The 60,948-nt window shown below is 42.7% G+C and overlaps 2 protein-coding genes across 5 annotated transcripts; one reads left to right on the top strand and one right to left on the bottom strand.

Moving 5' to 3' along the window:
• The first annotated feature begins 3,163 nt into the window (after window positions 1-3,163).
• On the top strand, window positions 3,164-34,738 carry LOC135548693 (E3 ubiquitin-protein ligase TTC3-like). Of its 4 annotated transcripts, none has more exons than XM_064978535.1 (46): window positions 3,164-3,238; window positions 3,805-3,877; window positions 4,019-4,061; window positions 4,280-4,436; window positions 4,535-4,616; window positions 4,705-4,758; window positions 5,809-5,941; window positions 6,520-6,605; window positions 7,563-7,657; window positions 8,035-8,097; window positions 8,203-8,257; window positions 8,748-8,934; window positions 13,520-13,565; window positions 13,665-13,752; window positions 16,687-16,723; window positions 17,536-17,590; window positions 18,723-18,813; window positions 19,133-19,285; window positions 23,673-23,753; window positions 23,876-23,985; window positions 24,080-24,206; window positions 24,325-24,447; window positions 24,542-24,643; window positions 24,734-24,826; window positions 24,912-24,976; window positions 25,162-25,298; window positions 26,090-26,410; window positions 26,588-26,863; window positions 26,996-27,042; window positions 27,161-27,220; window positions 27,907-27,983; window positions 28,076-28,231; window positions 28,436-29,075; window positions 29,166-29,237; window positions 29,330-29,479; window positions 29,726-29,865; window positions 30,037-30,105; window positions 30,257-30,353; window positions 30,446-30,549; window positions 30,665-30,749; window positions 30,895-30,996; window positions 31,630-31,892; window positions 31,976-32,102; window positions 32,374-32,514; window positions 32,696-32,788; window positions 32,978-34,738. In XM_064978535.1, the coding sequence occupies exons 2-46, from the start codon at window positions 3,815-3,817 to the stop codon at window positions 33,104-33,106; spliced, it is 5,475 nt and encodes a 1,824-aa protein (XP_064834607.1). In that variant the 5' UTR covers window positions 3,164-3,238; window positions 3,805-3,814; the 3' UTR covers window positions 33,107-34,738. The 4 variants fall into 4 exon arrangements, with proteins under 4 accessions (XP_064834607.1, XP_064834611.1, XP_064834610.1 ...); XM_064978539.1 differs by having other exon boundaries at window positions 3,224-3,242; XM_064978538.1 differs by lacking the exon at window positions 3,164-3,238 and adding an exon at window positions 3,277-3,407.
• A 4,035-nt stretch (window positions 34,739-38,773) lies between these two features.
• Window positions 38,774-49,784, bottom strand: vps26c (VPS26 endosomal protein sorting factor C). Its single transcript, XM_064978541.1, has 8 exons — window positions 49,613-49,784; window positions 46,319-46,462; window positions 45,981-46,130; window positions 44,819-44,899; window positions 44,444-44,518; window positions 41,259-41,409; window positions 39,469-39,621; window positions 38,774-39,377 (listed from the first exon to the last, which is right to left on the bottom strand). The coding sequence occupies exons 1-8, from the start codon at window positions 49,667-49,669 to the stop codon at window positions 39,295-39,297; spliced, it is 894 nt and encodes a 297-aa protein (XP_064834613.1). The 5' UTR covers window positions 49,670-49,784; the 3' UTR covers window positions 38,774-39,294.
• Window positions 49,785-60,948: the final 11,164 nt, after the last annotated feature.

Raw genomic sequence — 60,948 nt, 5'->3', positions numbered from 1 at the left:
TAGTGGTTTTTAACTGCTGATAACTCATGTTTATCAAAAGTGTTGGAATAACTTGTCAATAATCAACTGACTGGCTTTCTTGATGTCTATAGTATTCTCTCTGGTAAGCAATATGGTTTCTGCTCAGGTTTTGGATGCGTCACTGCAACCTTAAAGGTCTTCAGTGATGTCACCATTGCCCTTGATTCTAAGCAATGTTGTGCTGCTATTTTTATTGACTTGGCCAAAGCTTTTGATACAGTAGACCATTCCATTCCATTCTTGTTGGCCGGCTAAGGTGTATTGGGGTCTCTGAAAGGTCTTTGGCCTGGTTTGCTAACTACCTCTCTCAAAGAGAGCAGTGTATAAAGTCAGAACATCTGCTGTCTCAGCCACTGCCTGTCACCAAGGGAGTACCACAAGGCTCGATCCTAGGCCCCACGCTCTTCTCAATTTACATCAACAACATAGCTCAGGCAGTAGGAAGCTCTCTCATCCATTTATATGCCGATGATACAGTCTTATCCTCATCTGGCACCTCCCCGGATTTGGTGTTAAACGCTCTACAACAAAGCTTTCTTAGTGTCCAACAAGCTTTTTCTACCCTTAACATTGTTCTGAACACCTCCAAAACAAAGGTCATGTGGTCTGGTAAGAAGAATGCACTTCTCCCCACAGGTGTGATTACTACCTCTGATGATTTAGAGGTTGAGGTAGTCACCTCATACAAGTACTTGGGGGCATGGCAAGATGGTACACTGTCCTTCTCTCAGCACATATCAAAGCTGCAGGCTAAAGTTAAATTTATACTTGGTTTCCCCTATCATAATCTCTCCTCTTTCACCCCAGATGCCAAACTAACCCTGATTCAGATGACCATCCTACCCAAACTAGATTACGTAGACGTAATTTATAGATCGGCAGGTAACGGTGCTCTCGAGTGGCTAAATGTTCTTTACCATTTGGTCATCAGATTTGCCACCAATGCTCCTGACAGGACACATCACTGCACTCTACACTCCTCTGTAAACTGGTCATCTCTGTATACCAATCACAAGACCCACTGGTTGATGCTCATTTATAAAACCCTCTTAGGCCTCACTCCCCCCTATCTGAGATATTTACTGCAGGCCTCATCCTCCACATGTTCTGCCAGTCACATTCTGTTAAAGGTCCCCAAACCACAGACATCCCTGGGTCGCATGTCTTTTCAGTTCACTACAGCTAGCGACTGGAACGAGCTGCAACAAACACTCAAACTGGGCAGTTTTATCTCAATCTCTTCATTCAAAGACTAAATCATGGACACTCTTACTGACAGTTGTGGATGCTTTGTGTGATGTATTGTTGTCTCTACCTTTTTGTCCTTTGTGCTGTTGTCTGTGCCCAATAATGTTTGTACCATGTTTTGTGCTGCTACCATGTTGTGCTGCTGCCATGTTGTGTTGCTACCATGTTGGTGTTTTGTTGTTCTGCTACCATGCTTTGTTATCATGTGTTTCTGCCATGCTATGTTGTTGTCTTAGGTTTCTCTTTATGTACTGTTGTGTTGTCTCTCTTGTCGTGATGTGTGTTTTGTCCTATGTTTAAATTTTTTATAAAGCCCTGTCCCCGCAGGAGACCTTTTGGTAGGCCCTCATGGTAAAGAAGAATTTGTTCTTAACTGACTTGCCTAGTTAAATAAAGGTTAAATAACTATTTAAAAAAAATAACAGGATTAAATCATGTTTTGCAGAGAACAATTTTAAATTGGCCCTGTTGTTTTATAAAGCTCTTCACAATACTTTTTCAGGTACCCAGCCAACAACCTCAAAGAGCAAGCAACGCACATGCAAAAGCACAGTGGCTAGGAAAAACTCCCCAGAAGGCAGGAACCTAAGAAGAAACTGATAGAGGAACCAGGCTCGGAGAGGTGGCAAACACTGGCTAATTACCATTGGGCAGAAGAGCCTCAGGCCTCACATCGTCAAGGGGCCTCATGAGTTGGGCATAATATTCTCCTTATTATGTTTTTATTAAAATAATTTCTCTGCTTGAGGCCCCCCCCATGCTCCACTCGAGGCATACAAAAACAAATCCCCATCTGTCTTTTTAAGCTGGATATATTAAAAAAAAGAGACCATGTTTGTATGCAGCTTTACTTTTATTTATTTTTTTACTTTGTTTACAAACTGATATCTGACAGGTATTAATGCCAAAATAACATATAAAACAGAAGATGTTTTATTTTTTATTATATATATATTATATATATTTTTGCTAAACAGCATTGTCACTGAGAGAGCATGCCTAAAATCACACAATACACCAGTTAAGGATTGACAGTAGTTTAAAACCATTAACACTTCCAACAACAGCGTTGGTATTGTGTTGTTATTTTTTAAACTACTGTTAACTCTACCTCTATGGGATTGGTGTGTCCCGCGTGGGACAGTTGAGCTAACGTAGGCTAATGTGATTAGCATGAGGTTGTAAGCAACAACAACAACAAAAAAATCCCAGGACATAGACATATCTGATATGGGCAGAAAGCTTAAATTCTTGTTCATCTAACTGCACTGTCCAATTTACAGTAACTATTACAGTGAAATAATACCATGCTATTGTTTGAGAAGAGTGCACGCTTATGAACTTGTAAATGTAATAATAAACCAATTAGACACATTTGGGCAGTCTTGATAAAACATTTTGAACAGACACATTTTGAACAGATACTTTGCACATACACTGATGACACCTAGTGGCCAACATCTAAATTGTGCCTGGGCTGGAATAATACATTATGGCCTTTCTCTTGCATTTCAAAGATGATGGTACAAAAAAAATAAGGCATTTTTTTTCTTTGTATTATCTTTTACCAGCTCTAATGTGTTATATTCCCCTACATTAAATTCACATTTCCACAAACGTCAATGTGTTTCCTTTCAAATGGTATCAATAATATGCATGTCCTTGCGTCAGGTCCTGAGCTACAGGCAGTTAGATTTGGGTATTTAACTGGTGTACTAGCTTAAAAAGTGAGACAGTAAAACGATCTTTGTTAATTGATTTCAATAATATATTGTTAGTTTTTTCAGTACATGTATATTTAAGTCACTTTGAACAATTGTTGTGATTTTAAATCAGAAAAACGTCCTGTAACGTTCAAGTAAAATAAAAAATATACGGGACTTTTATTTTGAAATGTAGCCGTATGATCAGCAACGCCTGCTCTGTGGTAAACGGAGCATGTTGCCATAAAATACAAGTGAACAAGAAGGTAGGTCCGTGTGTGTTGTCCCTTATTTTTTTTGTAGCGTGTTAACAGTATTTCATGTTGGCGGTGTCCAGATTTCTAAATGTTTGTTTTTTTCACGGCAAAGCCATTATAAAACCGCGCCAAGTTGCTAGCTAGCCAAACGATTGCTTAACGTTAGCTAACTTTCAAGGTGAGTTCGAGGCTTCTGGCAGTCAGACAGATGTTCCCTTCCCCCATCTGCAGTTAGCTAACCAAATAATGGCTCTATTAGATGGATATCGTTAGGAAACACAATTTAGTTGTAACGTTAGGTAACGTAAACTTAGTTAGCTACGTTATTTTTCCGCGGAACTAACGTTAGCTATAATTTTGGTTTAGTTAAGTAACGTTAACGTCGTTAGTCATCTCCAAACATTGCTAGCTAGTTAGCCCGCTTTAGCTGTATATTCACATGTGGTACGTTAACTTGGTACACGCTCGTTGAGTAATAATAGCTAGTTTGTTGACAACGCAGTTAGCTATGTTATTTAGTTAACGTTATTGTGTATTATCATTGGGCTAAATTATCACGATTCTTGTTGTTTCAGACTTCCCAAAATGTCAGATTCCGACTCCGGTCCAGAGTTTTTGGACTGCGACATCAGACACGGGGCGAAACTTGTGAGTAACAAGGATGGTTGACTGACTAATTTTAAATAGTGAAGTTAGGCCCGGTGAGCTAACTAGATCCATTTGAAAATGGACTACTAATGCAATAAATACGTGGCAGTACGTCATTATTAACCTCATATTCTTCCTCAGATCTATGACAAAGACAGTCCCTTTGTAGCCCTGCAACCTCCAGGTAAGAAGTAGAACAATCGTTAGTTCCTTACACATAAATACCTAGCTAGCACTGACTCACACTAATTGTGGGTGGAAAGGCTATTGGGAGTGGACAGGTGTGACTCAGATCCTCCACTATCAGACTAAAAACGTATCTATTCAAGGTGGAGGTTGACAATTACATGGAAAAAATAACATACATTTTCACTTGTGTTTTCACTGTGTTTATTGTTGCAGATGTTATATATGAGCGATGGAATAAAATCCCTGTCATTTTGAAAAAGAAGGCGGCCCAGTTAATGAAATTGTATGCCTTCTGGTACCACATTCTGCTGCGTCAAGAGAATCACAACACCACACGCTGGGCTGTGCAAGTTGGCTTCTTAGACTCAAAGTAAGAAATGACTTGCAAATTAATGAACTCTCCTGTCTCACATTTGTTGTTCCTTAGTAGTGTTAATGTGCATGGTTTTATCTTTTCACTTTCTCTAGTGTCAGCAATGACTTGAGTCTGAAGAGACTGCACAAGATAGAAATATTGGAGGCTATCCTCAGAGCGATGGAAAAAGGATGTGTAAGGTCTTTGTTACTATAAATGGAACCATACAGGAATTGCAGTGTTGAACCTGAAGGCTCACGTTGTCACTTGTTTTCTCTTCCAGTTATTAGAAGATCAAACAAGGCATATGATCTGGATAAGCAATAAATTTAACTTGGTAAGTGTAATGTATGCCTATGGTGCACTGAAAATGCAAATATGCTGTATCACTGCTTTCTCTCGCTCATATCTTACCTAATAGAGCAACATGGTTTCTTTTTCTAATATGGAACTATCCAATCAGCACAGTAATTATTCATAAGAATACAAGAATGTTCTCTTCATGCCTAGAAAATGGGGCAACATTCTACTTATGGTTTGTGGTAGACAAAGAGTGGGGTTCCAATATTCATTGTTTTAACAACTCAGCAATTTTTTTTACACCCTGCTGGTACATAGCCAAGCAAAGGACACCAAAACGTCCTGTTCTGTGCTCTTAAATTTGAATCGTTGATTACATTATAAGACTAGCTCAACCTGATTTGTCACGTGAAATATCTAGCAACCCGGTGCGCATGAACTTCACGCCGATTGGTAAATTGTCTTATGGTTGCCTAGGCAGAGAGCTCTGTAACTATTGTACATAATTATCATTACATTTTTTGGTCTTGATTCCATTGCAGAATTGGGGTAAAGGATGTGTGTATATATTTGTCTCATTGCTAGTTGGCTGTTTGGATTCAAATAATGTAGCCCTGGCTTTGTTTAATCTGTCGGGAAGAATTACAAAAAGTACTGCATGCTGTCCCGAGATGGGAGAAGAGGCTCAGGAACTGTTCTTAACCACAGCCAAGATGTGGTGGCTATTCATGTGTTTTTCAGCAGCTGTGGCATCACCCAAGTGGGTGCTACATGTTTGGCAATTGAGGACCTGTACCTATGGAGGAACTGTCTGCCGGAGAAGCGGATGTGGTCTGGGCCTTTTTGTCAGACTTTTTCTCTGGCTGTACCATCAATGCCCCCTATACTGAAGCTACAGTCTTTCCAACACAAACTCCCTCAAACCCCACCCTTTCATCTGAAGCCAAAATGGGGGTGTCTATTCTCCCATCTGTACCATCTCAATTGATTTTCTTGCTTTGAGAATTTTCTGTAATCAGCGCTATACAAGTTGTTATGATGGTGAAGGCTAGAGGTGTTTTGTTGACTGGTACCTCTCTGTGGCCAGCATGTGCCGGAGGTCCTGGACGATGCGATACGCTGGCTGGAGCGGACAGGAGAGCCCCGCATCAAGCTGCGGGTTCAGGAGCTGGGCCCCATAGGGAACTGCTTTGCTGCCCTGCAGCTCATCTTCACTGAGTGTAAGAACCACTTTCTGGCAGTGTGTCCTCCATTGCTGTTAATATGGTGGTCTGATGTTGTACTGTCTGTAAGCCTCATACCAATGTTTTTACAGCCTTCTCACACTAGATCTTAACCTACTGAGGTCTGTTTAGGGCTTAGTGGTAGGTAGCTTCTGGAGGCTGAAAGGTGAAACATGGTAGATAGGCAGTGATAGCCAAACTTTATCAGCAGTGGCCTTGTTTTTTTAAGCCAGAATTTCTGGAGACCACCCAACTAATGACACGACCTTAAATTGCGAATCACTTATTTTTTTATTACATAAATAACATTACATATAATTAATCAATTAAGAACAAATAAATGTCTTAAATATTATTTCTGAAACATTTGTATATTGTCCCATACAATTTCTATTCTTAACTGTTTTGTCGTCCCCCCCCCCCAACTACAATTCCCGTGTGATACCGACTTTGAATATTACTGGGCTATATGCTAGAATACCACTGTGCAATTAAATATGACATTGTTTATCCTACTCTGGCAACTTGGTTAGCAGTGAATGGGTCCCAATACAAACATGAACTTCTCTCATCAGATGCCCACTATACACAGGCCATGGGAGTCGACAGAAAAAAAATGATGCGAGAGCTTGCACAGGACCCCAGCCAATGGTCTATTGAGGTAAGAACCTGTAATTTATGTTGTCAACCTTGAAGGACTCATGCCCTCGCCTTATTTTGTGAAAATGGGGACTATTTGGGAAATTTACTACAATCGTTCCGATCATCAAAATAAAGTTCTGAACCGGTTCGAACCAAAAAGTACTGTATCGTTTTACCTATTAGCTCATTGAATTACCAATCAGTGGATAGAGCAGGCAAACTTGTTTACATTTGATGGACAGACAAGTAGCCTATGGTGCAAAATTTGTCCAATTTTGCAGGTGGGTAGAAAGAGGGTTGAGGAGGCTTGAAGCGCTGGGCATCTTATGACATGCATTATTTGAATTAGGGCCACATAATTAAACATGGGAGTGGCTTCTGTGGTGGAACTTGGTTTTGCTAGTTAACTCAAAAGGAAATGCAATCTTGTGTGCAGAGCGGCACCAGAATTTAAAATGCATCTTACCATTTTGTAGTTAAAAATCCAATGTGGTAACGAGCCCTATAACTTTTTCAATGCTAGTAAAGGATACTAATCTTCTGTAGCTAATTAAACATACTGATCTTCTGAATCAAGCTTGTAACATCAAGACAGTAGTCTATTCTTTGGGTGGGGCAGTTATCCTAAACATGCAACGGTTTTCATATTACAGGTAGATACTAGAGTTTCTGAGTAACAGTGGGCTTTGCATAGGCACTTAAGTTTTGTGGGACTAAAAATACCTAGAACATAAAATCACTTTAACTGGTTCCCATGCTTCTAAAATAACGGTTATCTTCCGGAAGATTATGGATCACTTTCTTTCTGTTCCTTCAATGTTATTTTCCAGTTCTGTTCTATTCCCTGAACCGGTTCCAACCCCTGATAGTATTGTTTTTATTTTTATAAACTAAGTTGATGGGTAGGTTAATTCTGACATGCTGACAATTAGGATTTTTGTCGGTTTAAAAACTTTTTTCCCCTTCCTTTCCTCAGAAAAGTGAAGAGATGAAGACTAGAGGAAATGATCAGTTTCAGAAAAAGAAATATGATGCAGCAGTCAAGTGTTACTCAAAAGCCATCAAATATCAGTAAGTGGCGTTTTTGGTTGTTTTAACATCGGATTTATGTACCATTGGAGGACAATATAACATACGCCTGTGATTGCATCAAGTCAGGCTGTTTCCCCATGTACTCTTATCTGTGCATTACCGCTCCCAATGTGTTTGTCACGGTACCTTTTGATTTAATTGTTTATTCAAGTGACTAACACCCTGCTGAACATGTTCATTTATGGCACCATAAATGTCTCAAGTGTAAATGCTACTTTGACCACCACTATCATGACTCGCTTTCCCATTTGGTCTGTCAATGGACCAGAATGGTGTACTTAACTACTCATAAATAATATTTTTTTTTGTATGTCAAGGACTTCTTGTTTGATAACATAATCCTATCTATTTTTCAGCCCTGAAAACCACATTATCTATGGGAACCGCGCACTTTGCTATATCCGCATTGAAAAATATCTGTAAGTCCTTCAAACTATAAACATATGATAAACAAACCTGTTTGTGTAGGACACTTATATAGACCCATTAAACATGTTTAATGATCAAGGCATCATTTGTTACAGAAAAGCTGTTGGGGATGGAAAACGAGCCACTTTAATACAACCAGAGTGGGCAAAGGTATGCAATTACCCCACGGCCACATCAGAATTTCCATTACGATTGCCCTCAGCTTAAAGGGATATTTAGAGATTTATGAAGTTCCCCAGGGTAAGATGAACTTGTGGATACCATTCCAGTCATTCTGCTAAAGCTTGTTGGAAACTTCAAATGCGAAGACAAATGGTATCCACAAGTTCATCTGACCCTGGGGAAGTAGATATGTGGCTTCGTTGCCAAAATCCCTAACTATCCCAAGATCAAACCCACTGGTGTTGAAATGAATATTTTATTCAGCTCTATGTTCTGACTGACCAGCAAGCTAGTTCTATTGATTTGGAATCATATATATATATTTTTTCGGTGTGTGGCATGAAATGCTCAACATTCTACAAAAAGGATATGGTGTGTGTTTGTAATGGAATGTTAATGTCCAAAGTACTGTCATTCCTAAAATGTCTATGCTGTGAATGATGGCATCTTCCCTTCCTCTGTGGTCTGTGTATGGCAGGGTCACTACCGGTATTGTGAGGCGCTGTTCCTACTGGGGGAACACAAGCAGGCGATAGAGGCCAACGAGTGGGGCCAGACCCTGTGCAAGGCTGACCCAGAGGGCATGAAGGACCTGCTGCAGCAACATTACAAGTTCAACATAGAGATAGAGGAGAGCAAGTGCCACCGGGCAGAGGAACGCAAAGGTAACGGGGAAATTTGCCCACAGAACTTCATATTAAAACCAACTGATCATGTAGGAAAACATAATTACTAGGATACATTTGGAGATGATTGTAAGACTTGGCTCGTGGTTACCAAGATTAATTTGGCGCCTTGTAAATCTCCTAGCGATTTACCATGACAAATCAAGGGGGTTAAAAACCCTCCCAACAAGAGCTTGTCCCATTTGCAAATCATTCTTCATGCGAAGACTGATGCACTGCCATATTTTTTGCATATCCAATAGCAGGAAGTGGGGGTGGCTAATCCAAACTTTGTTTACAGTGGGTCCGGAAAGTATTCAGACACCTTGACTCTTTCCAGATTTTATGTTACACCCTTATTCTAAAATGCATTAAATTGTTTTCCCTCAATCTTAACACAATTCCCCAAAATGATAAAGCAAAATCAGGTTTTTAGGAATGTATTAAACATAAGTATTCAGATTAGGGATACTCTGCTATATTGGTGAACATAATTTCATCCGATTCCAATATCTAAAAATTCCAACATCGGTATCAGCCGATGTCTAGTTTAACGCCCGATGTCAAAGCTGACGTGCAACCCTAATATAACGAAGGTACATGACGTGACGACACCATGTAAAATGTTGCGCTATACGTGCAACACAGCATCTAAACTGGCCCACAATGTCTGCTGTTTGGGTCAAGCAGTCATTTGAAAGAGTAACAATTTCAGTGAGACAACTCGATGGTGAAATCCATTAAAGTTAAGATAATAGAATTCATTGCCCTTGACAATCCACAGTGCTGTCGTGGGTGGTGATGGCTTTCGCCGACTGGTCGAGCACTGGTAAACACTACCGCGTGCGCAATTTTTCTGATGTTACCCTACCGGAGTTGCACAGTAATAGCTTCATGACATGCATACTATGGGACTTTGCGTGCCAAAGCTGTACAAAAGTCAGCCAACACCGGCCATGAATGATGTTGGTAATAAAGCATCATTTGTTCGACCGAAACTTCTGGGGTAGCTAGCTTTAGCTTGGTACCTAGGTTGCACCAATACAACAGTATGAAAACAATGATCAGTAGAACCTGCAGTCATTTCCATTATTCTTAGCAATGATTTAGGAATCCTTGTAAATTTCAATAGAATACTTCAGTTCATGAAATTAAGTAGCTGGCTAGCTATTTAACCCTGTTCCCCAAAGCTAACGTAATAAGCAGCCAGCTAGCTTCATCCGGCAAGTGAGGCTCAATTGGCCGGTGTTGTGTTAAGCTAGCCACAACAAGGATTAGCCACAAGTCGAATTCGCGGTTTGCCTTCAAAATAAGTGTCATTGACAGTGATGCAAATTAATACATAGCCTTCATTAAAAGTATGTCATAATTCTAACCGCAAAGTTCACTATTGTGGCTAATCCTCATTGTGGCTAGCTTCACATAGATGGGTCCGGCCGCCATTAATCAAAAACTATAAATTGGTTATTTTAGATGTTGTTTTGCTAACTAAATAGCTGTTTCAGTAGCTATTGAAAGTTATGTTTTTGGGGAAGAAAATTGTTTGCACCCATGAGCTAGCATTGTTGGTGTGCGAGGCAACTTTACCTGTATCATTGCATACGTATCGATGAATTGGGGATGGTGCCAGGTTTCCTCAAGACTTGACACTTGGCATTCAGGCTTAAGTTCAATTGGTTTCATCAGACCAGAGAATCTTGTTTCTCGTGGTCTGAGTCTTTAGGTGCATTTTGGTCATCTCCAAGCCGGCTGTCGTACCTTTAAAAAAAAGTGGCTTCCGTCTGGACACTAACTGAAAGTCCTGAGTGGTGCAGAGATGATTGTCCTTCTGGAAGGTTCTCCCAGAGGAGCCCTGGAGCCATGTCGGTGATCATTGTGTTCTTGGTCACCTCCTTGACAAAGGCCCTTCTCCCCTGATTGCTCAGTTTGGCCTGGCGGCCAGCTCTAAGTGTCTTGGTGTTTCCAAATTTCTTCCATTTAATAATGGAGGCTGCTGTGTTCTTGGGGACCTTCAATGCTGTGAAATGTTATGGTACCCTTCCCCAGATCTGTGCCTCAACACAATCCTGTCTCGGCACTCTATTGGCAATTCCTTTGACCTCATGGCTTGGTTTTTGCTCTGACATGCACCGTCAACTGTGGGACCATATATAGACAGGTGTGCCTTTCCAAATTATGTCCAATCAATTGAATTTTCCACAGCTGGACTCTAATCAAGTTTTAGAAACACCTCAAGGGTGATCAATGGAACAAGGATGCGCCTGAGCTCAGTTGTCTCATAAACCAGCGAGTGATGAGCGTTTGTAAACCAGCGCGAGACCGAACAAGCGGTAGGCGAGAACCCTGACCACGGAGACGGGTGACGAGTTGATGAAGCATACTTCATGAGCTGTAACTGAACAATTGGCATTTGGAAAGTTTGAGGTGCGGGAGAAAGTGTGGTGGAACAAGTATTGTTAACGTTAAGTTTCTTGCTATAGTAGCTGGATTGAATAATCCGTTAGCTAGCCAGAAATGTTGAGCCAATTTAGCTTATCAAATTGAGTTTGTCTGAAAATTAGCTGGCTAATAAAGTCACAGCTAGCTAACGTTAGTAACCTAACCAATGTGGTATAGTATTAACAGTTATGACTCCGTGCCGTTGTGCCAAATTCCCCCCATGTCAACATACTTAATTCTTCATTGCTGTGACTTGCTTGCTAGTTGAGATTTCTGCTTTTCATTCAGTTGTCAGTTTAGCCTACATTCCAATGATCACTTTAGGCTGCATTTTATTTTTATGGCGATTTGATCGCAGGGGAGGCACTAGTGATGTCTGGAGTTTTCGCTTTGGCTATTTGTTTCAAGTGTATTAGTCTCAAATCTCTTTGCCAAAATTTGTCAACTCTCCCATGCCTTATTCAACTAGTTTTGAAATGTTTATTGCTTGCCTACATTTTACTCCCTCTGTTTTAATATAACACACAGATTTTAATGATACATTTTGGTTGCCTGTCCGGACATAAAGTTTGTTCTATAGACGTTTTTGGCTCTAGTGACAATTTAAGGAAATTAGAAATGGGGGTGGGGGAGAAGAGTATTTTGGCAAGGCCATTTTCTTGCCTGCTGAAATTCTCCCTGCCGTCCTAAGTAACTTAATTTTATGGCTAGTCAAATACTTTCTTTGGCACACTACTGGTCAACATGAGCTACCAAAATGATTCTGAAGTGTGCCAGGCCTGGCAGTCCCCGAAATAGAAGGGAGAATTCAGCAGGCAAGAATGGCTTTGCTGAAATATGCTTTGTTTCTAATTTCAATTAGTCAAATACTTTCTACAGAACAAATTTCACGTCAGGATTGTCAACCTAAACTAATAATTAATGGATGTGTATTAAACCGAGGGAGTAAAATGTAGGCAAGCTATAAACATTTCAGATCAACTACTAGTCAAATAAGACATGGGCAAGATGAATTTTGGCAGATTTATTTATAGACAACAATTGAAACAAATGACCAAACCAAAAACTGCAGACATTATTGCCTCCCCTGCAATCAGAGGACACAGTGCTTTCTACTAAGATCAGTGAAATGTAGGCTTAACTGACAACGCAGTGAAGAGCAGAAATCTCAACTAGTTGCAGCAATGAAGAATTGAGTGTGCGCGTTCACACAAAGGGGAGGGGGGGGTAGTAGTTCGGCACAACACCTTTCCTCATGTTACAATGCGTTCAGTGCTTACTGGAACCTTACAGTATGGTTTGTCTTCAGAATGAGAGAATTAGGTCAATGAGGCGTTACTTGTTAAACAAGTGGATTTGGAGATCAAGTGTAGCTGGGCCTGGCTTATACTGGATGCCAATATAGGTGAAAGAAATGCCACACGCTTTCCCTCTTTTAAATACGGTGAATAAAAAGGGGTATGCCAGGTGTACTCTCTGCCTGAAAGACAACAAGATCAATTATGCCAACTTAAGGGTATCATGCTCTGCTGGCACATTGTAGAACATATGTCCACAGGCAGAAGTGTACAATGTAATAACTGCAGTGTAGCCCAAAGATATTGCTTTTGTGTTGAACTTGACAGTAACGCGTGAGAGGGGATTATTAATTATTTTACTCAGTGAGTGTTATTTTTGCACACATGTAGCCTTGTGCACTTGATCGACGTCTACTGTAGTGGGCACTATAATAGAGCAAAAATATAATGCCTGTTTAATTTAATTTCTACTTAGCTGTCATGGCTAACTGCAAGATACAAATGAGTTACTTGCAATAGTCTAGGCAACATAACATTGCTTTCCTTACAATTTTTTTTAGCTGTGAGTTAGGGTTACGTTAATCACTTTATTTTAGACTGATCATGTAGTGCATATGTTTTAATTAATCTGCGTTTCCCCCTAGCAGGGATTCTTTTTTCTTTCATGTTTCAGTGCAACGCAAAGTGTCACCTTGTTGGGCTCTCACCAGTTTGCATCCCTGCTTGTTCCTCAATTGTTCTAAGTTTATAATTGTTTGTTGGAGGTAGTCTGGTTTTGCTAGATCATTGTCTAGGTATTATCTTTGATTTTATGTTTCTTTTAATGTTTACAAACTATTCATTTCTAGCTGGAAGATCAAATAAAACTGCAGCTAAGAAAGTTTCAAGTAAAAGGTATGTACAGTATTATACAAGTGTTTACGAACCAACGGCAATCATGCATTTGTTGATCATTTTGAAGTTGTTAACCAGGTGTTTTACTGTTATCTACAGGACAGAGAGTAACACCAGAGCAGACACTACAGAGTCACAACAGGCCGCTAAACCCACCAGTAAGATTGAGCCTTCTGCTAAGAACAAGGTCAGTTACTCAGACCCGAGCCTCAACTTTCAGTACCCTAATTTATGAATTGTATTCAGGATGACACATTTTGTCCACAACAGTCCTTGTAGAGTACAAACAGGACTTAATCCAAGAGTAGTTTCAACTACAGCAACTGGTGATTGCTTTGTGTTGTGCACTGATCAGTGAGCTGTTTGATAAGCTAAAGCATTGATGTCATCTCATGGACATTAATGTTTCTAAAGTCCTGTTTGTGAGTAATACTGTTAGGCATGTTATGCAGACCAAATACACTGAAGAAATATAAACGGAACATGTGTAACTGATTTCATGAGTTGAAATAAGAGGCCAGAAATTTCCATACACCTTATTTCTCAAATTTGGTTCACAAATGTTGAAATCCCTGTTTGAGGATTTCTCCTTTGCCAAGATAATCTATCCACTAGAAGTTGATTAAACAGCATGGTCATTACACAGCTGTACCTTGTGCTCGGGACAAAAGGCAACTCTAAAATGTGCATTTGTCACAACACAATGCCACATATCTCAATCTTTTGAGGGAGATAACAATTGGTATGCTGACTGAAGGAATGTCCACCAGAGCTGTTATGAGAATGGAATGTTTTAGAAAATTTGGCAGTACGTCCAAACGGCCTCAACCGCAGACCATGTGTAACCACGCCAGCCCAGGACCTCTACATCCGGCTGCTTCACCTGCGGCATGGCCAGGGACCAGCCGCGCGGACAGCTGATGAAACTGCTGAAGTTCTTTGGTTGCGCAAACCCAGAAACTGTTAGAAATAGTCTCAGGGAAGCATATCTGCATGCTCGTCATCACCAGGGTCTTGACCTGTCTGCAGTTCTGCGTCATAAGACTTCAATGGGCAAATTCTCACCTTTGATGGCCACTGGCACACTATAGAAGTGTGCTCCTCACGGCTAAATCAACTGTACCGGGCAGATGGCGTCGTGTGGGTGAACGGTATCCTAACGTCAAAGTTGTGAAGAGTGCCCCATGGTGGGATTATGGCATTAGCAGGCATGTCAAATTGAATGCAGAGATACCAGGGACAAAATCCTGAGGCCCATTGTTTCTGTATGATAATGCACAGCCCCATGTCACACGGCTCTGGACACAATTCCTGGAAGTGGAAAATGCCCCAGTTCGTTCATGGCCTGCATACCCACCAGACATGCATTGCATATGGGAAGTATTCAGACACCTTCACATTTCCACAGGTTACATATGTCCTCAATATACACACAATACCCCATAATGACAAAGCAAAATCAGGTTTTTAGAATTTTATCAAAAGTAAACTTATATAAAATGTATGTAAGTATTAAGACACTTTACGCAGTACTTTGAAGCATCTTTGGCAGCGATTACAGCCTCGAGTCTCTATGACTCTAAGCTGGGCACACCTGTATTTGGGGAGTTTCTGCTGTTCTTCTCTGCTGATCCCCTCAAGCGCTCCGGTTGGATGGGTAGCGTCGCTGCACAGCTATTTTCAGGTCTCTCGAGTGATGTCCAAGTCTGGGCTCTGGCTGGGCCACTCAAGGACTTTCCGAGACTTGTTCGGAATCCACTCCTGTGTTGTCTCGGATGTGTGCTTAGGGTTGTTGGCCTGTTGGAAGGTGAACCTTCGCCCCAGAGAACCTACTCCAGAGCGCTCAGGACTGCATCAATGATCTCTGCTTTGCTCCATTCATCTTTCCCTCAATCCTGACTAGTGTGTCAGTTGCTGCCACTGAAAAACATCCCACAGCATAATGCTGACACCACCATGCTTCACCTTAGGGATGGTGCCAGGTTTCTTTCAGACGTGCTGCTTGCCGTTCAGGCCAAAGAGTTCAATCTTGGTTTCATCAGTCCAGAGCATCTTGTTGCTCATGGTCTGAGTCCTTTAGTTGCCTGTTGGCAAACTCCAAGTGGGCTGTTGTGTGTTTTTACTGAGTGGCTCGTCTGGCCAGTCTACCATAAAGGCCTGATTTTAGTGGAGTGGTGTAGAGATTGTTGTCCTTCTGGAAGGTTCTCCCATCTCCACGGAGGAGCTCTGTGAACATCTGGGTTCTTGGTCACCTCCCTGACCAAGGCCCTTCCCCTGATTGCTCAACTGTGTTCTTGGGGACCTTCAATGGTGCAGACTTATTTTTTGTATGCTTCCCCAGATCTGTGCCTCTGAGCTCTACAGACAATTCCTTTGACCTCATGGCTTGGTTTCTGCTCTGACATGCATTGCCAACTGTGGGGCCTTATATATATATATGACAGCTGTGTGCCTTTCCAAATCATGTCCAGTCTCACGTTTTAGAAACGCCTCCAAGGATGATCAATGGAAACATGATGCGCCTGAGCTCAATTCCGTCTCCTAGCAAAGGGTCTGAGAAATTTGGTTTAAAAATAAAATACTGTATTTACATGTTCACTTTGTTATGGTGTGTGTAGAATTTCTCTTCTAATTTAATCAATTTTAGAATAAGGCTGTAACGTGACTAAAGACGTCTAAATACTTTGATTGCACGGTCACCCATTGAGCATGTTTGGCATGCTCTGGATCGCCGTGTTCCAGTTCCCGCCAATATCCAGTATTTTGGCACAGCCATTTAAGAGGAGTGGGTCAACATTCCACAGGTCAAAATCAACAGCCTGATCAACTATATGCAAAAGATGTCGTGCTGCATGAGGCAAATGGTGGCCACCAGATACTGACTGATCAATGCCCCTACATTTTAACGCTATCTGTGATAAACTGATTTTATACCAGTATTCCCAGTTATATGAAATCCATATATTAGGGTCTACTGATTAAAAAAATATATATTTCTCTCCAATTGACAGATTATATATGAACTAACTGAATGGTTGCATCTTGTGTTTTTTCAGTGTTTGTCATCCCTCATGTTTTAGTTATTGTTTATTTCTGATGTTTTTCATGCCACTGAACACAGGGCTTGGAAGTCAAGGTGGAAAGCCAGACACAACCAGGTAGGATGTTTTTGGCTATTTCTGTTTTGCTAGAAATTAAGTCTTCTGTTTGGGTTGATATCCACTGGACAAATATATAAACTCAATGTGTTATGTGCTCGTCCCATGCTTCATAAGTTGAAAAAGATCCCAGAAATGTTCTGTGCACAATGATTATTTCTCAATTTGTGCTTGTTGTTTTAATACCTGTCTGAGCATTTTATCTTTTGTCAGGATAATTCATCCACCTGAAAGGTGTGGCATATCAAGAAGCTGATTAAATATGATCATTACGTGTGTCTGTAATAAAGCATTTTGTGGGGGGAAATCATTGATTGGCTAGACCTGGCTCCTCAGTTGGTGGGGCTCAGCCCACCCATGGCTGCTCCCCTGCCCAGTCATGTGAAATCCATAGATTAGGGCCTAAAGACTTTTTCAGTTGACTGATTTCCTTATATGAACTAACTCGGCAAGGTGTTTGAAATTGAGTTTATTTTCGTTCAGTATAAATGTAAGCAAATATAGTTTGGCCTTTTAGTTTTTGTGGTAAATACAATGCAGCTTTTTAGGTTCCATGAGATGCTTTTGATATGAGTCAGCTGCGTATGTTAATACCTAACATGAGTCAGCTGCGTATGTTAATACCTAACATGAGTCAGCTGCGTATGTTAATACCTAACAAGTTTAGCCTATCACCTTTTTGGTTGTTTTGACTTCCTTGAGCTGTCTCTTTAAGAACACACGCTGCCACTTTCTTTGCCAAGTTGCTGTTTTTTTTTTCACTGGGAGCCTCATGGTTTTTAGAAGCTAACCCCTTTTCTCCTTGGTGAAAGGTACAAGAAGAGCACATTCGGTGGATAATACCAAGGTGCCTAAAGAGATGAAAGTGTGAGTTTTATGTTCGATTTGTTTTCCGGGTTTGTAATACATTAGGCTCACCTCACTGCCAGACCAAAAGACCAGGTCTGCTGTTGATTGGGGATGAACAATTTTTAAAGGAGTACATTGACCCCAAACGGGCATTACTAGTGTGTTAAGTTAATGTGTATGAACAGTATGGTGTTGCACGGTATACCTAAACTTCAGTCGTTTTTCGATACTAGAACATGAGTTCGGTACTAGATTTTTACTTTCGTTTCATCTGTCAAATGTTTCATGTCATTTACTGATTGAGTTGTTTTTTATTTGTGTGTGTGTGTGTGTGTGTGTGTGTGTGTAGCTCAATTGTATTGTGTAGCTCAATTGTATTGTGTAGCTCAATTGTATTGTGTAGCTCAATTGTATTGTGTAGCTCAATTGTATTATGTAGCTCAATTGTATTATGTATTTGAAAGCAATGTGTTAGAAGCCTACATAACCAATATAGAAAGTAAAAATGCACCATTTATGGCCAGCTATGTAAACGCTGACATTGATTTTTATTCTTCAATAGATGTTGTTCAATTGGTAATATTCATTTTTGTCTTCTAATGCCTCTTACCGGTAAAGATTTTCCATTACATGTTAGAACACATTAAAATGCAAGATGATACTGGTAGCTGGGTCAAGTGCATTCTATGACTACGGGTAATAATATGCCTTTCTGCCTTGGAATTGTGGTACCAAACCAAAGATTCTGGTATCATGAGAACACTAATGAACAGTATGATGGCAAATTTAAGATTTTTGGTCCACCCTAACAGTGGAAAATAATTTAGGCTTTATCGGAAGCAATGGATATTTTCTGCTTTATTGAACGCTACCAAGAATCTGAATCTGTTTTAAAATTGTGTATAGGGAAAGCACATACGGCACACCTTTGTTTGCTATGTACTTTCTTGCCAACTTGATTAATGCTTGTCGACTCACATGGCACACCAACTGCCTACTGCTCTGTGCACACCCTTGCATACTTGGGTGATTTCCTGTTTTTGGTCTGCCTCAAGTAACACTGGAGATATTCAGTTAAGTTTTTGTGCTGTGCAATTGACGGTAGGCTACTCAGAAGTTAGCAACCTAAAAGTGATCTGTTTCTTTTCAGTGAAATGGCTGATAAGAATCGCAGCAAACCGGAGCCCTGCTCTTCAGAGAAAACGAAAGGGAAGAACAGAAACCAGCAGTCAAAGGAAAAGGTAGACCGTCATGAAACATGAGGTCATTGTCACAAGTCAAACAGGATTTCACAACGCTGGATGCTTTTCCTTCCTTGTATTTCTTGCCATAACTGTACGTTACCAATGGCATGCAAATGTACTGTGGCCTACGCACCTTCCTCCTGCGAGTTTAACCCACCACCTCCCTGGCTCAAACATAGTTTGTACATTCATCCCATAATTGTTTTTACCACAAAGAACACGTCAGCTAGGATTGATGCATGATCTCCTGAGGTTGTTTTTTTTCTAAACCAACTTGTGTGATATTAGTGACTCACTGATACCCCTTCCCACTCAGGCGGTATCCGGCAGCTCCAGAGACCCTAGTGTGCGGGATGCACTGATGTCAGCTGTGCAGGATGCCCACATGGCCCTGGCTGACCAGCGATGCCGCAACGCAGAGCAGGCCTTCTCCCAGGCCCTAAGCATCCTGGTTACCAGCACACCGAAGGTACAGAACAGTGTTCCTCTCACAATCAGCCCTCAGTGACACTATCAGAGGTGTGTTAGAGTTCAGCAACTTCAGCTCAAATTGTACTCCACTGTGAAATAACTTTCTATCAAATTCAGTGTTTGTCAGTTTTAGTTTTAAACTGCCCTTATGTTACAGGAATTAAATTGCTCTGTTTTAATACCCAATTAAAATTAAACACGGTTTCATACTGTGTTCAGTATGAAAAAACGTAGTATTACGTTCAATTAATCAAAAACGGTAGTGGTTTGAGCGTTTAGTTGAAAAACGTGGAGGGGTTGTGCGTTCAAAATGCACTGCTGTCCTTTTAAATTTAAAAACAAATTAAGCAACAATCAGCAGTTGAAACTATAAGAGGTTCCCCTGTTTAGCTAAAAATCTGAGGGATGAGGCTGGAGAAATGTAACCACTCTCAAATTCATAGACAGCTATGGGTGCAAATAATGACCATCCAAGATGGCAACATTATAAACGCTTTGCAAATAAAGAAACGTCACTTTTTCAGGGCCCTGTCTTTCAAAAATAATTTGTAAAAATCCAAATAACTTCAGATCTTCATTGTAAAGGAGTTAAACCCTTTCCCCCATGCTTGTTCAATGAACCATAAACAATTGATGAACATGCACCCGTGGAACGGTCGTTCAGACACTAACAGCTTACAGACGGTAGGCAATTAAGGTCAGTTATGAAAACTTAGGACAGTAAAGAGGCCTTTCTACTGACTCTGGAAAAACATCAAAAGAAAGCTCATCTGCGTGAATGTGCCTTAGGCATGCTGCACGAGGACTGCAGATGTGGCCAGGGCAATAATTTGCCATGTCTGTACTGTGAGACACCTAAGACGGCGCTACAGGGAGACAGGATGGGCAGCTGATCGTCCTCGCAGTGGCAGACTAACAGCGCCTGCACAGGATCGGTACATCTGAACATCACACCTGCGGGACCGGTACAAGATGGCAACAGCTGCCCGAGTTGCACCACGAGTTGCACCACAATCCTTCCATCAGTGCTCAGGCTGTCCACAATCAGCTGAGAGGCTGGAATGCGGGCTTGTAGGCCTGTTGTAAGGCAGGTCCTCACCAGACATGGGCAACAACGTTGGGCACAAACCCACCGTCCAGACCGGATCAGACAGGACTGTCAAAGTGCTCTTCACTGACGAGTCGTGGTTTTGGCTCACAAGGGGTGATGGTCGGATTCACGTTTATCGTCGCTGGAATGAGCGTTACACCGAGGCCTGTACTCTGGAGCGGGATTGTCAGGTCCGTCATGTTTTTTTAATTTTACCTTTATTTAACCAGGCAAGTCAGTTAAGAACAAATTCTTATTTTCAATGATGGCCTGGGAACAGTGGGTTAACTGCCTGTTCAGGGGCAGAACGACAGATTTGTACCTTGTCAGCTCGGGGGTTTGAACTCGCAACCTTCCGGTTACTAGTCCAACGCTCTAACCATTAGGCTACCCTGCCGCCCCAATGGTCTGGGGTGGTGTCACGGCATCGGAATGAGTTTATTGCAGACAATCTCAATGCTGTGCGTTACAGGGAAGACATCCTCCTCCCTCATGTGGTACCCTTCCTGTAGGCACATCCTGACATGACCCTCCAGCATGACAATGCCACCAGCCATACTGCTCGTTCTGCACTTGATATCCTGCAAGACAGGAATGTCAGTGTTCTGCCATGGCCGGCAACTTGCAGGTGCCTTGGTAGAAGAGAAGAGGTGGGGAACATCTTACAGCAAGAACTGGCAAAGTCCATGATGAGGAGATGCACTGCAGTACTTAATGCAGCTGGTGGCCACACCAGACACTGACTGACTTTTGAAATTCACTCCAGAGAACACGTTTCCAGTGTCCAATGCCGGCGAGCTTAACATCACTCCAGCCGACACTTGGCATTGCACATGGTGATCTTAGGCTTGTGTGCGGCTGCTCGGCCATGGAAACCCATGAATTTTCCAGGCAAACCATTCTTGTGCTGATGTTTCTTCCAGGGGCAGTTTGGAACTTTGTACTTTGTTTAAGCACCTCTTGCAGTGATTACAGCTTCAAAGTCTTCTTGGGTGAGACGCTACAGGCTTGGCACACCTGTATTTGGCGAGGTTCTCTGCAGAGCCTCAAGTTGGCTGGGTAGTTTCGCTGCACAGCTATTTTCAGGTTTTTCCAGAGACTTTCGATTGGGTTGAAGTGTGGGCTTTGCCTGGGCCACTCAAGGACATTCAGAAACTTGTCCCGATGCCACTCCTGTGTTTTCTTGGCTCTATGCTTGGTTGTCCTGTAGGAAGGTGAACCTTTGCCCCAGTCTGAGGTCCTGAGCGCTCTGGAGGATCTCTGTATTTTGCTCTGTTCATCTATCCCTCAATCCTGACTAGTCTCCCAGTCCTTGCCGCTGAAACATCCCCACAGAATGATGCTGCCACCACCATGCTTCACCGTAGGGATGGTGCCAGGTTTCCTCCAGGTGTGATGCTTGGCATTCAGGCCAAAGAGTTCAGTCTTGGCTTCATCAGACCATAGTCTTGTTTCTAATGGTCAGTCTTTAGGTACCTTTTGGCAAACTCCAAGCGGGCTGTCATGTGCCTTTTACTGAAGACTGGCTTCAGCCTGATTTGGTGGAATGCTGCAGGGATGGTTGTCCTTCCGGAAGGTTCTTTTTTCCATAGGAACTCTGGCGCTCTGTCAGTCACTTGATTTCTTGGTCACCTCCCTGACCAAGGTCCTTCTCCCCCGATTGCTCAATTTGGGGTGATCAGCTCTAGGAATAGTCTTGGTGGTTCCAAATTTCTGCCATTTAAGAATTGTGGGCACAGTGTTCTTGGGGACCTTCAATACTGCAGAAATGTTTTGGTACCCTTCCCCAAATCTGGGCCTTGACACAATCCTGTCTCGGAGCTCTACTGCCAATTCCTTCGACCTCATGGCTTGGTTTTTGCTTGACATGCACTGTCAACTGTGGTACTTACATTTTTTATTTTTTTTAATAGATACAGGCTGGTGTGCGCCTTTCCAAATGTTGAATTAACCACGGGTGGACTCCAGTTGTAGAAATGTCTCAGATGATCAATGTAAACAGGATGCACCTGTGCTCAATTGAGTCTCATAGCAAAGGGTCTGAATACTTAAATGTTATATTTAAGCCTTTTCTTTTTTACACATTTGTAAACCAGTTTTTGCTTTGTCATTATGGAGTAATATGTGTAGATTGAGATTTTAATCGTTTTTAGAATAAGGCTAATGTAACAAAAGGATACTTTAACGGGGTGTGCATTAGGAAGGGTGCAGCATAACTGGAAACTGGGGTGTATTTGTTAAACTGATATTGGATGCAAATGTAGCAAGAGTTTCTGTCAATTTGCTTCTGTTCTAAGACACTTTTTTTCAATGTAACTGGCAGAATGAGTACATCGCTGGGCTTTGTTTTAGAGAACATTGCTAGACCTTGTTCAGATGTGGAGGTGACGCCATGGTGCGCGTTCTCAAGTGCGAAGCAGATTTTTATTTATTTCCTCTACAACCAAGTCTTGACAATTTAGATGGCTAACCAACACATTTTAACTAGCTAGCATGTTTTCCGGATCAATTTCAAGTGCTGGTATTGAAGTGGACATGTCTAGGATCAACAGCTCAGTCGCGTAGTGGTTGGCCACACAAGCTCACAGAACGGGACTGCTGAGGCGTAAAAATCGTCTGTCCTCTGAGTGGTATGAAGCTCACCGCCGTTGGACTTTGGCATGATGAATCACGCTTCGCAGTCTGATGGACAAATCTGGGTTTGGCGGATGCCATGAGACCTGTACCTGCACCAATGCATGATGCCTACTAAAGTTTGGAATGTTTATTTTCTTTTTTCTTCCATGGTTCAGTCTAATGCCCCTTAGTTTCAATGAGGGCTACAGCACACAATGACATTCTAGACGATTCTGTGCTTGCAACAGTTTGGGGAATGCCCCTTAATGTTTCAGCATGACAATGCCCCCGTGCACAAAGCGAAGTCCATACAGAAAGTTTGTCAAGATCGGTGTGGAAGAACTTGACTGGCCTGCACAGAGCCCTGACCTCAACGCCATCGAAACACCTTTGGGATGAATTTGAGTTGTGAGCCAGGCCTAATCGGTCAACATCAGTGCCTCGCCTCACTAATGCTCTTGTGGCTGAATGGAAGCAATTCCCTGCAGAAATGTTCCGAACATCTAGTGGAAAACCTTCCCAGAAGAGTGGAGGCTGTTATAGCAGCAAAGGGGGGACCAACTACAAACTAATTCCCATGATTTTGTAATGAGATGTTCGAGCAGGTGTCCACAATTCTGGTCGTGTAGCGGTGGTCTAAGTTAGTTAGCAGCTGATTAACTTATTTTTTTCTCCCCAGGAACTTGGCCTCTGTACTCTTGACCAAGTTGTGCTGATTTATGGCCATGCCTCAGCTCTGATAGAGATTGGTCAACCAGAGGTAAGAAACATTCTGTGTGGTAGCTAGCTACAAAGGGAGGCTAATGTTAGTGTTTTTGATATGGTCTGCAAATCAAATTTGCACTCCATCAGGCTTTGTACTAATGTGTTTTTCCTATTTAGGAACTTGCTGAAGCTCATAAAGACTTTGAAAAGATCAAGCATTTTGAAGAGAGGAAGTTTCAGTGCCTTGTTTTTTATGGCATTGGAAAGGCATATCAGAAGGAGAACCGGTAGATACAAATGGAATAATACTTATAGATCACGCTGAAATTAGCTGCACATCACTGGTTAAACTGAAATGTTTTTTTTCCTCCACCCCTGTAGATTTCCGCTTGCTCTGGAACAGTTTTCTGATTCTATGCAAATGGTTAAGAAAAAGATAACTCCTGGTAAACTGACCTGGCCCACTACTAAAGTTATTGTTGAGGAAAGTAAGCTGGACTATTTCAAGGTATGTTTTCATTGATCTCACTTGGGTTTGGGTCAACTCAACTGTTGAAATGAGGCAGGAGATGTCATTGCTTAGTGTCATTTAGATTTTGTTCTGTTTTATTTTAACCCCAAACCAGGAGCTGCTAGAGGAATCCATAGAGATGTGCAAATTTCCACCTAAACCAGATGCCATTTGTCGGCATCAGAATTGCCACGGACATTCCAAAATAGAAATCTACTTCACAGATCCAGATTTTAAGGTTAAAGGCAAATGTGTTCAACCTAAATTGCCTCCATGAAAGTCAGACCTCTAACATGTTCACTAAGCACTCAAACTGCTGTCTTTACTCATAGGGTTTCATTCGGATGGTTTGCTGTCAAAGCTGCAAAGTGGAGTACCATATCAACTGTTGGAAGAAGTTGAAAGCAACAGCATTCTCTGATAAGAATGAAAAGGTAACATCTATTTACAACGGTCAAGTGCATACCAATTTTATTTTACGTTACGCTTGCCTCTGGTATACTCATGTCTGTTTTTACCCACAGGATTTCCTGCAGGGAATGTGCTTTACTCCAGACTGTGGGGGTAGAATCTGTCATATTAAAATCTATGGTTCAACAGGGCTTGTCAAATGTGAGGTAAGGAATTTTTCTAAAGTTGTCACGTTATTAAGTCATTGCAAATTTGGAGAACACGCTAATGAATATATTATTCTGTCTTTAGTTTGAAGCATCTATTGACAAACCTATGGGTAAAGCAACATTGAGAGTAAATCAGAAATGTACAAGGTGAGATGAAATAATATTTTTGTGCTCAAGTTTCTCTTAATGTCCATACCCAACTAATTTTATCAGACTGCCTACTGAACAGACAACACAATTTGTATGTCAAGCATATCTTTAACCAAGGCAGTACTATTACACAATCACAATTGTTTCTGTATCTTTTCAATGTTTTTCATTTTGCTTGCCAGTCTCAAGAAGTTGAAATCCAGAGAGGATCGTAAACTCAGGCGGAAGCAACATAGGCAAGATGCTTCTCTGTCTACACAAGCCAAGAATGATCAAATACCTTTGGAGAACGGGGAAACCATTGTCATAGAACAGAAGGGTACACACATCTTACATGTATTAGATTCCTCCGGATGTACATTCAACATGTTCCTTTCTAAAGGAACCTGTTTCAATGACATCACCCTTAAAGGATGTAAAGATGTGACTACACTGAACAAAAATATAAACACAACATGTAAAGTCTTTCTCATGTTTCATGAGCTGAAGTAAAAGATCCCAGAAATGTTCCATACGCCCAAAATATTATTTCTCTCAAATGTTGTGCACAAATGTCTACATCCCTGTTGGTGAACACTTTTGCCAAGATAATCTCTTCACGTGACAGGTGTGGCATATCAAGAAGCTGATTGAACAGCATGATCATTACGCAGGTACACCTTGTCCTTGGGACAATAAAAGGCCACTCTAAAATGTGGAGGTTTGTCACACACCACAATGCCACAGTTGTCTCAAGTTGGAGTGTGCAATTGGCATGCTGACTGCCAGAATTGCGGACTGAAGAGTATTTCTAAATGTAATAAAGCCCTTTCTGTACACAAAAAAAAATCATTCTGATTGGCTGGGCCTTGCTCCCAAGTAGGTGGGCCGATGCCCTCCCAGACTGCGGCCCTACCCAGTCATGTGAAATCTATAGATTAGGGCCTAATGAATTTAAATTGACTTGAGTTTCCTTTATATTAACTCGTCAGTTTAATTTATATTTTTGTTCAGTATAAATGCATGATGCAATCCACATCACTGTTACTTTCCAAATGTTGTTCTGACCACACCACAGTTTCTCTTAGTCACATTATCCTCAGTTTCTAACTGTTGAACACCCTTCTCCAGCTTCATCCCCTGCCTGGCTAGCTTACGGGGACCGTGTTCTGCTTCAGATCAGTGAGCGTATAGACCTACTCAGGGCTGAGAGCCACAACATCTCTGTCCTGATGGAGAACCTTAAGCCATGGATGGACCTGGATCAGATCAAGGGGAACAAGTTGGGCACTTCTTACACTGAGAGGCAGGTGGAGACCCTGGGGGATGTTGTAGAGCTCCTCCTGGAAAAGAAGAACCGGGTGTGGGCCCGTGTCTTTATCCATGGCCTAAGCAGCTGCCTGGTCACCAGCCCCAAGCTGCACGACTGGGCCCACCAACTGAACAGTGCAGGTCAGCACACATTTGCATTTTCAACGTATGTATTGAAGGGCAATGCTGACCTCCCCAGCTGTATACCTGTGTACCCTCTCACCACTAGATTACTGGTTCTCTTCAGCTACTCAGCTGCAAACTATGCTTTATGGGCCAGCTTGGCTAATTTTCTCTTTCTTCCCCTGATCTCCCCAGGTCTGAATTCAGCTGCACTCTTCATTGACCGCTATGCAGACCATCTGGAGCAGCTCGACCTTGCTCCTTTGCTCAATTTCCCCCCCCTGCAGGACATGCTCATAGAGAAGTTTGGGACCATGCCTGAGTTTTTTAGCCGCCTAGGCCTGACTCTAACGGAGTACCTGAAGCAGGCCCCTTCCCAGGAAATGAGGCTGTTTATCTGGACTCTGGAGGAGCACAGAGACCAGTACACCACCTGCCACACTGTGCTGGATGATTATTTTGAATTAATGGGTAAGCGTTTGGACCCGCACACCTTCCTTACCAGGGGAAAGGTCCACTTGAAGCAAATATTTCAGTAAGTTTTGCTGCTGTTCTTGTTCCTGTTTCCAGCTGTGTTAACTTAACTGTTTCCACCTCTTTCAGACGGGCATTGTTTAGTGATTAAAAAGACAGGGATTGAAAATGAAATTGTAAGTATTGATTGTTGGATGCCACATTTTTATAATTTCCTTTTTAAAGCCAACTGTCTTTTAATGTTGCATTTGATGTAAGGCATAATATACTAATAATCAAAACCCTCAATTTCAGAATTCTCCTATTAAGACTAAGAACAGAAACCGCAAAAAAAAGCAGAAGGAGCCAAAGGGGGTGAGCATTAGGACTTAGGCTGTTACACTATGCAACTTCCACGCTATTTTAGTTGCTTGCAACAGTTGCTTCGAAAAACACACCCCTGCAACTTGGCTGCATCTAATTTTTGCAACTAGTTGCGTGCAACAGCCAATCAAAACAAACTTGTCACATGAACCATTCGAAGGTTTGGATTTCTGACCCAGTTACGTTAACACCGCTTTCAGTGCTGTGCAGCAAAAACCAATCGGGGTTGACAGAACAGGAGATGTATACGAATTATTGTACATGGTTTAGCAGTCTAATTTTGACGTGAACCCAAACCTCTCCCTAAACAGATTGTCCACCATGAACTTTGCTTGTTAGCTGTTGGTTGTACAGGCTGTTTTTCTTCTATATCCTTGCTGTTAGAAGAATCAAGCAGTTGGATAAACCACTAAATTGTGAACATGAGAATGCAGCAGATCGCATGGGTTGAGTTTAGTGTTCTCAAACAAGCAGCTTCAATTTGATTGACTGTTGGATGCAATTTTAATTGCTTTGGAGTTGCTTCATGTAATAGCAAAGTTGTTTTGAAATGCAATTTTAGTTGCAATTGCAAGTGACGTGAAAGTTGCTTTGTGTAACTCTAGCCTTTAACCTAGAGAAATATAGGGTTTTGTGTGTTTTCTGGACATCCAATCTAATTTTATTTTGTTACTTAGTCCGTTATTGTCCTGTCGGGAATGAGAGGTGGTACCTCAAGAGAGGAGGACGAGGAGGATTTTTTACATGACTCTTTGTAAGTTACCTGTTTTGTAGAACACTGTCTTCATTAAGTCTGCCCATTGACAACCCCCACATTGTTCTCACCAGCTCATAATTTCTCTGCAGAATGTTCCTTGACTCCACTGACCCATTCAGCATTCCCAATCATCTTCGAAATCAGGTTGCAGAGTTTGAGGGACAGTACAACATTGGCAATCGCAGTAGCCACTACAATAGAATATTGGACAACAACCCTGACCCAACTAAGGAGAGTTTGTACGAGTAAGTGCCTCGGGTATTTCTCTGGGTATTGGACAGCAGGGTCTCTTAGTCTGCAGAAAATGTGTTATAACTTGTATCAATGACTCATGAGGATGCACAAGTCCAAGCAATGACCTGAAGTATTGGTTGTGTATTCAGATGTCATGCTGATCCTTGTGTATGGACTCTGGCTCCTCTAACCTGTAAGTCTGCCTTTCCTCCCAGCTACTTTGCCCAGATCCTGGAAGAGTACGGTCCCTTAGGGGCCCAGGACCCCTTGCTGGTCGGTGAGCTTTACAACTTCCCTCCTGATGCCCAGCAGAAGATCCAGGAGGCAGGTGGCCTTGAGCACTTCCTCCTCGAGTCGCTGCGCTTCGTCATGACCGACAACCTCCTGGGCCTCATGAAGCACGCTGTGTCACTGCAGGATACCAACACTCACAGAATGGACAATCTAGACTTCATAGGGGATATCACCAATGGACTCTCTCTAAACCCTTCTGCTATGGAGTTCCTCCCAAACTCTCATGACTCTGGACCTAGGGATTATGATGAGCCTTTTGCCATCGTTAATGTGCAGCCTAAACCGGTTGAATTCACTGGCTATCGTGAGGTGATCGCCAATCTCCCCAGCCCATATGTTTTACCTGTTTTTGGTGCTCCACCAGCCCCACCTGCCAATGAAATAGCACGTGCCATTGGAACTCTGAGAGCGGAGGACATGTCATATAATAACCATGATCCACATAACCTTGAGGCGTTTGACCTTTATATTAGTGACGTGGATGAACAGGGATTGTGTGAGACTGTTTATGTTCCTGTTCTCGGTGCCAAGGCACCTGGAAAGACTGCAGTGGAAGTACAGGTGGGGGATTGTCCTCACTCCATTTGAAAGTTTCTAAGATCACCGATCACAAGGCCAAATGTAATGTCTCGTTTTTTTCCCTTTCTATAGGTAGTAACTTGTGACACGTTGAGTGAAGTGGCTGTTAACACGGAGCCTTATGAGCCTTTTGAAGGGAATAATGTGAGTTTTGAATACCTAATAAGCCTTTGTACTTAATACATCATTGTGCTCTATCATTGACCTCTCATATCATTCCTGTTTCCATGCTCCAGGGAGACATGAACAAGAAAGAGAAGAGTAATGCAGAGTTTGAGCAGCAGATCCAGCAAATGAAGCAGGATTACGGTGCTGTGAAGCAAAGACGCCAAACGGAGATATCTGCCCTAGAAGGAGAGCAAGAGGAAATCAACCATTCAATACAGGTAGAAAGGCGTACTCCCATACTGGTGTGGAAGGCTCAGGGTGAAGTTTCCCTAGGTCGAGCTCTATGATCAGCTTCCCTAACTTTAATCATTAGTGGAGTAATACAAAACTGACCCAAGATCATTGTCTATGGGCAACACTTCACCCTACTTCTGTCTGAAAGAGCAGTTGAACCTACTGTTTTATTGTGGGCGGAAGAATTCCATGATGTTTTGCCCAGTGATTGATGGTGTTTTGTGTTCCAGATCATCCATAAAGAGCTGGGCCTGTTCCAGCAGAAGCTAGAGGAGGAGGTAAAGAAGGACCAACAGGAGAAGAAAGAGAATCAGGAAACACTGAAGGCCTTAAAGATTGAGATAAAGGAGCTGGTGGAGTCACAGGAGAGGTATGGCAAACACTGTCTAGCCCTGCGTATATCCAAATTGGGCACCATGGGTGAATGTCAAAGGGACCTTCAACATGATCTTCATTGGAGTCATTGATAAATGCACATTTGGTTGTCTATATAGGTGAATGACAAACTTTGATTCTAACTTTTTGTTTTCATTTTCCACAGCATATCTAAGAACATCCACAAGAAGAACAAGGAGTATGAGACCCAGCTGAATAACTCCCTGGAGCTGAGGCATGTTGACATGTTTCTAAACGCACAGCAGCACAACACCTGCAGTGTTTTCACATGCGTCCTAATGAGTGGCATTTAGGTTAACATGCCACTAACTCTTCTGAGCAGTGTGCTGCTGCTGTGCTAAATGTGCAGTGATTCTTTCCCATAGTAACCAGTCAGCTGCTGAGAAGATGAGCCTGGAGGATGAGATCAAGCGGTGCAGAGACCTGTGTGCCAAGGCAACTAGGAGGTCTCAGGGAGCAGAGGTATGTGGGTTGAATTCTGTTAGTGTGGGTAGTGAGTGTTTCTCATACCATTTGTAGCTCTAATATTCTTTCCCAACTGACATGTTCCCTAGCTGTCTATATTGGAGAACCAGCGTAGCCGTGGCCTGCGCTGCCTCTACAGGTCTCTGTCTGATGCCAGGGCCATCCTGGCCAAACTCAAGGAAGTCTCACCCAGGTAGGTGTCGGTAACACTAAACACAGGATAGACCAAGGGCCCGTAGAGTCACTTGCATGCTGTCACCAGAACCAGTTTAGCAGTTTCAATCTCTTCTCTCCTTCATCCTCCTCAGACTACCTTCCCAAATTCTCCAGTCAGCCACAGAGGCTTGGATAGCATGTGCTCAAGAAGCAGAGGAGAAAATCCGCTCAACTGAGGTACAAAAAGAACAATGCTAACAAACACAGATTCAACTATTGGGATGCCATTTCCAATGTGACCATTACAGAAGACATTGGACATAAGGTGCACAGGCTTTTGAGGGCTGGTCTGTTTGTTTGACAGCTTTGTTGTTCTCCACAGGCACAGTACCAGGATCAGATGGAACAGGTGAAGAGGGGGACCAGGCTGTGCACTCTACCCCCAGTTGCAGTCCCCAGTGCCCCCTGGCCCCCACCTGTACCGGTAAGATGCAGCACAACCAGACTTTAAGTTTAGCAAAGGTTTACTTTTTATGATGTCTTTATTTTGTTGTCCATTCTGACAAACCGCATGTTAGCATGCGATTGTGACCATAAACACCTAGTCACATGCTTTGAAACTGCATTGGCTATTCTCAGCCTATACCTTGAAGCTGTTTGTCAGATGAGTGAGGCCTGTGGTGCCCTGCTTCTCCCAGATATACTCTGTCCCAGAGGAAGACCTGTGCCTGGTACCCCTCTGCCTCCCCTCAGTCCCATCCATCCGCCCTCCCCCAGGCCTGAGCTTTCCCCTAGTGGTGCCAGGCTTGAGATGCAGTGCAGGCTTCACACGGCAGGCAGGTCCTGGGGCTCCACTTCCCCATTAGAGGGTCCCTGGGGTCAGAGCAGGCAGCTAGCTAGAGGCAGAGAAGAGATGTCTCTTATGTGGGGTGGCCCACAATCTAGTCAATGTTGCTTGAAACAGAACTCTTTCTATATGTACACACCGCTCTACCATCTCACCAGGCTTTACCTCTGCCCCATGTCAGTTTGTCAAGGTGTTTTGGAACATTTCCGTTGTAATCTCCTGTCAAGTGGTCTTACTAACCGGCTCCCACTGATGCTGTTCCCACCCCAGGCTCACCAGCAGCTCCCTTGCCCTCCAGTGCACATGAGAGCCCCCCTCTATGGTCACCCGGGGTTGCCTAGAGCCCCTCCTGCCCCAGCCATGGATCAGAGTGTTGCACTGCCCTCCGGTATAGCTCGAGTTCCAGCTAGTGCTACCACTAACCGTCCTATCACAAGGCCGAACCAGGCTTCCAGGCCACCGGCCCCACAGCCCACCAATGTGTACGATAGAATCGTAGATCGGCTCAGCGTCATGTTCCCTCACTATAGCAGGTAACGTAACAGAAACGTGTGCACAAATGGCTATTATGGGTGTACGAGCGCTCTTGTATTCAATTCTGATTTTGTCATTTCAGGCCTGTGCTGTCCAAGTTCATTGGGGAGATGCGCACGGCCAACAGAGGCTGCTTGAACTCCCTGTCCTACCAGGAGGTCATCAACAGAGTGGCCCAGCTCATCCTGGACCACCAGGACTCCACCAGAGTAAGAGCCCCAAAGTAACCTGCACCAAGGACTAGGACCATACTACACCTGTTGGCAAATGTCTTCATACTTGCGCTAGTTCTGTATCCCCTCTATCAGGGATGATCTTTATCACTATGTTTAGTGAGATTTTGAACTAAAGCGATCTCAAAGTATATTGAATGGAAGCATCAATTGAAAATGTATCGTGTCCTTATTCGCGTTCACTCCTAGGTTAAAATATGCCCACAACTGTTGGCTTCCATGTGAACTAACGTGTTTGTGTGTCCAGGAGCAGCTGAGCAGTGCTGGTACGGGTGACACTGCTGGGCCCCCTTCGCGCTCTGACTCTCCAGCCTCTGTCCACTCTACTGGACCCCCCGCCCATGTCTGGAAGAGTGTGGGTGCCCAAGGACACTCCAAGTCAAAGGCGGTGAGTTCAGCTTGCACTTCACACTAAGTCGCGCACAGTAATGACAGCAGGGCTCGACTCTCCTGGTCAGACAATAACATGCATGCACAGATGCCGAAGCCTAAATAGTGCGTAGATTGTAGGGTTTGCTGTTGTGTACTACAAGGACTTTTTGATTCTGATGTATATGTGTCTTGTACAGTTGAACATGGAGGATCCCTGTATCATCTGCCATGAGGACATGTCCCAGGTGGACCTGTGTGTGCTGGAGTGCAGACACAGTTTCCACAGAGAGGTAAGGCCACTTCATCACACCCTTAAGTAGTCTGCAACTGAGTTTGCCCAGTGCTTTTATCTATGGCCCTGTGGTTATTTAGGGCAAGTAGAACACAGAAACTGGGAATTTCTGTTCTAGCATTCGGGATTGGTTTGTCGGTCAGTCATTTTCTACCACTTATCTTTTCCTCTCCCCTTCCCCCTCTAGTGTATTAAGTCGTGGCTGAAGGAGCAGAGCACCTGTCCCACCTGCAGAGAGCACGCTCTCCTGCCCGAGGATTTCCCTCTGCTACCTGGCAGAATACGCAGGGGCCACACGCCCGCTGCTTTCTCTTAAACACCCCCAGCTACCAACCCCTTTATGCCTGAATTCTAAACACTGATTGATTCCCAGTATATGTTCAACTCCTCAATTTGTCAGATGTAGCGATAAAAAAATTGGACGAAAGTCAAGTGCGATGGACCAGTTATCGAGCGATCTTCTTACTATGATTATATTGGTTTATACTCCATCATGCAATGAATGTTGAGCTTTTTATTTTGCGTCTATCGTATGTGCTATTATATGGTTTAGACTTTTTACTTAAGCAAATTTTTTTGTAGTAGACAACGTTTGTGTTAAATATGTTCATAACCATTAATCACAGCGTTGTCATTAGACACATGTTTAGTTGGGCCCGGTTTACTTTAAGTGTGGTTATGGGTTGAGCTAATTCTGAAAGTCTTAAGATTCTTGTGCCTGGTGTAATAAAGTTTGATTGCCAGTTACTTTGAAAAGTTGGAACTGGAGGAAAGAACCAACTGCAATTTAAAAAATATTTACCACATTTTTGTATAGGTAATTTTAAAATTGACAGATTTTAATTAAGAGTTAATCAGACTTGTTCATACAAGTTCTATGCTGTTGAAAGCAGTCAGCCGTAGCCTGAAGGATTTCCCTGACAACTGCTGTCATCTGTTGGAATCTCAGGAAAAACCTGTTTTTAACCGAACTCACGGCTTTCAGTTTGTTTTCAACGAGACCCCTACAACTGTTCCCTATCAGATAAAAAGCATGTGATTCCTTCTTTTAATAGAATGTCAGGTACTGGTGTGTGTGTGTGTACACAAGTATGTGGAGACCCTTTCAAATTAGTGGATTTGGTTTCAGCTACATCTGTTGCTCATAGGTGATTAAAATTGAGCACACAGCCATTGCAATCTCCATAGGCACATTGGCAGTAGAATGGCCTTACTGAAGAGCTCAGTGACTATACATTTTTTTTTTGCAACCTTTTACTTAACTATTCAAGTCAATTAAGAACAAATATTTACAATGACGGCCTGAGGGCACACGGTCTCTAGTAGGCTTAAATTGAAGATGTGACAAATGGGAGTGGCAATATCGTCTGCTATTATCCTGAGTAATTGCCAGACCCAGGTGGCTTGTCATTGTTGATAAGCAATACTTTTTTCATCTCTTCCACACTGACTTTACAGAATTCAAAAGTACAATTATTGCCTTTCATAAATTGATCCAATGTGTACTGTCAGTGTTTGTTCCTGGCATGTCATCCCTAAGTTTGCTTATCTTGCCAATGGAAATCCTTAAAGAATTTTGCAATATCAGTGGTCTTTGTGATGAATGAGCCATCTGATTCTATGACTGAAGGAGCAGCAGAGTTGAAATTTTGGTAAAAACAAAAGCCATTTAAGGTGCCCCAAAGCTTTTTACTAGCATTCTTTACATAATTTCTTTGTTTCATAGTGTAGTTTCCTTTTAGTTGTCACATGATTTCTTAATTTGGAGTACATTTGCCGATCAGTTGGGCTGCCAGACTTAATTGCTGTACCTTTTTCCTTATCCCCTCAATACAATTTTTCAATTCCTCATCAATCCAAGGGGATTTAACAGTTTTTAATAATTTTCTCAATGGGTGTGTGCTTATTAGTAACTGGAATAAGTAGTTTAATAAATGTATCAAGTATAGCGTCTGATTTCTCATTACACACCGCAGACCAGTAAATATTCTTTACATCATATGAAGCACTACAAAACTTCTTGTTTGACCTCTTATACACTATATTAGGCCCAACCTTTGGCACTTTAGTTTTCCTAGATATGGCTATTTATATTTTGATCACTACAGTCTATGGATTTGGATACTGCTCTAAAGAAAATATCTGCAGTGTTAAAGATGTGATCAATACATGTCGATGATTTAATTCCTGTGCTGTTTGTAACTAACTACCCTGGGAGGTTGACTGACCACCTGAACCAGGTTGCAGGCACTAGTTAAGTTTTTTTCCTGAGTGGACAGCTGGATGATAGCTAGTCAATATTTCAATCACCCAGAAAATATACTTCTCTGATATCACATTATCAAGTATTTCAAACATATTATCCAGGTACTGACTGTTAGCCCTTGGTCTATAGCAGCTTCCCACAAGAATGGGCTTTAGGTGAGGCAGATGAACCTGTAGCCATATTTATGCAACAGTATTTAACAGATCTTCTCTAAGCTTTACAGGAATGTGGTTCTGAATATAGACCGCAACACCTCCTGTGTTTACATTTGTCTTTTCGGTAGATGTTATAACCATGAATTGCTACCACTGTATCATCAAAGGTATTATCTAAGGGAGTTTCAGAGATGAATGTGAATGTCCTGTGTGACAAGCAAGTTACTCACTTCATGGACCTCGTTTCTTAGGCTACATATTTTAATATGGGCTATTTTTAGCACTTTTCTGGGTTCTTTGTTTTTAATGCTTTACTGGGAAGCTTATCAGAGGTAGACTTACTCATTATTTTCATGGAGCTGATAGTGCAGGGTGAGCTTCATAAAGTGATCTTACTACTATTCCACACCGCCTCAGTGTAACTCTGGTTTGTAGGCTCATGATTACGGCTTGCAACAGATGCCCCCCTAATTGCCCCGAATACATTAAGTTACTTACATTGTGTTTGCCAGTGCCCCTAAAATCAGCATTATGACAACTCATTGTCACAATAGTAGGGATTAGCTTAGCTGGTCTTGGATCATTATTCCTCCTCCAAACTTTAGTTGGCATTGCATTAGGGCAGGTAGCATTCTCCTGGCATCTACAAACCCAGATTCATCCGTCCGTCGGACTACCATCACTCCAGAGAACACGTTTCCACTGCTCCGGTGTCCAATTGCAGCAAGTTTTAAGCCACTTAAACTGACACTGTGCATGATGATCTTAGCCTTGTGTGCGGCTCCTTGGCCACATTTCATGAAGCTCCCGACGAACAGTTCTTGTGCTGACATTGCTTCCAGAGGCAGTTTGGAACTCCGAATTGAGTGTTGCAAGTGAAGACATTACTTTTACACACTATGCGCTTCAGCGGTCCCATTCTGTGAGCTTGTGCAGCCTACCACTTCGCTTCAAGTTATTTCTACTAGATGTTTCCACTTCACAATAACTGCACTTAGTTGACCAGGGCAACTCTAGCAGGGCAGAAATTTGCCAAACTAACTTATTGGAAAGTTGGAATCCTATAATGGTGTCACAATGAATTGGGGCGGCAGGTAGCCTAGAGGTTAGCGCGTTGGGCCTTTAACAGAACGGTTGTTAGATCGAATCCTTACGGTGAAGGTAAACATCTGTCGTTCTGCCCCTGAACAAGGCACTGCTCCTAGGCTGTTGGAGGGAAGTCATTCCTCTACCCAAGAATACTGACTCAAATAGCTGACCAATCAGTCTGTACAAACCCTTAGTAAACTTCTGGAAAAAATTGTGTTTGACAAGATACAATGCTATTTTACAGTAAACAAATTGACAACAGAATTTCAGCTTGCTTATAGGGAAGGACACTCAACAAGCACTTACACAAAGAATTCCCCAGGGTACCCGTTTAGGCCCCTTGCTTTAAAAAAAAAAAAAAAAAAAAGTTTTTTTTTTACTGACGACATGCCACTGACTTTGATTAGAGCCATAGTGTATGTATGTGGATGGCCCAACATTATACATGTCAGCTAATACAGCGACTGAAATTACTGCCACACTCAACAAAGAGCTGCAGTTAGTTTGAGTGGGTGGCAAGGAATAAGCTAGCCCTAAATATTTCTAAAACTAAAAGCATTGTATTTGGAACAAAACACTCACTAAACCCTAAACCTCAACTAAATCTTGTAATAAATCATGTGGAAATTGAGCAAGTTGAGATGACTAAACCTCTTGGAGTAACACGATTGTAAACTCATAGTCAAAACATATTGATGCAGTAGTAGCTAAGATGGGGAGAAGTCTGTTTATAATAAAGCGATGCTCTGCCATAACAACACTATCAACAAGGCAGGTCCTACAGGCCCTAGTTTTGTCGCACCTTGACTACTGTTCAGTCGTGTGGTCAGATGCCACAAAAAAGGAATTAGGAAAATTGCAATTGGCTCAGAACAGGGCAGCACGGCTGGCTAATATTAATAATATGCATGCCAATCTCTCCTGGCTGAAAGTGGAGGAGAGATTGACTTCATCACTAGTATTTATGAGCGGTATTGACATGTTGCATGCACCGATCTGTCTGTCTATACTACTGGCACACAGCTCAGACACCCATCCATACCCCACAAAACATGCCACAAGAGGTCTCTTCACAGTCACCAAGTCCAGAACAGACGATGGGAGGCACACAGTACTACATAGAATTCCATGTAGTCATGGCTCTATTCCACATAAAGTAACTGACACAAGCAGTAAAATTAGATTTTAAAAAACACCTTATGGAACAACGGGGACTGTGAAGCAACACAAACATTGGCACAGACATGCATACACACACACGATAACATACACACTATTCGCACATATGGATTTAGTACTGTATATATGTGGTAGTGGTGGAGTAGGGGCCTGAGGACACAGTGTGTTGTGAAATCTGTGAATGTATTGTAATGTTTTTAAAATGGTATAAACTGCCTTAATTTTGCGGGACCCCAGGAAGAGTAGCTGATGCTTTGGCAGAAGCTAATGGGGATCCATAATACATACAGTTTTTCATGTTTCAGGCTATGCCCTTTAGTTCCAGTGAAGGGAAATCTTAATGTTACAGCATACTAGGACATTCTAGATAATTCTGTGCTGCCAACATTTTGGGGAAAGGCCCTTGCATGACCATGCCCCTGTGCACAAAGTGAGGTTCATACAGAAATGGTTTGTCGATCGGTGTGGAAGAATTTGATTGGCCTGGGATGAATTGGAACGCTGACTGCAAACCAGGCCTAATCGCCCAACATCCCGAATGCTCTTGTGGCTGAATAGAAGCAAGTCCATACATCTAGTGGAAAGCCTTCCCAGAAGAGTGGAGGCTGCTATAGCAACAAAGGGGGACCAACTCCATATTAATGCCCATGATTTTGGAATGAGATGTTCAAGTAGGTGTCCACTTAGTGTGTTGTGGAATGTATTGTAAAGTTAAAATTGTATAACTGCCTTAATTTAGCCGGACCCTAAGAACAGTAGCTGATGCCTTGACAGCAGCTAAATGGGGATCCATAATAAATACAAATGAATATACTTTTGGTCATGTGTATCACTTAGTTCTGGGTTAACAGAGATTAAAGTAATGTAATTTGGTCAAATGCATTTGTTTGTAGTCTGTCCACAAGAGAGTAGGCATCACTCAACTGAAGGTCCAAAGCATTGTTTCCTGTGTTGTCTGCAAAAACATTTCTGTGAGTTGTGTGATGCAAGTAGCTACTTTCTATTTACCAAGATGGGAGTTTCCTCCAGATGCATCAGGTCCTTAGCCCAGCATTAAAATCTGTTATTTAAGGCTTACATTGAAAGTGAAGTTCATCTGCTGTTGGGACATTACGTCTGAGTCCTGGGGGGGGTACAGTATGTCAGAAAGCCAGATCATTACTTTCAGCCAGCCATCTCTGATCTTATGGTTTGGGAATATGGATTCAGTCTAAATGTGTCAATCTTTACTGAAGCTGCTTAACTCCTTGAGCCAGCTCTTTGGTGTTAAGCCAATTCACAATGATAACATAACTGGAATGTTAAATAGCATTTAATAACATGGTTGATTTTGAATACCTTGTTAGTTTGAAATGCCTCCATTTAGAATGTTATTTGGGCTACATTTTGACAGTGCCAACATTCAGTTAGAAATTGACCATATTACTGCTAATGATGGGCAATGTCTCCCCAAAAGACTTCTGAAATGCAACAATGCGGCTTCAACGATATCATGAATTGATACACAATTATGTTTCTTGATCCATCTTGACATTTGCACTATTATATTGAATGGTAGCCCACAATCTTGAACATCCTCTGCTTTTTCAGTCTTTTTTTTCCTGAACTGGAGACATACATCCATATAACATTATGCACTTATAGACAGTCATTCAGAGCAGGGAAGCCCAGCCAACAGATATGGCTGTCTGCCAGCACTTGTAGGCTTGGCTCTCTCTGGACTTTGAGTCCTTGGTCACTTCAGGTCGTTCTTGCCCAGGCATGTCAACGGCACTATCCTCTGACCATCTTCCATTTTAGTGGAGCTCTGGGCTCTCACGCGCGGCACAGCTTCAGAGGAAAGTTCTCAGTGATCAGATGTTCATCATGGAGGACAATCACCACATTCACCTCAAACTCTACAGAGGAACAAAGAATCGCATCTGTCAGCCATGGGTAAACCACAAACTGTTGCACTATTCGATTTGTATTTATTACAGGTGAACTCACCGACTTTAAAGTTGATGGTCTCAAGGGTAGGGCAGGTAAAGAGCCTGGGGAAGACCATGTAGATGGGGATGGGGAGGCTGTGGCAGACATCTCCCTCTGCTATCTGGATGTTCTGGATCTCTGTGGCATCTCTGGCATAGCCCTCAGCACAGCCTGGCGCAGATGGAAAAATACACCATTAACTTCTATAGGAGTGGGTAAGGCCCTGTTTAGACACTAATCTGGATTGGTGAAAGCAAAGTAATGGGAATCTTACTTTCATTCAATCACGTACAGTTCCGATGAATGATACCCTCGAAGGAAGCATTGTTACAGTATTCTACCAGGGCCTGCCCTCTAAATATACCGAACAAAAATATAAAAACGCAACATGTAAAGTGTAGGTTCCATGTTTCATGAGCTGAAATAAAAAAAATCCCAGAAATGTTCCATACGCACAAAAAGCTTCTCAAATTGTGTACACAACCCTGTTAGTGAGCAATTCTCATTTTCAAAGAATCCATCCACCTGACAGGGGTGTCATATGAAGATGATTAAACAGCATGATCATTACACAAGTGCACCTTGTGCTGGGGACAATAAAAGGCCACTAAAATGTTCAGTTGTCTCACATAACACAATGCCACAGATGTTGAGGGAGTGTGCAATTGGCATGCTGATTGCAGGAATGTCCACCTGTTGCCAGAGAATTTAATGTTAATTTCTGTAACATGAGACACCTCTAAAGTAATTTTAGATTATTTGGCAATACATTCAACTGGCCTTACAACCAAAGACCATGTGTAATCACGCCAGTCAAAGACCTCCATATCCAGCTTCTTCACCTGCATGATCGTCTGAAACCAGCCACCCGGACAGCTGATGAAACTGTGGGTTTGCACAACCAAATAATTTCTGCACAAACTGTCAGAAAATGTTTCTGGGAAGCACATCTGCGTGCTTGTCACCCTTACCATGGTCTTGACCTGACTGCAGTGGGCAAATGCTCACTTTCTTTGGCCCCTGGCACGCTGGAGAAGTTCTTTACGGATGAATCCCGGTTTCAGCTGTACTGGAAAAATGGCAGACAGTGTATGGTGTGGTGTGGGCGAGCGGTTTGCTGATGTCAACATTGTGAACAGAGTGCCCCATGGTGAAGGGGGGGGGGGGGTTTATGGTATGGGCAGGCATACGCTACGGACAATGACCACAAATGTATTTTATCAACGGCAATTTGAACGCACAGAGATACCATGACGAGATCCTTAGGCCCATTTTCGTGCTACTCATCCACCACCACCTCATGTTTCAGCATGATAATGCACAGGCCATGTCGCAAGGATCTGTACACAATTCCTGGGAGCAGAAAATGTCCCTGTTCTTCCATAGCCTGCATACTCACCAGACATGTCACCCATTGAGCACGTTTGGGATGCTCTGGATCGACGTGAATGTTCCAGTTCCCGCCATTATCCAGCAACTTCGCGCAGCCATCGAAGAGTAGTGGGACAAAATTCCACAGGCCACAATTAACAGCCTGATCATCTCTATGAGAAGGAGCTGTGTCGCACTGCATGAGACAAATGGTGGTCACACCAGATACGGACTTGTTTTCTGATCCACGCCCCTACTTTTTTTTTAAAGGTATGTGACCAATAGATATATATCTGTAGATTAGGGCCTAATGAATTTATTTAAATTGTATGATATCCTTATATGAACTGCAACTTAGTAAAATATTTAATTGCTGCATGTTGCGTTTATATTTTTGTTCAGTGTAGATGGGCTACAGTAAGTAACGCCAGACTCACCACAGGTCTCTACGCGGACCAGCTGTAGCTCGATGCTCTTGATGGCCACATCAGAGCTCTCCACCACCAGTTCTCCAGTCAGGGGCTTCGTGATCACACAGTTGGTGGCATCCAGGTGGCCCCGGATTAGGAACTTGGGCAGCAAACTCCTCTGAGGGAGATGGTGAGTAATACAAAGATGGGATGATGTTAACGGTCTGAACATTCCCGCTACGGTGTCTGCTGGTTTCCCTCAAATAATTTTGATCAATGATGGAGTAGACCGATTAAGACCCAGGAAACCAACATTTAGAATGCCAAAAGGTACACTATACAGTTGAAGTCATATGTTTACATACACTTAGGTTGGAGTCATTAAAACTATTTTCCCAACCACTCCACAAATTTCTTGTTAACAAACTACAGTTTTGGCAAGTCGGTCAGGACATTACTTTGTGCATGACAAGTAATTTTTTCAACAATTGTTTACAGAGATTCTCACTTAAAATTCACTGTATCACAATTCCAGTGAGTTAGAAGCTTACATACACTAAGTTGACTGTGCCTTGAAGCAGCTTAGAAAATTCTAGAAAATCATGTCATGGCTTGAGAAGCTTCTGATAGGCTAATTGACATAATTTGAGTCAATTGGAGGTGTACCTGTGGATGTATTTCAAGGCCTACCTTCAAACTCTGCCTCTTTCCTTGACATCATGGGAAAATCAAAAGAAATCAGCCAAGACCTAAGAAAATAATTGTAGACCTCCACAAGTCTGGTTCATCCTTGGGAGCAATTTCCAAATGCCTGAAGGTACCACATTCATCTGTACAAACAATAGTACGCAAGTATAAACACCATGGGACCACGCAGCCATCATACCGCTCAGGAAGGAGACGCGTTCTGTCTCCTAGAGATGAACGTACTGTGGTGCGAAAAGTGCAAATCAATCCCAGAACAACAGCAAAGGACCTTGTGAAGATGCTGGAGGAAACGGGTACAAAAGTATCTATATCCACAGTAAAACAAGTCCTGTATCGAAATAACCTGAAAGGCCACTCAGCAAGGAAGAAGCCACTGCTCCAAAACTGCCATAAAAAAGCCAGACTACGGTTTGCAACCACACGTAGGGACAAAGATCGTACTTTTTGGAGAAATCTCCTCTAGTCTGATGAAACAAAAATAGAACTGTTTGGCCATAATGACCAATGTTATGTTTGGAGGAAAAGGGGGGATGCTTGCAAGCTGAAGAACACCATCCCAAACGTGAAGCACGGGGGTGGCAGCATCATGTTGAGGGGATCCTTTACTGCAGGAGGGACTGGTGCACTTCATAAAAAAGATGGCGTCATGAGGCAGGACAATTATGTGGATATATTGAAGAAACATCTCACGACATCAGTTAAAGCTTGGTCGCAAATGGGTCTTCCAAATGGACAATGACCCCAAGCAAACTTCCAAAGTTGTGGAAAAATGGCTTAAGGACAAAGTCATGGTATTGGAGTGGTCATCACAAAGCCCTGACCTCAGTCCTATAGACAATTTGTGGGCAGAACTGAAAAAGAGTGTGCGAGCAAGGAGGCCTACAAATCTGACTCAATTACACCAGCTATGTCAGGAGGTATGGGCCAAAATTCACCCAACTTATTGTGGGAAGCTTGTGGAAGGCTACCCGAAACAACATTTGACTCAAGTTAAACAATTTAAAGGCAATGCTACCAAATACTAATTGAGTGTATGTAAACTTCTGACCCACTGGGAATGTAATGAAAGAAATAAAAGCTGAAATAAATTATTTTCTCTTCTATTATTCTGACATTTCACATTCTTAAAATAAAGTGATCCCAACTGACCTAAGACAGGGAATTTTTACTAGGACTAAAGGTCAGGAATTGTGAAAAAAACTGAGTTTAAATGTATTTGGCTAAGGTGTATGTAAACTTCCGACTTCAACTGTATATATACACACAAAAGTATGTGGACGCCCCTTCAAATTAGTGGAATCAGTTATTTCAGCCATACCTGTTGCTGACAGGTGTATAAAATCGAGCACACAGCCATGCAATCTCCACAGACAAACATTAGCAGTAGAATGGCCTTACTGAAGAGCTCAGTGACTTTCAACATGGCACCTTCATAGGATGCCATCTTTCCAACAAGTCAGTTCGTCAAATTTCTGCCCTGCTAGACCTGCCCTGGTCAACTGTAAGTGTTGTTTTTGTGAAGTGGAAACGTCTAGCAGCAACAACGGCTCAGCCGCGAAGTGGTAGGCCACAAGCTCACAGAACGGGACTGCTGAGTACAGAAGCATGTAAAAATATGTCGTCCTTGGTTCCAACACTCACTACTAGCGTGTTCCAAACTTCCTCTGGAAGCAACGTCAGCACAATAACTGTTTGTAGGCAGCTTCATGAAATGGGTCTCCATGGCCAAGAAGTCGCACACAAGCCTAAGATCATCATGCACAATGCCAAGTGTCAGCTGGAGTGATGTAAAGCTCTCTTCCATTGGCAGTAGAAGCGCATTCTCTGGAGTGATGAATCACGCATTCCCATCTTGCAGCCCGACAGACGAATCTGGGTTCGGCAGATGCCACGAGAATGCATAATGCCAACTGTAAAGTTTGGTGGAGGAGGAATAATGGTCTGGGGCTGTTTTTCATGGTTCGGGCTAGGCCCCTTAATTCCAGTGAAGGGAAATCGTAACTCAACAGCAAACAATGACATTCTAGAGGATTCTGTGCTTCCAACTTTCTGGCAACAGTTTGGGGAAGGCCCTTTCCTGTATCAGCATGACAATGCCCCCATGCACAAAGCAAGGTTCATACAGAAATGGTTTGTTGAGATCAGTGTGGAAGAACTTGACTGGCCTGCACAGAGACCTAAACTCAACCCCATCGAACACCTTTGGGATGAATTGGAATTGTGAGCCAGGCCTAACCGGCTAACATCAGTGCCGGCCTCACCAATGCTCGTGGCTGAATGGAAGCAAGTCCCCGCAGCAATGTTCCTACATCGAGTGGAAAGCCTTTCCAGAAGAGTGGAGGCTGTTATAGCAGCAAAGGGGACAACTCCATATTAATGCCCATGATTTTGGAATGAGATGGTCGACAAGTAGGTGTCCACATACTTTTGGTCATGTAGTGTAGATTAAATGTAATTTAACATTTTGTAGGTGTTTGGTCATATTCCCAACAGGTCTGCTGTACCTCGCGGACATTCTGCAGGGTCTCTGGCGTGATGGTGAAGTCTACCGGGGTGGGTTGCAGCTTGGCTTTCTGTGGCTGAGAGAAGAGAAAATGGACAGTCTAACCATGAGCAAATGTATTGCACGGCCCCAGAGAAGGAACAGTCCCCTAGTATTCATGTATGATGTCATTGTGTAACTATAGATTACAACATCACTTCACTTGTAACTTCATCTATATTGAAGAAAATTATGAGAAACTACAGGCCTGTTTCTTACTGTAGCTACATGAAACTTAAAATCAAGCAACGTCAGATCATGTTATGGTGGTGTTTTTGTATGGTATTCTCAGAAGAGATTAGATATTGGTCTGAGTCAGGATGATGGTTGATCTCACCAGACAGTGCACCATGAATTCACAGGTCTTGCTCAGGTCTTTGGCCAACAAGGAGCGCTTCATGTCACAACGGAGGGTGTACTGAGAAAATAAACACCATACAATGATTAACATTAGTAACAAGGCTTTTGTGGATACAAATAATTTTTCCACACATGATATTGTCAGGAGAAACAGGCATATATGATTGTTAAAAGCCTGCCTTAAAATAAAGCTGGATACCTTTTCCAGTGGTAGAATTGAGACTGATAAGTCACCCCCACAACCCCCATGAGGTTCCTCATCAGTACTATCTGAAGTTTAGGTCTAATATTAGATGCAGTACAGAGCTTCCCGTCTGTCCTTCGAATGCCTCGCTTATTCTGGAAAGCAATAAAAATACCTAATCTACTAGATCGTACTGTTTCAGAAGACATAGCTTTTCAAGGGTAAACATTCTTATTGGACAAAAACAAAGCCTATTAGAGCATTTTTCTCCAAAGGTTTAATGTTCAAGCGTTACACTATTGAAATGTTGGTCTACACCTCATTGATTTTGCAGACAACAGAACACATCTAGATCCTTTCTGAAGCTTGACGGATTCAGGGGACAAAAAAAAAAAACTCCAGTTTGAGAGTAAAAATGCATCGGCAACTACAGAATGGCTTATTTTTACTCCAGCAAAATGTAAGATTGCTGGAACTTGACCTTTCAGCATCTGCTAATAACATTATTTCATTGCTTAGGCCTATACATCTGCAGTGATGAAAACATGTTTTTTTTAAGCAAACATTTAGTCTTCCTTGTATTTTTTTTGTTGCAGTTTCCTTGAGACAACAAACGACTGGAAGACAGGGAATGTCAATCTGTGCCTCTCTGTCTCTATAATTACACCTCATTAGTGTCAGAGAGGTTTACAATCACAGTTGTTTTTGTATTTCTCCAGATGACATGACAATAAAAGGGATCTTTTAGCATGGGCACTGCGTCAGCTGAAGCAGGTCTGACCCAAAGATGCATACACAATCAATTCTGGACACTGAAATATCTGCTTTGGGAGGTATAGTATGGTTCCCTGCCTGGTCCTTGTCTGACATGGAGAAGAATCTAGGTCATAGTCTGAAAACACAGAAGACAGCCATTTGCAAAGTGCAGGGCAGGCCCCAGCTCTGCGGTCATTACCTGAATGTTGACGAAAACACCATGGTAGGTCTCATACAGCACTTTGTTGCCCTTTGTGTGCAGGGGGAACTCAAATGGAATCTCTGTCTTGCCTCCAGGCACCTTCCCTTGCTTTACCACTTCAATGTTGCTCGTGATAAGTTGAATGGGCTGTTACAGAAAGAGGGGAGAGATCAATCTGTGACATCAGATCCATTGATATACAGAATTAGGTAAGGTATCTATGCTCCATGTTGCCACTAAACAGTCCATGACAACAACAACATAATCTAATCATGTGAAAGAGGCCGTTCAATGTGTGGTGATCCTTGGGCTTGGGAATACTGTTGGACTCTCACCTTAACAGAGTTGTAGAAGGCCTCAAAGACTCCCACACTCTTGGAGCTAAGCTGTAGGTTGACAATTCCCTCCATGGTGAGAGTGATGCCCTGGTGCTGGACCGCCTCCTTACTAACTATCGCCACAACACCGGCAAGGACCTCCTGACATAATAAACCAGAAATTATATTACAAATATGAAATGTAAAAAGTATCACACTCTTGCTGTTTAGGATGTTCATAAAGCGGTACTATGACCAGAGGGTTTGGTGAAAAGATACACATAACTGACAAAATAAAGGAAACACCAGCAAAGTTGCTGCCAGAACAGCTTCAGTGCAAGTTGGCATGTTTTCTACAAGTGTCTGGAACTCTATTGGAGGGATGCGATACCATTCTTCCACAAGACATTCCATCAATTGGTGTTTTGTTGATGGAAACACTGTCTGTGGCTTCGCTCCAGAATCTCCCATAAGTGTTCAATTGGGTTGTGATCTGATGACTGACACACACACACACACACACACACACACACACACGATGAGATGTTAATTGCGTAATTAACTTAGGTACCACAACTGTTTGGAAGCACCTGCTTTCAATATACTTTCTTTCCCTCTTTTACTCAAGTGTTTCCTTTATTTTGGCAGTTACTTGTATGTCAACATCCGCGATATGCAACTTTTCAGGGAAGTTAGGAACCAATATACAGCAACTTGCCCAAGCCTCCCCCATTTCTCCTTCACCCAAATCCAGAGCTGATGTTCTGAAAGAGCCGCAAAATCTGGACCCCTACAAATCAGCTGGGCTAGACAATCTGGACCCACTCTTTCTAAAAATTATCCGGCACAATTGTTGCAACCCCTATTACAAGCCTGTTCAACCTCTTTCATATCGTCTGAGATTCCCAAAGATTGGAAAGCTGCCACGATCATCCCCCTCTTCAAAAGAGGGAGACACTCTAGACCCAAACTGTTACAGATCTATATATATATTCTACCCTGCCTTTCTAAGGTATTTGAAAGCCAAGTTAACAGATCACCACCATTTCGAATCCCACCGTACCTTCTCCGCTATGCAATCTGGTTTCCGAGCTGGTCATGGGTGCACCTCAGCTACGCTCAAGGTCCTAAACGATATCATAACCGCCATCGATAAAAGACAATACTGTGCAGCCGTACTCATCGACCTGGCCAAGGCTTTTGACTCTGTCAATCACCACATTCTTATTGGCAGACTCAACAGCCTTGGTTTCTCAAATGACTGCCTTGCCTGGTTCACCAACTACTTCTCAGACAGAGTTCAGTGTGTCAAATCGGAGGGCCTGTTGTCCGGACATCTGGCAGTCTCTATTGGGGTGCCACAGGGTTCAATTCTCGGGCCGACTCTATTCTCTGTATACATCAATGAAGGTGCTCCGTCTGGTGATTCTCTGATCCACCTCTACGCAGACAACACCATTCTGTATACTTCTCGCCCTTCTTTGGACACTTAACTGACCTCCTGACGAGCTTCAATGCCATACAACCCTCCTTCTGTGGCATCCAACTGCTCTTAAACACAAGTAAAACTAAATGCATGCTCTTCAACCGATCGCTGCCCGCACCTGCCCGTCCTCCCTTGTCTTACCTCATTTGCACACACTGCATATATACTTTTTTCTACTGTATTGACTGTATGTTTGTTTATTCCATGTGTAACTCTGTGTTGTGTGTCAATCTGCTGTGCTTTATCTTGGCCAGGTCGCAGTTGTAAATGAGAACTTGTTCTCAACTAGCCTACCTGGTTAAATAAATCAAAAATAAAGACTGTAAACTCGCCTACCAGACTCATATTAAGCACCTCCAATCCAAAATTAAATCTAGAAATCGGCTTCCTATTTCACAATCTTAATTAAATCTAGAATCAGCTTCCTATTTCATGCTGCCAAACATAATTTCATAAAACTGACTACTCTACCAATCCTTGACTTCGGCGATGTCATTTACAAAATAGCCTCCAATAGTCTACTCAGCAAATTGGATGCAGTGTTTCACAGTGCCATCGATTTCGTCACCAAAGCCCCATATACTACCCACCACTGCGACCTATATGCTGTCGTTGGCTGGCTTCGCTTCATATTCGTCGCCAAACCCCCTGGCTCCAGGTCATCGATAAGTCTTTGCTAGATAAAGCCCCTCCTTATCTCAGCTCACTGGTACCATAGCAGCACCCACCCGTAGCATGCACTCTAGCAGGTATATTTCACTGGTCACCCCCAATGCCAATTCCTCCTTTGGCCACCTTTCATTCCAGTTCAGTGCTGCCAATGACTGGAATTAATTGCAAAACTCACTGAAGCTGGAGACTCATTTCTCCCTCACTAATTTTAAGAGTCAGCTGTCAGAGCAGCTTACAGATCATTGCACCTGTACATAGCCCATCTGTAAGTAGCCCATCCAATTACCTCATCCCCATATTGTTATTTTCTAGCTCCTTTGCACCCCATTATCTCTACTTGCACATTCATCTTCTGCACATCTATCACTTGTGTTTATTTGCTAAATTGTAATTATTTCACCACTACGGCCTATTTATTGCCTTACCTTCCTAATCTTACTTCATTTGTACACACTATATAGACTTTTGTATTGTGTTATTGACTGTACATCCATTTATTCCATGTGTAACTCTGTTATTGTTTGTGTCACAGCTTTGCATTGTCTTGGCCAGGTCGCTGTTGTAAATTAGAACTTGTTCTCAACTGGCCTACCTAGTTAAATAAAAGGTAAAATAAAAAACTAAAAACTAAATGTTCGACAACGCAGGACATTCACTAGAGGGCAGTAGAAACCTTTCACATTGAAGAAATTGATAACTGCTGATCAGTCAAAATAATCATTATCATCTCTTCATCACAAACACATAAAAGGTTGCTCTGTAGTAAGCAAAACAATTGTCATGCACACGACTTGCCAAGTTGCTAGAGCTACGAAGCACAGCAATTTAACTCAAGGTTAATCTAGCCACTGTATTGTGAAGTTAATGATACAGTTGGAGTAAAACAATGGTCAACACGAGCTAGTAACAAAACATGTCGAGGGTAGAAGAGGTTAAAATACGGGTGGTTAAGTACTTATTTAACACTTCAATGTATCACATGTCACTGATGCACTTGTTCAAGCTATACCATTTGGAATGACTCCTGCTGAGTACGTGAGCTGCTTTATACCCAAACAAGCATTGGGTATATGTCATCGCTTCTTACAGTTTGGTAGCATCGATAGTTATACAGTATATCTTACTATATAGATTTCAGGCAAATTGACCCTTACCCCCTCATGATATACTTTATTTGCTCTTTTCAGTCTGATGTCCAAACTCGCACTCATTTTCGAAGATTTGGCGGATATTGATCAAAATATAAAGCAAAGACAATCCACCTTTCTCCTCTTCAGCTGCGATATTTCCTCATACAGGTCATGTGATAAATTGTAGATATGTCATGTGACCAATACCCCCACCCGCTATGTCCGCCCCCCAAATTAAGATAATTTTGGCGAGTTCATATGCTAGTCGGAACTAGGAAACTCGGAAATGTCTGATTTGCTGATTCGTTGAACGCGTCACGTGTGCGTCACGTGTATAACTATAACCAGTTAGCAATTCGGAAATGTCCAAGTTTCCTCCTTCCGACTGGTACGTCAACGCGTCAAGAGTCAGAGCCAGCAGTCTCATCGCGTTATTTTTACCCTATCAACCCTCGCGCTGAATCTTAGGTAGCTGCCTGGCTGGAGTGACTCATAATGGGCGTGTCGAGAGAAGTGGGAGGATGGGGAGAAATGGGACAATCAAGATCAGTGACAGTTGGGTGGAAAGAGAGGAAATGGCTACTGTGCTTGAATCTGAAAGTGCGGCAAGTAAAGTGTGTGACAATTAATGGAAAATAGTGAAATCAAAGAATGGAACAAAATGAGCAAAAGTTGCAGTAGAAGACAAGGACCTGTCCAATAATGCTTTTCTTATTGGACTGTGTTTTTAGGACAAGGAGATTCATTTGGAAAATCCATTTGTAATATCGAGGACTGTGAAGAAAGCAGTGGATTGAATCAAGGTGACTAGAAGCAGCCTAGTTTTGGTTAATTGTGTTAATGGAGAACAGAAGAAGCATGCACGAGATCTGGCAAAATTGTCCACATCAGGAGTAACATATTGCTCTTCGGAGCAGGGCACCTGCCAAAGGAGTTATAGCTGGAGTCTTGTTTTGTTTTGTTTATTTTTATTTTTACAGGGACAGTGCACATTAATCAACGTTTCAGTAAAAGTGCCGGTTTTAGCCAGCCGGCTAATTTTCAACCGCAGTCCCTGGGCAGGTTATTAAAAACAATTACAATATAGACAATAGCAACATAGAACAAGCAAGACATAGCAACATAGGACAAGCAAGACGTAGCATACAGACAGAGCAACATAGAGCAAAAAGCAGCAAGACAAAATTCATAAAAGCAACAAAGTGTTGTGGCATTGTTGGATATAGATGACAAGTACCATAGTCACAAAATCACTGGAGTGGTCAGTGCACATTGCCTGACCCGTATGATAAATGGAAGGAAGGAGAAAAGCCTATCGATATTGTTGTTTGAGGAGACTCTACCTTAATATGTGAAGCTTGGATATGTGAGAGCATTTGTGTACTAACCATTACAGTGTGGGAATTGTAAAAGATATGGTCATGTTCCAAATTTTTTCAGGCGGGAGAAGTATAATATTGAAGAATCTGTCATTCTGTCCGGACTTCCTTGAGTGCCCTATTGGGGTGAAGGAGGTAGAGGCGTCAAGGTTCGGGGCTGTGCAGCAGATCACCTATGTGGAGACGGTGAAGAGAGTTGAAGTGGCAAGAGGCAATAGTGTTGAAGATATGGCAGTGGATGCATTGCAACCAGTTCCTAATGTTTTAAGTCAATCGAGTGATCTGGATACACTCATTGTGAAGAAAGTGGATTTTGTGGCATTTATAGCCACAGTGATTAATTGTACAGCACAAGGGTCTAAGAAGCTGGAGATCACTATATTTGCAGCCGAGAAGTTTTTGGGGCTCCATGAAGCACTGCAAGGACTATTGTCGCTAGGAAATGTCCCGCCCTCACAGGAGTCTTTTGAGCCTGTGGATGGACCTGATTAGAATGTATGAATTAATTTTTACAGAAAAGCAGGTTGATTTTGTTTAGTTAATACATTTTTTTATAGTTTGTATGATATTTGATTTATTTGACCCACATTATTTCGTTTTTTGGGATTCTTATTATTCACCCGTACAGTTGGTGGTGAAATGCACATGAAATTGTTGCGGACTCCATTATACCATAGAAGAAGAGGCATTGACAATTGGGATAATTTGTTGCCAATCAAATGCAATTTTTGGGGCTGCTTTGGCCATTGTGTTTCAAACTTTCAGTGCGTGTTCTTTGGCAGAGATGACGGTAGGTATTTTAGCTAACGTAACATTTTGCTGTTCACTTAGAGCTCTGTATTTGGTATAACGTTAGCTAGCTACAAGTATTTAAACCAAATCAAATGTTATTTGTCACATGCACCAAATGCAACAAGTGTATACTGTACTATGAAATTCTTGCTTACAAGCCCTTAACCAACAATGCCGTTCAATAAATAAAGTTAAGAAAATATTTACAAAATAAACTGAAGTAAAAAATAAGTAACACAATAAAATAACAATAATGAGATTACATACAGGGTGTACCGGTACCGAGTCAATGTGCGGGGGTACAGGTCAGGCGAGGTCATTTGTACATGTAGGTAGGGGTAAAGTGACTATGCCTAGATAAACAGCGAGTACCAGCAGTGTAAACACAAAGGGGAGAGGGGTGTCAATGTAAATGGTCCGGGTGGCCATTTTATAAATTGTTCAGCAGTCTTATGGCTTGGGGGTAGAAGTTGTTAAGGTGGCCTTTTTGACCTAGACTTGGTACTGCTGGCCGTGCAGTAGCAGAGAGAACAGTCTATGACTTGGGTGACTGGAGTCTTTGACACTTTTTTGAGCCTTCCTCTGACACCGCCTAGTATATAGGTCCTGGATGGCAGGAAGCTTGGCCCCAGAGATGTACTGGGCCGTAAACACTATCATCTGTAGAACCTTCCGATTGAATGCCGAACAGTTGCCATACCAGACAGTGATGCAACTGGTCAGGATGCTCTCGATGGTGCAGCTGTAGAACTGTTTGAGCACCTGCCAAATCTTTTCAGTCTCATGAGAAGGAAAAGGTGTTGTGGTGCCCTCTTCACAAGTGTCTTGATGTGTTTGGACCATGATAGTTTGTTGTTCAGGTACACAACAAGGAACTTGAAACTCTCAACCCACTCCACTACAGCCCTGTCGATGTTCGGCCCTCATTTTCCTGTAGTCCATGATCAGCTCCTTTGTCTTGCTCATGTTGAGGGATAGGTTGTTGTCTTGCCACCGGACTGCCAGGTCTCTGACCTCCTCCCTATAGGCTGTCTCATCGTTATCTCACTGTTGTGTCGTCAGCAAACTTAATGATGGTGTTGGAGTCCTGCTTGACCACTCAGTTGTGGGAGTACAGGAGGGGACTAAGCACGTACCCCTGAGGGGCCCCCGTGTTGAGGATCAGCGTGGCAGATGTGTAGTTGCCTACCCTTACCACCTGGGGGAAGCCTGTCAGGAAGTCCAGGATCCAGTTGCAGAGGGAGGTGTTTAGTCCCAGGGTCCTTAGCTTAGTGATGAGCTTTGTGGGCACTATGGTGTTGAACGCTGAGCTGTAGTCAATGAACAGCATTCTCACATAGGTGTTCCTTTTATCCAGGTGGGAACGAGCAGTGTGGAGTGCGATTGAGATTGCGTCATCTGTGGATCTTTTTGGGCGATATGCGAATTGGAGTGGGTCTAGGGTTACCTTGATGATGGTGTTGATGTGAGCCATGACCAGCCTTTCAAAGCACTTCATGGCTACTGACGTGAGAGCTATGGGGCGGTAGTCTTTTAGGCAGGTTACCTTCGCTTTGTTGGGCACAATCAACAGTATCAGTCAAAAGTTTGCACACACCTATTTATTCCAGGGTTTTTCTTTATTTGGATTATTTTCTACATTGTAGAATAATAGTGAAGACATTAAAACTATGAAAAAACACGTATGGAATCATTTAGTAACACAAAAGTGTTAAACAAATAAAAAATATTTTAGATTCTTCAAAGTAGCCAGCCTTTACATTGATGACAGCTTTGCACTCTTGGCATTCTCTCAACCAGCTTCACCCGGAATGCTTTTCCAACAGTCTTGAAGGTCTTCCCACATATGCTGAGCACTTGTTGGCTGCTTTTCTTTCACTCTACGGTCCATCTCATCCCAAACCATCTCAATTGGGTGGAGGTCGGGTGATTGTGGAGTTTCATCATAGTGCTTGATGGTTTTTGCGACTGCACTTGAAGAAACGTTCAAAGTTCTTGACATTTTCCAGAATGACTGGCCTTCATGTCTTAAAGTAATGATGGACTGACGTTTCTCTTTGCTTATTTGAGCTGTTCTTGCCATAATATGGACTTGTTCTTTTACCAAATAGGGCTATCTTCTGTATCCCACCCCTACCTTGTCACAACAACTGATTGGCTCAAAAGCATTAAGAAGGAAAGAAATTCCACAAATAAACTTTTAACCAGGCACACCTGTTAATTGAAATGCATTCCAGGTGACTACCTCATGAAGCTGGTTGAGAGAATGCCAAGTGTGCAAAGCTGTCATTGAGGCAAAGGGTGAAGAATCTCAAATGTAAAATATATTTTGATTTGTTTACACTTTTTTTTGGTTACTACATGATTCCATATGTGTTATTTCATAGTTCTGATGTTTGCACTATTATTCTATAGAAAACTCAATAAAAACCCTGGAATGAGTAGGTGTTTCCAAACTTTTGACTGGTACTATGTATGTATGTACAGTGGGGCAAAAAAGTATTTAGTCAGCTACCAATTGTGCAAGTTCTCCCACTTAAAAAGATGAGAGGCCTGTAATTTTCATCATAGGTACACTTCAACTATGACAGACAAAATGAGAAAAAAAATCCGGAAAATCACATTGTAGGATTTTAATGAATTTATTTGCAAATTATGGTGGAAAATAAGTATTTGGTCAATAACAAAAGTTTATCTCAATACTTTGTTATATACCCTTTGTTGGCAATGACAGAGGTCAAACGTTTTCTGTAAGTCTTCACAAGGTTTTCATAAACTGTTGCTGGTATTTTGGCCCATTCCTCCATGCTGATCTCCTCTAGAGCAGTGATGTTTTGGGGCTGTTGCTGGGCAACACATACTTTCAACTCCCTCCAAAGATTTTCTATGGGGTTGAGATCTGGAGACTGGCTAGGCCACTCCAGGACCTTGAAATGCTTCTTACGAAGCCACTCCTTCGTTACCCGGGTGGTGTGTTTGGGATCATTGTCATGCTGAAAGACCCAGCCACGTTTCATCTTCAATGCCCTTGCTGATTGAAGAAGGTTTTCACTCAAAATCTCACGATACATGGCCCCATTCATTCTTTCCTTTACACAGATCAGTCGTCCTGGTCCCTTTTGCAGAAAAACAGCCCCAAAGCATAATGTTTCCACCCCCATGCTTCACAGTAGGTATAGTGTTCGTTGGATGCAACTCAGCATTCTTTGTCCTCCAAACACAACGTGTTTTTACCAAAAAGTTATATTTTGGTTTTATCTGACCATATGACATTCTCCCAATCTTCTTCTGGATCATCCAAATGCTCTCTAGCAAACTTCAGACGGGCCTGGACATGTACTGGCTTAAGCAGGGGGACACATCTGGCACTGCAGGATTTGAGTCCCTGGCGGCGTAGTGTGTTACTGATGGTAGGCTTTGTCACTTTGGTCCCAGCTCTCTGCAGGTCATTCACTAGGTCCCCCGGTGTGGTTCTGGGATTTTTGCTCACCGTTCTTGTGATAATTTTGACCCCACAGGGTGAGATCTTGCGTGTACCCCCAGATCGAGAGAGATTATCAGTGGTCTTGTATGTCTTCCATTTCCTAATAATTGCTTCCACAGTTGATTTCTTCATACCAAGCTGCTTACCTATTGCAGATTCAGTCTTCCCAGCCTGGTGCAGGTCTACAATTTTGTTTCTGGTGTCATTTGACAGCTCTTTGGTCTTGGCCATAGTGGAGTTTGGAGTGTGACTGTTTGAGGTTGTGGACAGGTGTCTTTTATACTGATAACAAGTTCAAACAGGTGCCATTAATACAGGTAACGAGTGGAGGACAGATGAGCCTCTTAAAGAAGAAGTTACAGGTCTGTGAGAGCCAGAAATATTGCTTGTTTGTAGGTGACCAAATACTTATTTTCCACCATAATTTGCAAATAAATTCATAAAAAATCCTACAATGTGATTTTCTGGATTTCTTTTCTCATTTTGTCTGTCATATTTGAAGTGTACCTGTGATGAAAATTACAGGCCTCTCATCTTTTTAAGTGGGAGAACTTGCACAATTGGTGGCTGACTAAATACTTTTTTGCCCCACTGTAGCTTGAAGCACTAGTAGTGTTTTCCCCTAGTTTCCGCATCGGCACCACTACAGACTGCTTCCAACTTCCAGGCAGTTTCCCTTCCTTCCACACTTTATTGTAAAGGCCCCATTGCAGTGTCACTGAGATGAGCCATTGTGATGTAACACATCTGATCCTTCCCAGGAGATGTTATCCCAGCTTTAGCTAATGCATCCCCCATCATCTCTCTGATCCAGGAACCCTGGATGTTCTCCTCTGACCCCATCTCTCCCACGCTGCCCCTCTTCTGTCAGATTATAATCAGCTGTGCACCTTTATGCCTGGGCTAACATCGCTGCCTTCTCAGTATCTCTCACTGCAACTATCTCCCCACCTTTCAGCACAGGGAGATCCCAATCTCTTCTGACCCCACTCATCCTCTTAATAATCCCCCATACCACAGGAGTGATCCTGCCTGTGTTTCCACTGAACCGGCGCCCATACTCCCACTTAGCTGTCCTAATGATCCTCCTTAATACTGCTTGTGCTTGTTTATTCTGAATCAGGTGCTGGTAATTATGGGACCTTTTCAACATTCTGAAAGTCCTGTTCCTACACGTCACAGCTTCTCTACACTCCTCAGTCCACTCTTTCTCCTCCCTGTGCCCTTAGGAATCACTTGCCTTGTGGCCCCTAATGTTGCTTCTGTTACTCCATTCACTGTTTCTATAACTTATTTGATATCAGCCTTAGGCAGCTCCTGTTCACTCAACTCCTGAAACTGAACCTACTCTACCCGGCTCAAATATCCATCTCAATCAATTTCCAACTGATTCTTAAACCCTCAATCCTACAGTACACATATGATAGTGATCACTACCCCCTGTAGATTCCTCAAACCTCCCAACTACATCTGCCTGCCATTGATCTTGATATCAAAGTTAGATCCAGATCCAGATTCATTCCCAGGTACGGGGTCATTCCTGGCCATCCAGTAGCTCATCCTGTCCATTTACATCAGTCCGTAACCCTCCCCAGAGTGTACTATGAGCATTGAAATCCCCACACCATCTTACTTATATCTTATGTTGACATTCTACATTCCCAAGGGCCATCAACTCTAGTCTCTTACATAGGTTGTAAAAGTTAACTATTACTATATTCCCCCCTCCCAACACACCTCTACCACTACATACTGTTCATACTCCATGTCTCCTGGAGACACATCACATCAGGTTTGGCTGGTAACTCCTCAAGAAACAATTTTTTTGTTTTGTTTTTACTCTTTTTATTGGTATTTTTTTCAGTTACAGTAAACAATGCTTGAAATACAGTACATTGCACATGTGATTTTTATACATTCGATATACCATGGGAACATGCTTTTTTTAACTAGATAGGAATGTATATGCAAAATCGTAAATGTAAAATACCTAAGTAATACTTTCATCACAAAACATACATTAGAAACAACAAAGTAGCCATGTCTTTTTGTGCAGTCTTCAAAACGAATAGAAATGTATAATAAGACAGGATAATATTAAACACAAAGGTAGAAAAATTAAATTACACAGCTTCGGTCAGCAGTTTACTGTAGGGAAATTTCAGTGTCTCTACATAGGTAAAGAAAGGTTGCCACATTTGGTAGAATTAGTCAGAAGGGTACATTTTATCTTCTCCAATTTACTAAAGTGTAAGACATTTTTAATCCACACAAAATGAGAAGGAGGAGAGGGCGAATTCCACAGAAGTAAAATCAAAATTCTTGCCAACAAACTCAAAGGCTACAAATATGTGTATTTTGGTAGTGTAATAGTATCAGCTATTACCCCAAATAATGGATGTTTTGGCAGTAGGCGCAAAAGGCACTTGTAATACTTTAGATATGGTATCAAAGATGGCAGACCAATAGTTATGTATAGAAGAGCAGGACCAAAATATATGTATTAATGAAGCAGGAGCTTACCAACACCTGTCGCAAACAGGGTCGACATCAGGATAGATCTTGGAGAGCCTGAGTTTAGTCCAGTGAGTGCGGTGGAGGATTTTTGCATTGGATCAAACAATGTTTAGCACAAATAGAAGAAGAGTGGACATGGTACAGAATCTTCCCATTTGTCATCAGTAAACTCATCACCTAGATCCTGTTCCCATAAGGTTTTAATAGCTGCGAATGAAGGATTGTGAAGAGTAAATGTTATCATAGCTATAAGAAATAATACATTTTACTGTTGGGAATGGTGTCAAATGAATCAGTAGGAGGGGCCACCGGAAGAGTGGGGAATTGACGTCATGTCACGTACAAAGCTGCGCACTTGTAGATATCTAAGGACATTACTTCGGAAGGTGGAATTTATCTGAGAGTTGTTGGAACAATGCAAACTAGGGATGGATGGAAAACTTGATTTCTGACTAGAGGGGCCATTAATGAATAGGTTTGCTAACCAAAGTGAAGTTTAAGCTAGTTTCAGATTTTGAGAGTAGTTTTCACTAAAATGTTTTTGGTATAATTTGAAGTAGCAGAATGAATAGGGGAATGTGCCAAAGCAGCCAGTGAGGATGGCATACATTAGGCAGATTATATCTTCAACCATGCTGGAATGATATGGGGGGTTTCTGCAGGGATCCAGTACGGAATTACACAGAAGTTGGCAGCCCATTAATTGAACTGGAAATTAGGTAGAGCCATGCCCCCAAAGGGTTTAGGCCTTTGCAGGAAAACCTTGCAGATTCTTGGATTTTTTTAATATTCCAGATGAAGTCTGAGATAATCCCATCATGTTTGCAGAAAAAAAAATGTGGGAATGAAAATAGGCATACATTGAAAGAGGTGAATTTAGGAAAGGTATTCATTTTAACCTAATTATTTCGACCAGGTAAAATCTTTCTCCACCAGAGTAAGGAGAGGGGTAAAATTAGTCTTAAAAAGGTTATCGGGGGTCTCCCGGGTGGCGCAGTGGTCTAGGGCACTGCATCGCAGCGCCAGTTGTGCCACCAGAGACTCTCGGTTCGCGCCCAGGCTCTGTCGCAGCCGGCTGCTGGAGGTCCGTGAGGAGATGCACAATTGGCCTCGCGTCGTGTTTCCTCCGACACATTGGTGCGGCTGGCTTCCGGGTTGGATGCGGGCTGTGTTATGAAGCAGTGCGGCTTGGTTGGGTTGTGTATCGGAGGATGCATGGCTTTCGACCTTCCAATGAACTGGGCTAGTTTGACTTCAACAATCTCTCTCTACGGCATTGGTTAATCGGATAGGGTGTAAATGAGGCCCTGTGGTCTCATCAAACACCATCACAACTTTCCACTCTGACACATTATTACTCTTGCTTCTGACCTTGGCCCTCTTTATGCTTTCTATACTAGACTAGACTCCTTTCAGTATCATGATCTTTCTCCTTCCTATGTCTTTCCACTACAGACCATTCAGATTGTTGACCCTCATCCTCCCGCTCCATATCATCAGAGCTGTCACCCATATTGATCACATTCCAGCACAGCTGCTTCTCCCAACCTTTTCTCCATTTCCTCCACATCGTCTGCACTACTCGCCGCCATTTCCAACCATCCACCATACGTTCCCCATGTACTTTATCTCTCCATCAAACACTTTGCGTTCCGGTCTGCGGAGATGGAAATACCAGATGATGTTGGGGTCCAAGATGTCCGCCACTGGGACCCAAGAGCACTAAAGACCGTATCCCTCCAAGTCCACTAGGTACTGGAGCCGACCCCTTCATTGTTGAGAGTCCAGGAGGGACCTAACAGCATAGGCAGGGGTCCCCTGGATGTCCAGTGGAGGTGGTGGGCTGTCATGGGGGATGGCATCAGCCAGGGAACCTGGAACCACTGGCCTGCGGAGTGAAACAAGGAAGTTGGGATCTGGTAGTTGGTGGGGAGTTTGAGACTGACATAGTGGGTGACGTCTTGCGCCAAGGTGGGTCACCAGTACTTTTCGGACAGGGATTGGATAGTGTGGGTGATACCTGGGTGTCCAGCGGCGAGGGATGTGTGTGCCCAGGTTAACAGCTGATCTTTCACCGCTGTGGGAACGTAGATGCGCTCCGGAGGACAGGTGGCAGGAGCAGGTTCCCGCTCCAGAGCATGGCGGATGTCCTCATTTACATCCCAACATACGGGCCCAACGATACGCAAGGACCGATTGATAGGCTGGTGGGAATTCACAGGCCCTCATCCGGCGTGGAACAGGATACGGGAAAGCAGGTCCTCCGGCATCCGGGTCCCCAGGCGGTAATTTTCATACTTGACCATGTGAAGGTGGGATTGTGACGTTGGAGCCACATGAGGCTGAGGATTACCTTGTGTACAGGTGCGGAAACGATAAAGAAGGAAAGGCTTTCCTGGTGCATGTGTCCCACGATGAGGGTGAGTGGTGTGGTGATGTGTGTGCTGGATCCCAATGGTTGTGTGTCCAGAGCTTGAATAGGAAAAGGAGAGGAGAGTGGGTATGAGATTAAGTTCAGGGAGGAGGCGAGGGCCTGGTCGATGAAGTTCCCAATGGCACCAGAATCCACTAGAGCTGTAGAAACACCACTTGAGGGACAGCCAGCCAGTGAAATAGGCACCTTAAAGGGCTTGGCAGAAAACTATGAAAATGGGATACTCATGCCTACCCTGGGAGATGGAAGGTCATGAGGGCACACTGGACACCACTAAAACTGGTGCCCCTCCTGGCCGCAATAGGGACAGAGCCCCAGCTGAATCCGGCGACGCTGCTCTGCCCCTACCTCCATAGATCCAGGCTCTGGCTCAGGACAGTCAAAGGAGGGAGGCGAGTGGTGAAGTGGACACCGGCACTCCCGCAGAAGGTTATCCGACGAATGGCCATCGAGATGAGTGAGAGCGTCCAAGGACATATTGTCATCCCGACATGCCAACTCCGTCTGGACCTCTTCGTTGCGAAGTCCACTATGGTATAGAGTGCGGAGCACCGGCTCATTCCATCTGCTGGAAGCTGCCACAGTCCGAAAGGTGAGGGTGTACTTCGCAGCGGTCTGGGCACCATGCCGGAGCTGAAAATTTCACTCACCTCCCCCTCTGGAGGTTGGTCGAAGATGCTGGCGCACAGCATGTTTTGGGGCATATTTTGCACATATGCAAGGTTTATAAATGAGGGCCCAGTGGAGTAAAAAA

Source organism: Oncorhynchus masou, chromosome 11, assembly GCF_036934945.1.
Source record: "Oncorhynchus masou masou isolate Uvic2021 chromosome 11, UVic_Omas_1.1, whole genome shotgun sequence".
NCBI classification, from domain to species: domain Eukaryota; kingdom Metazoa; phylum Chordata; class Actinopteri; order Salmoniformes; family Salmonidae; genus Oncorhynchus; species Oncorhynchus masou.
The sequence above is the reverse complement of the archived record's forward strand: the minus strand, read 5'-3'. Positions and strand labels throughout refer to the sequence as shown.

Coding starts and splice junctions, on each gene's coding strand:
- LOC135548693 (XM_064978535.1), top strand. CDS start 3,815: ATGTCAGATTCCGACTCCGGTCCAGAGTTTTTGGACTGCGACATCAGA. Junction 8,258..8,747: donor TACAACCAGAGTGGGCAAAG/GTATGCAATTAC, acceptor TGTGTATGGCAG/GGTCACTACCGGTATTGTGA. Junction 19,286..23,672: donor TGGTTACCAGCACACCGAAG/GTACAGAACAGT, acceptor TTTTCTCCCCAG/GAACTTGGCCTCTGTACTCT.
- vps26c (XM_064978541.1), bottom strand. CDS start 49,669: ATGAGTGCGAGTTTGGACATCAGACTGAAAAGAGCAAATAAAGTATAT. Junction 39,622..41,258: donor GGTCCGCGTAGAGACCTGTG/GTGAGTCTGGCG, acceptor CATCTGCGCCAG/GCTGTGCTGAGGGCTATGCC. Junction 39,378..39,468: donor GACCATCAACTTTAAAGTCG/GTGAGTTCACCT, acceptor GTTCCTCTGTAG/AGTTTGAGGTGAATGTGGTG.